Raw genomic sequence first — 72,089 nt, 5'->3', positions numbered from 1 at the left:
CATGGCATAAACACAGTTGACAAAGTTTAATTCGGAACCTCTATATGTATGAAAATAAAGTCTGTCAAACAAGCTCGACAGTTAACTGATGTCAAATACGGTGAACTTACGGTGCAGGAGGCAAGGGTGAAAACACGAAGCTCCGAGGGCAGATAAACAAACCGAGACATTTGGCTGCTAACGTAAAAATGTAAAAAAAGAAAAGAAAAAGGATGATTTATCGCCCAATAAAAATCACCCGTATTATAAATAAAGTTAATTCGTTGTTGCTGTGGCGCAGCATCTCTCTGTGGACGTATAATATTATAGTAATACTGTACATTCATGGATCTCTCTACTTGTCCGCTTGAGTTCACTTCCGGCAACAATCCGGAAGCTTGCCAAAGGACGCCGCTACTGCCTAGCAACGGTTGCTAGGATAGGCCGTGATCTGAATTATGACGGAGTTTATGACGTAAATTCCAACTTCAAAATTTCAATGACGTCATTTAAGTCCTTTGATGTGAGGTATGATCTCAGACTACTTGGGCACACACATGCACATGTACAGTAGGACACACACACAGCAATTGTGACTGCGTTTTTAAAATTTTAGTTAATTTTAAACTCCACATTTGCACTTTATTTTATTTTAACTTATTTTATGGTATGTCCTTGTGCTGTCTATGCTCTGTGTTAGTTCGCGCTCATTTTGAGTAATTGGAAGTCTGTTTTTTGTCATGAGCTTCCTGACATTTGAATTTCCTTGCGGGGATGAATAATGTTTTACTCTACTGTCTTCTCTACTCTGCAAGTTAATCCCTACACATTTCTGTGCACATAGTTTTGTGTAAGGAGTTTAATTGCATTAGCAGTGGAGTTTATCGACTTAACCACAGAAATATTCACCATGGCTGAAGAAAAGTCACCACTCCAGGAAGATGTTTGTGAAATTATCAACTCTTTCTTCCCAAGGATTTCAAAAGAACAGTGGCTCAAGTTACAATCAGGTTTCACTGATGATGAATCAAAAGTGGTGATAGCAGACCTGATCTTGGAGCTAATATTATGTCTTTCAAAACCAGCTTGGAAGGCTGCTAGGACTGAAACTGCTTCCCCTTCAGAGAAGGAAGTTGTGATCAGTGTGGACCAAACACTCACCAAGGCCTTCAAGTTTCTTCAGCTGGGAGATCAGGCCAATTGTAATCATTTAAAACACTTGAGGAAATTACTGGCTGATGTGCTTGAAGAAAACGTCGACGCCGCCTTAGCTGCTAGTGACGGCTCTGGACCCCTTCTGCGCTGTCTCATTTCCCCCACCGTACTGGATGCTATGGTATTCCGTGTCTGCAGAGTTATATTCGCGCTGAAGAACAAGATTATAGACATGTTCCTTCCATCTCTGACACACTGGCAGAAACCAAGCGAGGCCAAAGAAGAACTCAAGCAACAGGATCAACCAGACATCCGATTAATGGAGCTGGAGCTCAAAGAGAGGCTCCAAAATATAATGCAAAAGGAGGCAAAAAAATTCACCGAACCTCTTCTGACATGTATGCCATCCATAAAGAAGAAGATGCTAGGAGTTGATCGTTTTTGGGATTTGAACACGGCTTCAGAGGATATTGCTACATCAATGATTGAACTTGAGGCCTTAACATGTCAGAATCTCATAAGAGCCCAAAAGATGCAATTATCAAGCAGCATAACGGCCACTTTTGCCCACCAGTTTGTCAAACACGCAATACATCACGCCGCGGAAAAACTGGAGGCCATATTTAACCCAGGCAAAGTTTCAACCACTGACTCGATGCGAGTGCTCTCGTCTGCTGTTGATTCTCTGTTGCCAATGATGACTGGTGACAATAGTTTAAATGAGCTCAACCTGTTTCAGCAATTGAAGCAGATTACCAGTGGAAAAGCGACTGAATTCCAAGAAGGACTTTATGACCTTCTCTACAGCCACACCACTGGTCACGAAGTGAATATGACATCGCTTCTTCCTGAGACACATATCTATAACTTTACTCAAATATGGAACAGAATTATGTGTTGCCTGGGACTGATGGACTGGTGGCTTCGCACACAAGCCAGCTCTCACACCAACAGAGTATTGGCATTGGAAAGTCTAACCAAGCAAAAAATCTCAATGAAGCAAAGATGGGCGTCCCTACAGAAGCGTCCTGTGGATGCAACACCTGCGGAAACATACACAGTGTCTGTTAATGCGGACCCCCAGATATTGGAGAGAGAAGAGCCCCAACAACAGATACCAGCTGTGGAAGCATCACCTGCGAAAACATACACAGTATTGGAGAGAGAAGAGCCCCAACAGGTAGCGGCTGTGGAAGCAACACGTGCGGAATCATCCACAGTGTCTGTTTCTGCAGACCCCACGATATTGGAGAGAGAAGAGCCCCAACAGATAACAGCTGTGGAAGCATCACCTGTGGAGAAATTCACAAAGTCTGTTTCTGAGGACCCCAAGATTTTGGAGAGAGAAGACTCCCAACAGATAACAATAACTGAAGCAACACCTGCGGAAGAATTCACAGTGTCTGTTTCTGCGGACCCCAAGATATTGGAGAGAGAAGAGCCCCAACAGGTAACGGCTGTGGAAGCAACACATGTGGAATCATACACAGTGTCTGTTTCTGCGGACCCCAAGATATTGGAGAGAGAAGATCCCCTGCAGACAACAGTCGTGAAAACAACACCTGTGGAAAAATTCACAAAGTCCGTTTCTGAAGACCCAAAGATATTGCAAAGACAAGAACCCCTACAGACAACAGTTGTGGAAGCAACACCTGTGGAAAATTTCACTATGTCTGTTTCTGAGGACCCAAAGATATCGGAGAGTGAAGAGCCCCAACAGATAACAATAATTGAAGCAACACCTGTGGAAAAATTCACAAAGTCTGTTTCTGAGGACCCAAAGATATCGGAGAGTGAAGAGCCCCAACAGATAACAGTTGTGGAAACAACACCTGTGGAAAGATTCACTATGTCTGTTTCTGTGGACCCCAAGATATTAGAGAGAGAAGAGCCTCTACAGACAACAGTCATTGAAGCAACACCTGTGGAAAAATTCACAGAGTCTGCCACAATGTTTCAGGTGGAAAAGGATGAAAAGGGAGATGAAAAAGAGGCCGTCTGGATAATACTGGAGCACTTTGTCACAACGACATTGAAAAGAGCAAAGGTGTGCAGTTACAGCGAAACAGAACTGGTGGAGCATCTGTTTTCACAAGTGTGGCCTGAGGTGGAGGACATTAGTTTTGGGAAAAATAAAATAACCTTAACAGACCTCCAAAAGGCCATTTTTAAAGACTTGCGCAGGGAGTGGGGAAGTGCAGAGAGGTTGCTGTGCTCCATGAGAATGAAGGAACCAACAGTTGAAAAATCTTTTACTGCCTCATTCAATAAACACCTGTCACCACCAAAACAAGGTGGTGCCATATCCAGGTTCTTCTCATCTGTTGGCAGATCCATCACCAATGTCTTCAGACGCAGAAATACAGTTGCGATCATATAGGGGGAATGTACAGTAGTATTCGGCTTTAAAACTCAAGTTTTAGGCAAATTTTTCGTGCGATAAGATTACATGCAAAGTCAATGTAAAGACGCGAATGGATGCAAATTTGTGCCGGCGACGCGAATGGTGTGAATGACGCGACGCAAACGAAGCAAACACACGAAATTCACCTGTTCGCGTAAGTTCAAAATGTTGAACTCAAGGGAAATATTCGCGCGAATGCCGCAAGTAAAAACAAATATTCCTCGAGCGAGTAGAGCGAGGCGAATATTTTGCTCACACCCGGTGTGAATGTGCTGTAAGGTGACACATCATCCTGGGACACACAGCACCAAGGACTCAACCTTCACACACTTATTGATTTCGGGTGGAATGGGTTTTCTCCGGGTCCTCCGGTTTCTCCCACAATCTATAATTATATTAAACACAAACAAACAAAAAAAAAACAACTCAAAAAGGTTAATAGAGAATGTCGTATGGGGTGCCATGTGGCGCAGTGGGTTGATCAGGCGCCCCATACAGTATGCACAGGTTATAGTCCTCGCTGCAGTCCCCCCTTTGATCGATGTAGGTGAGAACTTGAGTTTTAAAAGCCACCTTTAACACTCTGACCTCACAGCTCTAAGGTGACACAACATCCTGGGACACACACACTTTACCAGGTGAGTTCCCAGTGTGCACCATGAGCCTTTGACTGTGAGTGTTATAGTGGAATGGGTTTTCTCCGGGTCCTCCGGTTTCTCCCACAATCTATAATAACATTAAACATCAAAATAAAAAATAAAATAATAATAATAAATTCTATTGTCTCATTGATCCTTTTAATTTAGAGAACAGACATGATACTGATACTGCAGGTATTTTTGAAAAGGTAATACTGCCATCTGCTGCACATGTGGCGCAGGTGCAGCAACACAACTGGAAAGGTTTTAAGAATGCATGACAGACTGGGTGAAAACCATGGATATATTATAGGTTTCATATTGTTTACTTCAATAATACTGGGTGGACTAATACAAGTGTCAAATTATTTATATTTATAGTAAAAGTTTGTCAAAACCCAAATCTTACTTAATATCATAATATACTGTATTGTTGTTTTGATAAGCTACAGATAACTTCTGGGGTTACCCTTTTTACAAGATCATGTCTACTGTATGTTGTGAATTGAATTTGTATTTTGAATTTTAAAATGATTTGTAAAATAAAACAAACCGTTGTACCCTTGTACTAAATGGTTATAGCCACAATTTTTTCATCAAAACGATTAACTTTTCAAAAATAATACATCCACAGAATGTCTAGAGGGGTGCAGAATAAAAGTATTAGTTTTACTGATGTTTTAAAATAGTATACAAATAATTGTTTTATAAATTTTGACGAGTCCAAATACATAATACATATATACATACAATAATACATATCTTTACATCTGGTTACGACAGCATGAAATGATCTCTGCACCAACATTCTCGGCCGGCCAGCGGCCGCACCGCTCCAAATATGGCAAGTAGAATCCAACATGGCGCGGCTCAAACCCCCGTAGTAGCGGCACAATTTTTTTTTTTTTTTTTTTTTAATTTTTTTTTTTAAATTATTTTTATTGAAGAATAGTTAGTTGGGATGTACATTGTGAAATGAGGGATGAGGGGGTTACAAATAAAAATGGAATAATGTCAACAGGTTCAGTTACATAGTATCATGACAGGCAGGAGAAAACAAGGGATAGGTACATTTCATATTAGGCAAACAGAGGTCTATTCAAAAACGTGGAAACAGAGAGAATAGTGCTATGGTCTTTATGGCTTTCTTGTTTTCAGATTGACTAATTAGGTTGATGTATTGTTTGATTTCGTTTCTGAAACGGTGAGTGCAAAGTATTTGATTTGTAAATTTGCGGTTGTGAATATGAGCTTTGGCTAAAAATAATATCAAATTGATTATATAATATTGGTTTAATTGGGAAGCCGTGACTGAAAAGAAACCAAACAATACATTTTGAAAATCCAGAGCAAAGTTTTTGTCGAAATGTTGAGGGATAAAAGTAGTTACATTTTTCCAAAAGGATTGCAGATGAGGACATGACCAGAAAAGATGTTGAAAATCTTCTGGAGCCTGTTTACAGAATGAGCAGAGTTCATTAATGTCTTTTTTATATCTTTGCATAAATACATTGGAGGGATAGACACGATGGATGAGTTTAAGGGATACTTCTTTGATTTTATTTGTGATAAAATATTTGTAGGGGAGGGACCATATGTTTTTCCAGATCAGGTTTGTGAATAAATTATTCCAGTATGAGACAACATTGGGGGTACTGATGTTTTCTTTTTGAAATAATGCACGTACAGTGCGGTTGTTTTTTGCTGAGAAGCAGATTCGACCAACTTCAGTCTGTACAGGCTCCAGAGGTAAGGGGTCAGACTCAGGTAACAAAACATTTTTTAATAACATAATCACACCAGAGGGTATCGCATCAAATACTATTGCATATTCTTTCGGAGGAATAGGAAGTGTATATTTATTTAAAAATATATAATATTACATAATATGATAATAGTGTGCCGTTAGAATTGAAAAGCTGACTAACCAGAATAATGCCATGGGTGAACCAGTTCTCTAGAAAAAGTGATTTGTGTTTATATTGTATGTCCCTGTTATTCCAAATATAATATCTGTGGGGGGTGAAGTTATGTTTATAAATCAAAGACCAGGAAAGAAGTATCTGTTTATGAAAGTTGGCTAGTTTTATGGGAAGTTTTTCAATATTGTAGGTACAAAGTAACAGAAAATTAAGGCCACCGACTTTGGAAAATATATAGTTGGGAATGAAGTTCCAGATTGAAGTTGGGTTTCTGATGAATTGTTTGATCCAGTTGATTTTGAATGTGTTATTAAGAGTGGAGAAATCTAAAAAATTAAAACCTCCATTCTCATATGAGTTCATTAAGCGGCACAAAACAGACTCCCCCAAACCAATGGGTGACGTCACGGACGCTACGTCCATTCTTTTTACAGTCTATGGTGTGAGCTGCTCATGGATGTATTATATTGGAGCTGCTGCTGCACTTTCAGTTGCAGGGGGCGAGTCACTGTGAGTGTGTGGAGGCTCAACAGTGATTGGACATCGACTCGCGGGGGCGGGCTTTCGCCTTAAACGGCCAGGCACACACATACATGGCACAGCTGCCTGTAAAGCAGGAAGAGCTGATGGACGCAGAATCTGAAATACCGCGGTCCAAGAGCGTATTGCACCGTGCAGGCCGTACCGAACGGTTCGGTATTTTACCGAGAACCGTTGCATCCCTAGTTCACACAGAGATGTTATTACTTTGGTTCACATCAAGGTGAAGCCGCAAAGGTGTCGCATTCGCGGCGCGCCCCAATGTAATCCCAATGTGAGCGACGTGGCTTTCTGCGATACTGACGCATGTCAGTGCAGAGCAGCGCAAACTTTTCTCCAGCTTTTTCTAGTGGCTCATTCACGTGAAAGAAAACACCTAACATCATGATAAACCATCCAGCACCCAGCTTAGAGCTACATTGCCACCTACCAGGAGTGTGGTCTATTGTATCACTGGCGTTGTCTTTCACGCGGACGCACGTAAAGACTTGTGCAGTAGTGCGGTATGTGCAGAGGAGGGCGAGAGGGAGAGAGATTGCTTGATTGACACATCACGATCCAATTGACTTTGCCACGGTGGCAACTACGTTTTGACGACAATGTGTTTTGATATGAGCGTTAGCTGTTGTTAGCCACGTAGCTCAGCTACTTAGCTTCAACTGTCTTTATATTGATTACATAGCAGATAAATAAACTTAATACGGTATCGATAACATCTCTGTATATCTTTATGCTGGTCCTGTTGCTCCGGTGCTAATCAGGCACTGGCTCCGAACCAGCACTGGAACCAGCTCGGTGGAAAAGGGGCCACTAGTAAGAATTGTCTATGGCCCTGTCCCAATTCTCCCCCTTAAATCTTCCACTTGGTTTTGAGTGCCCTCAACCGTAAATTCCCCTCGTTGAGGGAAAGCGGCAGAAAATCTTTCCCAATGGAAATGGGACACCACTAGTGTAGTGAACGTAGTGAATGTGATAACATACGTCACATGTTTACAATTATACCGGTGGAGCGTGCTACTATTTTCATTCATGAATAATGCCGGCGGTTCCGCTGTTGTGTTGCCTGTTGCGTTGGCTGTGTTTGTTTATCTCAGTCTAAACAATTTTTGTAATTAGTCATTGTTATCAGAGATTAGCGGGGCTAACGGTTAGCTACCTTAACTTTAATAACTCAGTGAATCAATAAACGGTCCGTGAAAAAATATTTTCTCCAGCGGATATCTGAGTTACAACATGACTGAGCTAACAGGAGTAGTTTCATGTCGTGTCCGACAACGGGAGGGTTTTAACAGCTGACGTCCTGATGCTGGGGGGCGACCGCCATTCCGAAGGACCGCCATTCCGACGGTCTGCCAGTCCGAAAATTCCCGAAGGTCCGTCATTTCGAACTTCCCGAGGGGCCGCCGTTCCGAATGTGTTTTATTTTGAAAATTGACCGGATTCTCTCGTGGTTTGACTTCCTGCCCGGCTTGACATGGACACGACGCGCCGCGGGGACAGCGCCCGACCGGCCCCTCCCCCTCCCCCTCCAAAGTTTCACCCAGGTGCGAGTCTGATGCATTACATCCATGGTCTGATGCAGCCGCGGCACTCCTGCTGAAAATAAATGTCCTTGCTCTGTGCTTTGGTTAGGTTTAGGCAATGTAGAAAGGAGTTGGTTAAGTTTAGTAAAAAGGTTAGGTAGAGGCCAATAAAATCGCAGTTAATATGTATCTCCCCCGGGAGTCGAACCCTGATCCACCGCGTCAAAAGCAGATGCTCTCACGACTACGCTACCACCGCAATTGAGCTTGTTTACTCCGTGCCTTAAACCATTCAACATTTTTTCAGGTTCGGAATGGCACCCTTTCTTTCAGGTTCGTAATGGCACCCTTTTCCCATAAATAATTAAGGGTCGGCATTCCCACAAATTAAAGTAAACGTTCGGAGTGGCGGCCCTTCGGAATGGCACCCTGGAACCCCTGATGCTACCACCATTAGCTTTGCTGCCGCCGTTAGCTTAGCTACCACCGTTAGCTTTGCTGCCGCCGTCAGCTGTCCCTGTCAGCTGCAGCCACTGACGCCACACCGTGATTCCCCCAATAAATACCACACATAGCGACACAAAACACACACAGAGAGAAATAGTAATGTTTCTTCAAGCATTTCAGATTTGTCTAAACGGCGATCGAGCGTGACAACGGGTAATTTCATTTTCCACTTCGTTTTAAGCCCGCATCGGACCTCAATACATTTTGAGGGCTGATTTTAAGGGCAAAATCGCACTTCCCCTTGCTCCCTAGAGTAATGGGACACCCTACCCCTACATGTGAACGCGCAAAATGTAGGGTTAGGGCAAATATTTAGGGTTAGGGGGAGAATTGGGACAGGGCCTATGTGTTGCCTGGCAACAGCCTTGTCTCCCTTCCAGTTGCGGTACTATTTGTGTTGGCGGAGCCAAATAAATGATAAACAAACAAATCATAATCTCTTGTAGCTTATTACTGTTAACTATAATAAAATGTGCTTGTAGCACTGTTGTATAAAAGCAATATCACAAGGTCATGCTGTTGTACTGTATATCAGCACGGGTGTGATTCGGTCGCAGATAATTCCGAATAAAAATAATTTAATTCCAAATAAAAATTAATTCTGCTTTAAAAAGACCATGTAAACACCTATGTCCGAATGAAAATGATTATTCGGTGAATCACTGAATCACTTGTGAATCTGGTGGCCGAGACTCTCATTGCGAGTCATTACGGTGCATACTGCGTTGAACGTACTGTCACTCAGAGCTGAGGGCTCATGTTCACTCAGTGTTGTTCGCGAACGTGCTGCGGTGTCGCTCGCGAGCGTCTGTGGCGTACACTCAGTGAAGGTGCCATTCATCAGTAAATTCAGTAAACGTACTGTCACTCAGGGCTGAGGGCTCATGTTCACTGTGTACAAGTGACACAATGATACGTGTGCGAATGACATGATACGTTCCCAAACGTGTCATTTACGGAATGTATTACTGAAAGTAGTGTTGTGTGGTGCGCTTATGTGTCATTTGGCGCTCACGCATGTGTGTGCTCTTTGCTCTTTTATTTATCCTTTTTTTCTAATTTTATTTCTATTTATTTTATCTATATTTTTTCCATCCTTCCTATATTACTTTTTTATTTTACATTATTTGTTTAATTAATTAATTTGACCATTTTTGTCTTTTACACCCTCTCTGTTATGAGTTTATGTCTTATTGGTGGTAATGTAAAGAGACTGTAGTTCACTGAAGGTCATTTTGGACAGTTTTAGCCTTGTTAATAACTGTTTTTTAAATGTTTTCATGTTAATAATGTCCTCCCCTCGTAGTTGACTCTGCTAAACCTTGATCTCAAACCAACCTGCACTAATGGCATGGAGATGACTGACTCCACAATTCCCATCTCTGCGATTTTAAAGAAACGGCTTCATGAGAAATTTTATGATTTTTTTTCTTTATTAGGCTCTTTACCTACAGCAAGTACAACACTGCCCTCTATTGCCCTCTGATTGTCATGTCTTTTGTCCTTTTATTAGAATGGCAGTGAGGCTTAAACTCAGAATTTTCACTTAAAACATGTATGTCTTTGTATGTTTTCAGGCTCATGGAGAAACTTTTGACATGATAGTGAGAGGAGCACAGGTTGGGATCTTGATTGCTCATGAAGGCCCTCTGGTGGATGCCTTTCCTTAGGACATCTTGAATGTGGTTGTGATTGTAGAGGCAAAGATTATCCCACAACCAGCAGAGGTGTTACTGTATTGTAAAGTTTGGGGTGTTTACAACTCATTGTTTTAATGCCTCTTTTATGACAGTAGGCCATAGACATAATGTATTCATGCTGTCCATCTGTACGTTCAGTCCATTCTTGTGCACTGTTTAACTCTGAAACTCTTGGGGGTATTTTCTCTAACAAACATTCACATGGACTGATAAAGGAACCTGTTAGATTAATGTGATCTCTCATTGGTCAAACCCTGCTCTGTACAGAACTGATTCAAAATAAATATATTTTTGAGCAAAGTTCAGTGTGAAAACATGGTATTATTGGTCAAGATAACTTATGTTGAAACTAATGTAAGAATTTGAATCTTAATAACTTGAAATAAGTATGAATATAGTAAGTAGTTTTACCTTGAACTCTTAGATGGCTGCTGTATCGATCACTGATTCACTGATGAAGAAATGGAAAAGATGCCCTGCAGACTGAAGAGCCGGTGTCCATTTTTCTAAATGATAACACAGGGTGAGGAAGTGATAAATGAGTGTTTACATTATAAAACACCGGATCATCTCTTATGAAAGGTGAGGAGAAATGCTGACCTATGTTTTTGTTACTGGAGCAACAACAGAGCTCCTGATTTAGCCTATGTGTGTGACATGATCCATAATCATGGGAATCACTGAATGATTGACAGAGATTTATACTCTTTTAATCCGTTTTTATCAGATTCATTGTCGTGAAATAGCTCTGATGCACAAGAATCGTTTCGTACCATAGGTCTCTTTATTTAAATGCACACACCTTTTTTCCCTCTGGCCATCAGATTTATTAATGGTCTGTGTCCTCTTCCACTGCCACACAGCCCCACCTCTTATCTGATATGATCTCAGTACATTTCTGCATAAGAAATTACAAAATTCCCTCTGCTTTGTTTGCACACACAAAAACAGGATTTGTCGTCCAACTAATAGCAATTATCATATATCCTTACGTAAATTGTCTTTCACACATCTTTCCTTGACCGCATCATGTTTTTTTTTTGTTTTTTTTTACATCGAAATAAAGTAAACGTGGTTTGGCCTCAATGACACACAATCAACTTTTCCGTGTGGTAGTCGAAATTAATCATTCTGTCAGCGATTTTGATGTTTTATTACCTGTTTTGTTGTTGGTGTTGTGGCACCGTGGCACTGGGCTCTGTTGTCCGCTTGAGTTCTCTTCCGGCAACAATCCGAGAGCGTGCCAGTTGACGCCGCTGTGCCTAGCAACGGTTGCTAGGGTATGTGACTCATGTGATCACTGCATGATGTCAGAGTTTATGACGTGAATTCCAACTTCACAATTCCAATGACGTCATTTAAGTCCTTTGATGTGAGGTTAGATCTCATTATACACAGACTACAGTCATTACAAGTTTATCCCTACACATCTCTGTGCACATAGTTTTGCGTAAGGAGTTTATGTTAGCAAAGTAGTTTATCAACTTCACTAGGCTATACAGAAATATTTGCCATGGCTGAAGAAAAGAAGTCACCACTCAAGGAAGATGTTCGTGAACTTATCAACTCTTTCTTCCCACGGATTTCGAAAGAAAAGTGGCTAAAGCTGGAATCAGGTTTGGCTGATGGTGAAACAAAAATGGTGATAGCAGAGTTGCTTTTGGAGCTAATGTTATGTCTTTCAAAAGCATCTTGGACAGCTGCTAGATTAGAAACTGCTTTCCCATCAAAGGAGCAAGTTGTGACCAGTGTGAACGAAACACTCATCAAGTCTTTCATGTTTCTCCAGCTGGGAAATAAAGCCAAGTGTGATAATTTAAAACACTTGAGGACATTAATGGCTGAGGAGGTGGCAAAATGGGTCAACTGTGCCTTCTCTGCTGGTGACGGCTCTGGAGGACCTGTCCTGTCCTTTGTCATTTCCCCCACCACACTGAATACGATGGTTTATCATGTCCGCAAAATTATATTTGTGCTCAAGGACCGGGTTATAGACACGTTCCTTCCACCTCTGACACACTGGCAGAAAACAAGCGAGGCCAAAGAAGAACTCAAGCAACAGGATAAACCAGACAAAGGATTAATGGAGCTGCAGCTCAGAGATAGGCTCCAAAATATAATGGAAAAGGAGGCAAAAAAAATCACAGAACCTCTTCTGAAATGTATGCCATCCATAAAGACTAACATGCTAGGAGCTGAAAGTCTTTGGGATTTGAGCACGGCTTCAGAGGACATTGCTACATCAATGATTGAACTTGAGGCCTTAACACCTAGAAAACATTTTAGGAAACTCATAAGAACCCAAAATATGCAAATAATGAGCAGCATAACGGCCACTTTTGCCCACCAGTTTGTCAAACACGCAATACATCACACCGCGGAAAAACTGGAGGCCAGATTTAACCCAGACAAAGTTCCAACCACTGACTCGATGCGAGTGCTCTCGTCTGGTGTTGATTCTCTGCTTCTACTGGCGACTGGTGGCAATAGTTTAAATGACCTCAACCTGTTTTGGCGATTGAAGCACCTTGCAAGTGGAAAAATTTTCAAATTCCAACGCGGACTTAGTAAACTTCTTTATGGCCACATCACTGATCAGAAACTAAAGATGAATCAGCCTGTTCCTGAGTCACATCCCACTGAGTTTACTGAAATACGGAACAAAGTGGTGTGTTGCATGGGATTAATGAGCTGGTGGCTTAACACACAAGCCAGCGCTTACACCGGCAGAGTATTGCAAGCTTCACAGAACCCTAAGACATTGGAAAGTCAAGCCAAGCGAACGACCCCAAAGAAGACAGCACCTGTGGCAAACGTCACAAGGCCTGCTTCTGCGGACCAAAACAGATTGCAAAGATTTCCATCCCTACAGCTTCCACCGGTGGAACAACTCACAAGGTCTGCTTCTGTAGACCCAAATGTATTGCAAAGATGGCCATCCCTACAGCTCCCACCTGTTGAAACATCCACAAAGCTTGCTTCTGCAGAACCAAAGGTATTACCAAGATGGCCGTCCCTACATCTGACACCTCCAGAAGCACCACCTGTGGAAACATCTACAAAGTCTGCTTCTGCAGAACCAAAGGTATTACCAAGATGGCCGTCCCTACATCTGACACCTCCAGAAGCACCACCTGTGGAAACATCCACAAAGCTTGCTTCTGCAGAACCAAAGGTATTACCAAGATGGCCGTCCCTACATCTGACACCTCCAGAAGCACCACCTGTGGAAACATCTACAAAGTCTGCTTCTGCAGAACCAAAGGTATCACCAAGATGGCCATCCCTACAGCTCCCACCAGTGGAAACATCCACAAAGTCTGCTTCTGCAGACCCAAAGGTATTGAAGAGAGAGGAACCTCTACAGATAACAGTCGTTGAAGCACCACCTATGGACAAATCTACACAGTCTTTTTCTGAAGACCCCGACATATTTGAGAGAGAAGAACCCCTACAGATAACAGTCGTCGAAGCTAACCCTAGAGAACAATTCACAAAGTCTGTTTCTGATGACACCAAGATATTTGAGAAAGAAGAACTCCTACAAATAACAGTCGTTGAAGCAACACCTCTGGAACAATTCACAGAGCCTGCCACAATGTTTCAGGTAAAAAAGTATAAAACGAGTGACGATAAAGAGGCCATCTGGATACTTGTGGCGAACTTCATCACAACGACATTGAAAAAAGCAAGGGTGTGCAGTTACACCGAAACAGACTTAGTGGAGCATCTGTTTGCACAAGTGTGGCCTGAGGTTGAGGGTGTTGATTTTGGTAACACCAGAATAACCTTCACAACAAACCTGCAAAAGGCCATTTTTAAAGACTTGCGCAGGAAGTGGGGAAGTGCAGAGAGGTTGCTGTCCTCAATCAGAATTAAGGAACCAGCAGTTGAAAAATCTTTTGCTGCCTCGTTTAAAAAACACCTGTCACAACCAAAACAAGGCGGTGCCGTATCCAGGTTCTTCTCATCTGTTGGCAGATCCATCACCAACGCTGTCAGACGCAGAAATGTAGTTGGGGTCATATAGGGGGAATGACGTACTCAGCTTGAAGGATTTTGTCCTTCAAGCTGAATACAATAAAACTCAAGTCTTGCCTAACATCCAGGTTATCGCATCCTCCCTCCTTTGACCGATATGGGTGAGAACTTGAGTTTTAAGAGCCACCTTTAACACTCTGACCTCACAGCTCTAAGGTGACACGTCATCCTGGGACACACACACTTTACCAGTGAGTTCCCAGTGTGCCCCACGAGCCTTCGACTGTGAGTGTTATTGATTTCGGGTGGAAAGGGTTTTCTCCGGGTCCTCCGGTTTTCCCACAATTAATCATAAGATTTAACATAAAAAAAAAAAAACTCCTCTCCTCTCCTGTTCTCTTCTCTTCTCCTCTCCTCCCTCCTCTCCTGTTCTCTTCTCTTCTCTACTTGTCTGTAACAACGTCTATTGCACGTCTGCCCGTCCTGGGTGAGGGATCCCTCCTCTGTTGCTCACCCTGAGGTTTCTCCAATTTCTCCCTGTTAAAAGGGTTTTCCATGGAGTTTTTCCTCAGTCGATGTGAGGGTCTAAGGGCAGAAGATGTTGTTATGATGTCTCTCCTCTCCTCTATCCTGTTTTTACAGTAAAGATGACATATAAATAAAGTTACTATAATTTAAATGACTTTTCCCACAGTGCTCAGTTTTTTTTTCTCTCATTCACATCTGCAAAATATTGATGTATATTTTACTAAACAAAACAAATCAAAACAAAACAAAAACTCATACAACTTCTGCAGAGGTTGTATGATTTATTTCTCAATACATCTTGATTTGGAATAAAGTCAAGAAAACAAACTGCTGCACATGCATGAAAACAGTGAAAGACAAAAAACCTCAGGCGGTTACAGCTCCTGCAGACGTCTGCATGTTACAACTGGACAGATGCAGAACAATATCATCAGTGAAGTTGCTGTTGGACTCATTAACACACTGAGTAGGTATGGCTATAGTGATAGAGTCACCTATGATGACTTCATGCATGAAATGTGTTAAGGAAATGATTACAGTAAATAAACCTTGGATCAGAGCCTGTATGTGTGTTCAGCTGCTTGTCCTCTGTCCTGACTGTGGTCATAGCGCCCTCCAGTGTTGTGCAGAGGTATGACAGGTTTCATATTGTTTACTTCAATAATACTGGGTGGACTAATACAAGTGTAAAATTATTATTTATATTTATAGTAAAAGTTTGTCAAAACCAAAATCTTACTTAATATCATAATATACTGTATTGTTGTTTTGATAAGCTACAGATAACTTCTGGGGTTACCCTTTTTACAAGATCATGTCTACTGTATGTTTGAATTTGTATTTTGAATTTTAAAATGATTTGTAAAATAAAACAAACCGTTGTACCCTTGTACTAAAAGGTTATAGCCACAATTTTTTCATCAAAACGATTAACTTTTCAAAAATAATACATCCACAGAATGTCTAGAGGGGTGCAGAATAAAAGTATTAGTTTTACTGATGTTTTAAAATAGTATACAAATAACATATATACATACAATATTACATATCTTTACATCTGGTTACGACAGCATGAAATGATCTCTGCACCAACGTGAGGCGGAGCTCAGGGGCCAGATCATGATAGCTCTGTGGAGAAAATGGCAATGTGCTAATGCTAATGCTGACTAACGGTCAGCTGGTACTGTAACGTTTCCGGTGCAAGTGTGATGCTGTGGGTTTGTTAGGTTTGTCTGCAGGTGAGCTTAGTGTGTTTCCAGTCTGCTGTCAACACCAGAGCTGGTTCTCATTAAATACGGTTAGCGTTAGCTTAGCTTTAGCTTTAGCTACTAGGCTGGCAACCAGTAGCCTACAATTGAAGAAAATATTAGTTTATTGTTGTCACTAAAGGTAGGGTTGGAGATCCTGGAAAAACGTTTACCGTAGTGCAGGCCACATTTGAAAATACAGTTAAAGGAAATTCACATAGGGTTCACACCAAGGGGGTAGTTGTGGGTTCTACAAGTGAAGACCACTTCTGCGTTCAAAAAGCTGCAGTTCCCGTCCAGCCTCTGGGGGCCTGTACCGGAAGTGAGCAACTCTCCATTGACCCCCATGTTAAAATAGCCGACTTTACAGAAAACAAAACGTACAGCCTGATACCTTTTATGTTTTTGGTCTTTACCGATAGTTTCCACCTCCGTGAACACTGTGGGAGGGCTGAATTTTTTTGTACCACAACCGTTTTAGTGTTAGGCTTCATAAATGGGGGGGTGGTTATGTTGAGTGACAGGTTCGCAGACAGTTACCAGCCGTGAATTGGTTGCTTCGAGTTCAGTGGGCGGGTTCTCGGCCGGCAAACTGCCGCAACTCTCCAAATATGGAAAGTACACTCCCACCAAAATCCAAGATAGCGCAGTTCAAATCCCCGTAGTTGGAGCACAAAACAGACTCCCCAAAACTAATGGGTGACGTCATGGGTGCTACATCCATTATTTTTTACAGTCTATGGTTCACACAGAGATGTTATTACTTTGGTTCACATCAAGGTGAAGCTGCAAAAGGTGTCGCATTCGCGGCGCGCCCCAATGTAATCCCAATGTGAGCGACGTGGCTTTCTGCGATACTGACGCATGTCAGTGGACAGCAGCGCAAACTTTTCTCCAGCTTTTTCTAGTGGCTCATTCACGTGAAAGAAAACACCTAACATCATGATAAACCATCCAGCACCCAGCTTAGAGCTACATTGCCACCTACCAGGAGTGTGGTATACTGTATCACTGGCGTTGTCTTTCACGCGGACGCACGTAAAGACTTGTGCAGTAGTGCGGTATGTGCAGAGGAGGGCGAGAGGGAGAGAGATTGCTTGATTGACACATCACGGTCCAATTGACTTCGCCACGGTGGCAACTACGTTTTGACGGCAATGTGTTTTGATATGAGCGTTAGCTGTTGTTAGCCACGTAGCTCAGCTACTTAGCTTAACTGTCTTTATATTGATTACATAGCAGATAAATAAACTTAATACGGTATCGATAACGTCTCTGTATATCTTTATGCTGGTCCTGTTGCTCCGGTGCTAATCAGGCACTAGCTCCGAACCAGCACTGGAACCAGCTCGGTGGAAAAGGGGCCACTAGTAAGAAATGTTTATGTGTTGCCTGGCAACAGCCTTGTCTCCCTTCCAGTTGCAGTAGGCTACTATAAGGACAGAAGTCCGACTTGACGCCAAAAACGGCTGTGTTCGAAATCACCCCCTATCACGGATGTAGTTAGCGTTGCCACCCGTCCCTTAAATTACGGAATCGTTCCGTATTTTGAAATAAAATAGTGCGTCCCGTTTTGAATCAATACGGGACGGGCTTTGTCCCGTATTTCCGAGTTGTCATGAATGCAGCATCACTTCGCACGTGTTCTGTAAAGATCCAGCATTTGTCAGAACTACAACAAAGCAGAGATCTCTCTGTAGGACACTTTCTATCCATCGCTCTTTCACCGTTATTGACGCTCTCTCTCTCTCTCTCTCTCTCTCTCTCTCTCACACACACACACACACACACACACACACACAGAGCGAAGGGCGCATGCATGACATCAGTGCGCGGTAAAAGCGAAACTCATAGTTCGAACGCGGACCCCCCGCGCCCCCCTCCCTCGTCGGACAATCGGACCACCCGCCACAGTCTCCTTGCTTTATGTATCCATAGATGTAAACACGTCCTCGTGTTGTCTTTTGTTGTTGTTGTTTTTAAATCCACTGCTGCTCTCTGCACCCGGACGCAGCACAGCAGCAGATCGTAAGTGAGGGTGATGTCCTGCACCTCGGCTTAAAAAACATCCTAGAGGAAACACTGCTCTGCTCCATGACTATACTAAATAAATGTGCCTATTCAAAATCACTGTGTTAATATTTCAGTGTGCACTCATCTGTCTATTTTCCAGGTTAAAGCAAACTGATGTGGCCCAGTTTTTCCCCTCCAAAAAAAAAGATTATTTAGAGCATTGGTTCCCAACCTTGGGTCCGGGCCCCCCTCAGGGGGGCGTCAGAGATGTCAGGGGGTCCACAGAGCTTTGTCTGTTCTGAGGTTGTGAGGTTATCAAAATTAGATTTGTGCATATTGATATTTTAAAATTCCAATAACACATCCAATTGGATAATCAAAATCATCAAAATCAATAGGAACAAAAACCTACATACAACCTACCTGCTTATAGGGACGTGATAACAATGACGACACAACAAAGGAAAATTGACATAAAGACAAAATAAGGATGGCACAAAATAGAATAAAAAGGCTTGTCTTTGACAAAAGCAAGGGGGGGGGGCTTTGAGGAAAAAAGGTTGGGAACCACTGATTTAGAGGAATGTACACCAGAAAGAGTATCTGAAGAATTTAAATAAGAGAAGTGTTCAGAGGTGTTTTTTTTGGTAAATGACTGATCGTCAACCAAAAATTAATCGTTAGATTAGTCAAAAAATAGGCATTAATATGTATGACTATTATATATTTAAGTGGGATATTGCAACTTTATGTTTTGGATCAAACAAGTAGGCTAGCCCGTCGGCCTTAGCTACGTCAAGTGATAACCTCAATAAGGTGCAATGTACCTGCCCCCATTCCAGTTTAAAATATGTGTTAATATAAGAAATTGAACGTGTACAAAATACATAGGCCTACATGAAAAGTGTGGCGTTTTGACCCGTCCTCCCCCCCCGGTCGAGTGTCCCTTATTTTCAAAACTCAAAGGTGGCAACCCTAGATGTAGTGCACTATATAGTGTGTTCGCCATTTTGTAGTGTTGTTCGAATTCTCCGCGATCAATTTCATCCACTATGTAGTGGATGACAAAACACCCACAATGCACCGCAAAATTGAGTGAACAAGTGATGTACACTACTTGTGATGTACACTACTTTCTACATTAACAGGCAGAATTAAATCAATCTAATAAAGAAACTGTAGTAGAATATGCAGTAAATACGATCTGACAAGCTAAGCTAATAGCCACAGAGCATAGCCACAGAGCCGTTAACGGCTCACGGTCGGGACACACAACAGTAGTTTACCAAACCAAACTTCCGATATTTCAACAGTTTATTGTCCGAGTAACACAACCACACAGAATCACATCCTAAAATGTTCCCGCAAGGGTCTGGTTTTTATTATTTTATTTTTATGTGTCCGGTTTGTTTCATACATCCATGGTTTGTTTACATGATTCTCGGCGCGTCTGCTTCCGTCACAGCAACACCTGGCGCATCAGCTGACGCAACCACGTCCAGAAAATTACCGTCTAGTGTCCGAATTCTCCTCCCGTCATTCCCTACATCGTGTACATGATGTAGTCCACTATATCATATACATGATGTAGTGGATAGGGAGTGAGTGAGTGAGTGGATGATTTCGAACACAGCCTTTGTGTTGGCGGAGCTAAATAAATGATAAACAAACAAATCATAATCTCTTGTAGCCTAGCTTACTGTTGACTGATAAAATGCGCTTGTAGCACTGTTGTATAAAAGCAATATCACAAGGTCATGCTGTTGTACTGTATATCAGCACGGGTGTGATTCAGTCACCGATAATTCCGAATAAAAATAATTTAATTCCAAATAAAAATTAATTCTGCTTTAAAAAGACCATGTAAACACCTAAGTCCGAATGAAAATGATTATTCGGTGAATCACTGAATCACTTGTGAATCTGGTGGCCGAGACTCTCATTGCGAGTCATTACGGTGCATAATCGGTTCACTGAACGTACTGTCACTCAGAGCTGAGGGCTCACGTTCACTCAGTGTTGTTCGCGAACGTGCTGCGGTGTCGCTCGTGAGCGTCTGTGGAGTACACTCAGTGAAGGTGCCGTTCATCAGTAAATTCAGTAAACGTACTGTCACTCAGGGCTGAGGGCTCATGTTCACTGTGTACAAGTGACACAATGATACGTGTGCGAATGACATGATACGTTCCCAAACGTGTCATTTACGGAATGTATTACTGAAAGTAGTGTTGTGTGGTGCACTTATGTGTCATTTGGCGCTCACGCATGTCTGTGCTCTTTGCTCTTTTATTTATCTCTCCTTTTTTTCAAATTTTATTTCTATTTATTTTATCTATATTTTTTCCATCCTTCCTATATTACTGTTTTATTTTACGTTATTTGTTTAATTAATTAATTTGACAATTTTTGTCTTTTACGCCCTCTCTGTTATGAGTTTATGTCTTATTGGTGGTAATGTAAAGAGACTGTAGTTCACTGAAGGACATTTTGGACAGTTTTAGCCTTGTTAATAACTGTTTTTTAAATGTTTTCATGTTAATAATGTCCTCCCCTCGTAGTTGACTCTGCTCAACCTTGATCTCAAACCAACCTGCACTAATGGCATGGAGATGACTGACTCCACAATTCCCATCTCTGCGATTTTAAAGAAACGGCTTCATGAGAAATTTTATGATTTTTTTTCTTTATTAATAATAATATAATAATAAACTTTATTTATAGAGCACTTTTCATACATAAAAAATGTAGCACAAAGTGCTTTACATGTTTAAAATCCGCCCCCACCCCACCCGACCCCAGCCCATAAAAACCCCACCCATATGCACGCACACACATACACACACAAGCACATGCAAATGCACGCAGGCACACACGCACACACACACACACACACACACACACACACACACACACACACACACACACACACACACACACACGAAGCAAGATCTAAGAAACGTGAAACATGTGGCTGAATACAGAGGCGCCAGGTCAGGAAACACCAGGCCGTCTGTACTGGGTGCTACAGGCCAGTGAGGGGGCCCACAGCAGTGAAGCTCTGCCATAGATCCCCCACCGGGCCGAGCAGATGTGCACCACAAGTCAGAGACATCCCAGCGAGAGCCGATCACAGCCCCCAGCACAGACGGCCCCCACCGAGGAAACACTGGAGACATGAAATAAAACATAAAACCACTACACAGACTAAGAACATAAAAATTAAAAATTAAGATAATAAGAGAAAGTAAAAAGTAAAAAATAATAAAATAAAATAAAATAAAATACTACTAATAAAAAATAGCTAAAAATGAATGAACTCATAAAAGAAAATAAAAATGAGCTAAATTAAATAGGTGGGTCTTGACCCTGCTTTTAAAAATATTAACATTCTCTGCGGCCCTCAGGTCCTCCGGAAGGCTATATTCCACAGACGGGGGCCATAGTGCTGGAAAGCTGCCTCACCGTTTGTGTTCTAGCTTTAGGGATTATCAAAAGGCCAGTGCCGGAGGATCTCAGGGTACGCAAGGGTTCATATGGTAAAAGCAATTCTGAAAGATAAGAAGGTCCAAGACCCCTAAGACATTTAAAAACCATTAAAAGGACCTTAAAATCAAGGCTATTAGGCTCTTTACCTACAGCAAGTACAACACTGCCCTCTACTGCCCTCTGATTGTCATGTCTTTTGTCCTTTTATTAGAATGGCAGTGAGGTTTAAACTCAGAATTGTCTCTTAAAACATGTCTTTGTATGTTTTCAGGCTCATGGAGAAACCCTTGACATGATAGTGAGAGGAGCACAGGTTGGGATCTTGATTGCTCATGAAGGCCCTCTGGTGGATGCCTTTCCTTAGGACATCTTGAATGTGGTTGTGATTGTAGAGGCAAAGATTATCCCACAACCAGCAGAGGTGTTAAAGTTTGGGGTGTTTACAACTCATTGTTTTAATGCCTCTTTTATGACAGTACTCATAATGTATTCATGCTGTCCATCTGTTCAGTCCATTCTTGTGCACTGTTTAACTCTGAAACTCTTGGGGGTATTTTCTCTAACAAACATTCACATGGACTGATAAAGGAACCTGTTAGATTAATGTGAACTCTCATTGGTCAAACCCTGCTCTGTACAGAACTGAATCAAAATAAATATATTTTTGAGCAAAGTTCAGTGTGAAAACATGGTTTTATTGGTCAAGATAACTTATGTTGAAACTAATGTAAGAATTTGAATCTTAATAACTTGAAATAAGTATGAATATGGTAAGTAGTTTTACCTTGAACTCTTAGATGGCAGCTGTATCGATCACTGATTCACTGATGAAGAAATGGAAAAGATGCCCTGCAGACTGAAGAGCCGGTGTCCATTTTTCTAAATGATAACACAGGGTGAGGAAGGGATAAATGAGTGTTTACATTAGGCTATAAAACACCGGATCATCTCTTATGAAAGGTGAGGAGAAATGCTGACCTATGTTTTTGTTACTGGAGCAACAACAGAGCTCCTGATTTATGTGTGTGACATGATCCATAATCATGGGAATCACTGAATGATTGACAGAGATGTATACTCTTTTAATCCGTTTTTATCAGATTCATTGTCATGAAATAGCCTGCTCTGATGCACAAGAATCGTTTCCTACCTATAGGTCTCTTTATTTAAACGCACACAACCTTTTTTCCCTCTGGCCATCAGATTTACTGTGTCCTCTTCCACTGCCACACAGCCCCACCTCTGATCTGATATGATCTCAGTACATTTCTACATAAGAAATGACAAAATTCCCTCTGCTTTGTTTGCACACACAAAAACAGGATTTGTCGTCCAACTAATAGCAATTATCATATATCCTTACGTAAATTGTCTTTCACACATCTTTCCTTGACCGCATCATGTTTTTTTTTTTTGTTTTTTTTTTACATCGAAATAAAGTAAACGTGGTTTGGCCTCAATGACACACAATCAACTTTTCCGTGTGGTAGTCGAAATTAATCATTCTGTCAGCGATTTTGATGTTTTATTACCTGTTTTGTTGTTGGTGTTGTGGCACCGTGGCACTGGGCTCTGTTGTCCGCTTGAGTTCTCTTCCGGCAACAATCCGAGAGCGTGCCAGTTGACGCCGCTGTGCCTAGCAACGGTTGCTAGGGTATGTGACTCATGTGATCACTGCATGATGTCAGAGTTTATGACGTGAATTCCAACTTCACAATTCCAATGACGTCATTTAAGTCCTTTGATGTGAGGTTAGATCTCATTATACATAGACTACAGTCATTGCAAGTTTATCCCTACACATCTCTGTGCACATAGTTTTGCGTAAGGAGTTTATGTTAGCAAAGTAGTTTATCAACTTCACTAGGCTATACAGAAATATTTGCCATGGCTGAAGAAAAGAAGTCACCACTCAAGGAAGATGTTCGTGAACTTATCAACTCTTTCTTCCCAAGGATTTCGAAAGAAAAGTGGCTAAAGCTGGAATCGGGTTTGGCTGATGGTGAAACAAAAATGGTGATAGCAGAGCTGCTTTTGGAGCTAATGTTATGTCTTTCAAAAGCATCTTGGGCAGCTGCTAGATTAGAAACTGCTTTCCCATCAAAGGAGCAAGTTGTGACCAGTGTGAACGAAACACTCATCAAGTCTTTCATGTTTCTCCAGCTGGGAAATAAAGTCAAGTGTGATAATTTAAAACACTTGAGGACATTAATGGCTGAGGAGGTGGCAAAATGGGTCAACTGTGCCTTCTCTGCTGGTGACGGCTCTGGAGGACCTGTTCTGTCCTTTGTCATTTCCCCCACCACACTGAATACGATGGTTTATCATGTCCGCAAAATTATATTTGTGCTCAAGGACCGGGTTATAGACATGTTCCTTCCACCTCTGACACACTGGCAGAAAACAAGCGAGGCCAAAGAAGAACTCAAGCAACAGGATCAACCAGACAAAGGATTAATGGAGCTGCAGCTCAGAGATAGGCTCCAAAATATAATGGAAAAGGAGGCAAAAAAAATCACAGAACCTCTTCTGAAATGTATGCCATCCATAAAGACTAACATGCTAGGAGCTGAAAGTCTTTGGGATTTGAGCACGGCTTCAGAGGACATTGCCACATCAATGATTGAACTTGAGGCCTTAACACCTAGAAAACATTTTAGGAAACTCATAAGAACCCAAAATATGCAAATAATGAGCAGCATAACGGCCACTTTTGCCCACCAGTTTGTCAAACACGCAATACATCACACCGCGGAAAAACTGGAGGCCAGATTTAACCCAGACAAAGTTCCAACCACTGACTCGATGCGAGTGCTCTCGTCTGGTGTTGATTCTCTGCTTCTACTGGCGACTGGTGGCAATAGTTTAAATGACCTCAACCTGTTTTGGCGATTGAAGCACCTTGCAAGTGGAAAAATTTTCAAATTCCAACGCGGACTTAGTAAACTTCTTTATGGCCACATCACTGATCAGAAACTAAAGATGAATCAGCCTGTTCCTGAGTCACATCCCACTGAGTTTACTGAAATACGGAACAAAGTGGTGTGTTGCATGGGATTAATGAGCTGGTGGCTTAACACACAAGCCAGCGCTTACACCGGCAGAGTATTGCAAGCTTCACAGAACCCTAAGACATTGGAAAGTCAAGCCAAGCGAACGACCCCACAGAAGACAGCACCTGTGGCAAACGTCACAAGGCCTGCTTCTGCGGACCAAAACAGATTGCAAAGATTTCCATCCATACAGCTTCCACCGGTGGAACAACTCACAAGGTCTGCTTCTGTAGACCCAAATGTATTGCAAAGATGGCCATCCCTACAGCTCCCACCAGTGGAAACATCCACAGAGTTTGCTTCTGCAGAACCAAAGGTATTGCCAAGATGGCCGTCCCTACATCTGACACCTCCAGAAGCACCACCTGTGGAAACATCCACAAAGCTTGCTTCTGCAGAACCAAAGGTATTGCCAAGATGGCCGTCCCTACATCTGACACCTCCAGAAGCACCACCTGTGGAAACATTCACAAGGTCTGCTTCTGCAGAACCAAAGGTATCACCAAGATGGCCATCCCTACAGCTCCCACCAGTGGAAACATCCACAAAGTCTGCTTCTGCAGACCCAAAGGTATTGAAGAGAGAGGAACCTCTACAGATAACAGTCGTTGAAGCACCACCTATGGACAAATCTACAAAGTCTTTTTCTGAAGACCCCGACATATTTGAGAGAGAAGAACCCCTACAGATAACAGTCGTCGAAGCTAACCCTAGAGAACAATTCACTATGTCTGTTTCTGATGACACCAAGATATTTGAGAAAGAAGAACTCCTACAAATAACAGTCGTTGAAGCAACACCTCTGGAACAATTCACAGAGCCTGCCACAATGTTTCAGGTAAAAAAGTGTAAAACGAGTGACGATAAAGAGGCCATCTGGATACTTGTGGCGAACTTCATCACAACAACATTGAAAAAAGCAAAGGTGTGCAGTTACACCGAAACAGACCTAGTGGAGCATCTGTTTGCACAAGTGTGGCCTGAGGTTGAGGGTGTTGATTTTGGTAACACCAGAATAACCTTCACAACAAACCTGCAAAAGACCATTTTTAAAGACTTGCGCAGGGAGTGGGGAAGTGCAGAGAGGTTGCTGTCCTCAATCAGAATTAAGGAACCAGCAGTTGAAAAATCTTTTGCTGCCTCGTTTAAAAAACACCTGTCACAACCAAAACAAGGCGGTGCCGTATCCAGGTTCTTCTCATCTGTTGGCAGATCCATCACCAACGCTGTCAGACGCAGAAATGTAGTTGGGGTCATATAGGGGGAATGACGTCAGCTTGAAGGATTTTGTCCTTCAAGCTGAATACAATAAAACTCAAGTCTTGCCTAACATCCAGGTTATCGCATCTTCCCTCCTTTGACCGATATGGGTGAGAACTTGAGTTTTAAACGCCACCTTTAACACTCTGACCTCACAGCTCTAAGGTGACACATCATCCTGGGACACACACACTTTACCAGGTGAGTTCCCAGTGTGCCCCACGAGCCTTCGACAGTGAGTGTTATTGATTTCGGGTGGAAAGGGTTTTCTCCGGGTCCTCCGGTTTTCCCACAATTAATCATAATATTTAACATCAAAAAAAAAAAAACTCCTCTCCTCTCCTGTTCTCTTCTCTTCTCTTCTCTCCTGTTCTCTTCTCTTCTCTTCTCTTCTCTTCTCTTCTCTTCTCTTCTCTTCTCTTCTCTTCTCTTCTCTTCTCTTCTCTTCTCTTCTTGTCTGTAACAACGTCTATTGCACGTCTGCCCGTCCTGGGTGAGGGATCCCTCCTCTGTTGCTCACCCTGAGGTTTCTCCAATTTCTCCCTGTTAAAAGGGTTTTCCATGGAGTTTTTCCTCAGTCGATGTGAGGGTCTAAGGGCAGAAGATGTTGTTATGATGTCTCTCCTCTCCTCTATCCTGTTTTTACAGTAAAGATGACATATAAATAAAGTTACTATAATTTAAATGACTTTTCCCACAGTGCTCAGTTTTTTTTTCTCTCATTCACATCTGCAAAATATTGATGTATATTTTACTAAACGAAACAAATCAAAACAAAAACTCATACAACTTCTGCAGAGGTTGTATGATTTATTTCTCAATACATCTTGATTTGGAATAAAGTCAAGAAAACAAACTGCTGCACATGCATGAAAACAGTGAAAGACAAAAAACCTCAGGCGGTTACAGCTCCTACAGACGTCTGCATGTTACAACTGGACAGATGCAGAACAATATCATCAGTGAAGTTGCTGTTGGACTCATTAACACACTGAGTAGGTATGGCTATAGTGATAGAGTCACCTATGATGACTTCATGCATGAAATGTGTTAAGGAAATGATTACAGTAAATAAACCTTGGATCAGAGCCTGTATGTGTGTTCAGCTGCTTGTCCTCTGTCCTGACTGTGGTCATAGCGCCCTCCAGTGTTGTGCAGAGGTATGACAGGTTTCATATTGTTTACTTCAATAATACTGGGTGGACTAATACAAGTGTAAAATTATTATTTATATTTATAGTAAAAGTTTGTCAAAACCAAAATCTTACTTAATATCATAATATACTGTATTGTTGTTTTGATAAGCTACAGATAACTTCTGGGGTTACCCTTTTTACAAGATCATGTCTACTGTATGTTGTGAATTGAATTTGTATTTTGAATTTTAAAATGATTTGTAAAATAAAACAAACCGTTGTACCCTTGTACTAAAAGGTTATAGCCACAATTTTTTCATCAAAACGATTAACTTTTCAAAAATAATACATCCACAGAATGTCTAGAGGGGTGCAGAATAAAAGTATTAGTTTTACTGATGTTTTAAAATAGTATACAAATAATTGTTTTATAAATTTTGACGAGTCCAAATACATAATACATATATACATACAATAATACATATCTTTACATCTGGTTACGACAGCATGAAATGATCTCTGCACCAACGTGAGGCGGAGCTCAGGGGCCAGATCATGATAGCTCTGTGGAGAAAATGGCAATGTGCTAATGCTAATGCTGACTAACGGTCAGCTGGTACTGTAACGTTTCCGGTGCAAGTGTGATGCTGTGGGTTTGTTAGGTTTGTCTGCAGGTGAGCTTAGTGTGAAATGATTCAGATGTGTTCCCAGTCCGCTGTCAACACCAGAGCTGGTTCTCATTAAATACGGTTAGCGTTAGCTTAGCTTTAGCTTTAGCTACTAGGCTGGCAACCAGTACAATTGAAGAAAATATTACTTTATTGTTGTCACTAAAGGTAGGGTTGGAGATCCTGGAAAAACGTTTACCGTAGTTCAGGCCACATTTGAAAATACAGTTAATTTAAGGAAATTCACGTAGGGTTCACACCAAGGGGGTAGTTGTGGGTTCTACAAGTGAAGACCACTTCTGCGTTCAAAAAGCTGCAGTTCCCGTCCAGCCTCTGGGGGCCTGTACCAGAAGTGAGCAACTCTCCATTGACCCCCATGTTAAAATAGCCGACTTTACAGCTAAAAAAAAAAAATACAGCCTGATACCTTTTATTTTTTTGGTCTTCACCGATAGTTTCCACCTCCCTGAACACTGTGGGAGGGCTGAATTTTTTTGTACCACAACCGTTTTAGTGTTAGGCTTCATAAATGGGGGGGTGATTATGTTGAGTGACAGGTTCGCAGACAGTTACCAGCCGTTAATTGGTTGCTTCGAGTTCAGTGGGCGGGTTCTCGGTCGGCAAACTGCCGCACCTCTCCAAATATGGAAAGTACACTCCCACTAAAATCCAAGATAGCGCAGTTCAAATCCCTGTAGTTGGAGCACAAAACAGACTCCCCAAAACTAATGGGTGACGTCCCGGGTGCTACATCCATTATTTTTACAGTCTATGGTTCACACAGAGATGTTATTACTTTGGTTCAGATCAAGGTGAAGCCGCAAAGGTGTCGCATTCGCGGTGCGCCCCAATGTAATCCCAATGTGAGCAACGTGGCTTTCTGCGATACTGACGCATGTCAGTGCACAGCAGCGCAAACTTTTCTCCAGCTTTTTCTAGTGGCTCATTCACGTGAAAGAAAACACCTAACATCATGATAAACCATCCAGCACCCAGCTTAGAGCTGCATTGCCACCTACCAGGAGTGTGGTATATTGTATCACTGGCGTTGTCTTTTACGCAGATGCACGTAAAGACTTGTGTAGTAGTGCGGTATGTGCAGAGGAGGGCCAGAGGGAGAGAGATGCTTAATTGACACATCACGGTCCAATTGACTTTGCCACGGTGGCAACTACGCTTTGACGACAATGTGTTTTGATATGAGCGTTAGCTGTTGTTAGCCACGTAGCTCAGCTACTTAGCTTCAACTGTCTTTATATTGATTACATAGCAGATAAATAAACTTAATACGGTATCGATAACATCTCTGTATATCTTTATGCTGGTCCTGTTGCTCCGGTGCTAATCAGGCACTGGCTCCGAACCAGCACTGGAACCAGCTCGGTGGAAAAGGGGCCACTAGTAAGAAATGTTTATGTGTTGCCTGGTCTCCTTTCCAGTTGCGGTACTATTTGTGTTGGCGGAGCCAAATAAATGATAAACAAACAAATCATAATCTCTTGTAGCCTAGCTTATTACTGTTAACTGATAAAATGCGCTTGTAGCACTGTTGTATAAAAGCAATATCACACTCAAGGTCATGCCGTTGTACTGTATATCAGCACGGGTGTGATTCGGTCGCAGATAATTCCGAATAAAAATAATTTAATTCCAAATAAAAATTAATTCTGCTTTAAAAAGACCATGTAAACACCTATGTCCGAATGAAAATGATTATTCGGTGAATCACTGAATCACTTGTGAATCTGGTGGCCGAGACTCTCATTGCGAGTCATTACGGTGCATAATTCGTTCACTGAACGTACTGTCACTCAGAGCTGAGGGCTCACGTTCACTCAGTGTTGTTCGCGAACGTGCTGCGGTGTCGCTCGTGAGCGTCTGTGGAGTACACTCAGTGAAGGTGCCGTTCATCAGTAAATTCAGTAAACGTACTGTCACTCAGGGCTGAGGGCTCATGTTCACTGTGTACAAGTGACACAATGATACGTGTGCGAATGACATGATACGTTCCCAAACGTGTCATTTACGGAATGTATTACTGAAAGTAGTGTTGTGTGGTGCGCTTATGTGTCATTTGGCGCTCACGCATGTCTGTGCTCTTTGCTCTTTTATTTATCTCTCCTTTTTTTCAAATTTTATTTCTATTTATTTTATCTATATTTTTTCCATCCTTCCTATATTACTGTTTTTCTAATTTTATTTCTATTTATTTTATCTATATTTTTTCCATCCTTCCTATATTACTGTTTTATTTTACGTTATTTGTTTAATTAATTAATTTGACAATTTTTGTCTTTTACGCCCTCTCTGTTATGAGTTTATGTCTTATTGGTGGTAATGTAAAGAGACTGTAGTTCACTGAAGGTCATTTTGGACAGTTTTAGCCTTGTTAATAACTGTTTTTTAAATGTTTTCATGTTAATAATGTCCTCCCCTCGTAGTTGACTCTGCTCAACCTTGATCTCTAACCAACCTGCACTAATGGCATGGAGATGACTGACTCCACAATTCCCATCTCTGCGATTTTAAAGAAACGGCTTCATGAGAAATGTTATGATTTTTTTTCTTTATTGATAATAATATAATAATAAACTTTATTTATAGAACACTTTTCATACATAAAAAATGTAGCACAAAGTGCTTTACAAAAATCCGCCCCCACCCCACCCCACCCCAGCCCATAAAAACCCCACCCATATGCACGCACACACATACACACACAAGCACATGCAAATGCACGCAGGCACACACGCACACACACACACACACACACACACACACACACACACACACACGAAGCAAGATCTAAGAAACGTGAAACATGTGGCTGAATACAGAGGCGCCAGGTCAGGAAACACCAGGCCGTCTGTACTGGGTGCTGGTCACGGAACACAGCCAGGATGCCTCCACCCAGGCACCCATCATGCTACAGGCCAGTGAGGGGGCCCACAGCAGTGAAGCACCGCCATAGATCCCCACCGGGCCGAGCAGATGTGCACCACAAGTCAGAGACATCCCAGCGAGAGCCGATCACAGCCCCCAGCACAGACGGCCCCCACCGAGGAAACACTGGAGACATGAAATAAAACATAAAACCACTACACAGACTAAGAACATAAAAATTAAAAATTAAGATAAGAGAAAGTAAAAAGTAAAAAATAATAAAAATAAAAATAATAAAATAAAATACTACTAATAAAAAATTGCTAACTATGAATGAACTCATAAAAGAAAAGAAAAATGAGCTAAATTAAATAGGTGGGTCTTGACCCTGCTTTTAAAAATATTAACATTCTCTGCGGCCCTCAGGTCCTCCGGAAGGCTATTCCACAGACGGGGGCCATAGTGCTGGAAAGCTGCCTCACCGTTTGTGTTCTAGCTTTAGGGATTATCAAAAGGCCAATGCCGGAGGATCTCAGGGTACGCAAGGGTTCATATGGTAAAAGCAATTCTGAAAGATAAGAAGGTCCAAGACCCCTAAGACATTTAAAAACCATTAAAAGGACCTTAAAATCAAGGCTATTAGGCTCTTTACCTACAGCAAGTACAACACTGCCCTCTATTGCCCTCTGATTGTCATGTCTTTTGTCCTTTTATTAGAATGGCAGTGAGGTTTAAACTCAGAATTGTCTCTTAAAACATGTATGTCTTTGTATGTTTTCAGGCTCATGGAGAAACCCTTGACATGATAGTGAGAGGAGCACAGGTTGGGATCTTGATTGCTCATGAAGGCCCTCTGGTGGATGCCTTTCCTTAGGACATCTTGAATGTGGTTGTGATTGTAGAGGCAAAGATTATCCCACAACCAGCAGAGGTGTTAAAGTTTGGGGTGTTTACAACTCATTGTTATAATGCCTCTTTTATGACAGTAGGCCATAGACATAATGTATTCATGCTGTCCATCTGTATGTTCAGTCCATTCTTGTGCACTGTTTAACTCTGAAACTCTTGGGGGTATTTTCTCTAACAAACATTCACATGGACTGATAAAGGAACCTGTTAGATTAATGTGATCTCTCATTGGTCAAACCCTGCTCTGTACAGAACTGATTCAAAATAAATATATTTTTGAGCAAAGTTCAGTGTGAAAACATGGTATTATTGGTCAAGATAACTTATGTTGAAACTAATGTAAGAATTTGAATCTTAATAACTTGAAATAAGTATGAATATAGTAAGTAGTTTTACCTTGAACTCTTAGATGGCAGCTGTATCGATCACTGATTCACTGATGAAGAAATGGAAAAGATGCCCTGCAGACTGAAGAGCCGGTGTCCATTTTTCTAAATGATAACACAGGGTGAGGAAGTGATAAATGAGTGTTTACATTATAAAACACCGGATCATCTCTTATGAAAGGTGAGGAGAAATGCTGACCTATGTTTTTGTTACTGGAGCAACAACAGAGCTCCTGATTTAGCCTATGTGTGTGACATGATCCATAATCATGGGAATCACTGAATGATTGACAGAGATTTATACTCTTTTAATCCGTTTTTATCAGATTCATTGTCATGAAATAGCTCTGATGCACAAGAATCGTTTCGTACCATAGGTCTCTTTATTTAAATGCACACACCTTTTTTCCCTCTGGCCATCAGATTTATTAATGGTCTGTGTCCTCTTCCACTGCCACACAGCCCCACCTCTGATCTGATATGATCTCAGTACATTTCTACATAAGAAATGACAAAATTCCCTCTGCTTTGTTTGCACACACAAAAACAGGATTTGTCGTCCAACTATTAGCAATTATCATATATCCTTACGTAAATTGTCTTTCACACATCTTTCCTTGACCGCATCATGTTTTTTTGTTTTTGTTTTTTACATCGAAATAAAGTAAACGTGGTTTGGCCTCAATGACACACGATCAGCTTTTCCGTGTGGTAGTCGAAATTAATCATTCTGTCAGCGATTTTGATGTTTTATTACCTGTTTTGTTGTTGGTGTTGTGGCACCGTGGCACTGGGCTCTGTTGTCCGCTTGAGTTCTCTTCCGGCAACAATCCGAGAGCGTGCCAGTTGACGCCGCTGTGCCTAGCAACGGTTGCTAGGGTATGTGACTCATGTGATCACTGCACGATGTCAGAGTTTATGACGTGAATTCCAACTTCACAATTCCAATGACGTCATTTAAGTCCTTTGATGTGAGGTTAGATCTCATATTATACACAGACTACAGTCATTACAAGTTTATCCCTACACATCTCTGTGCACATAGTTTTGCGTAAGGAGTTTATGTTAGCAAAGTAGTTTATCAACTTCACTAGGCTATACAGAAATATTTGCCATGGCTGAAGAAAAGAAGTCACCACTCCAGGAAGATGTTCGTGAACTTATCAACTCTTTCTTCCCAAGGATTTCGAAAGAAAAGTGGCTAAAGCTGGAATCGGGTTTGGCTGATGGTGAAACAAAAATGGTGATAGCAGAGTTGCTTTTGGAGCTAATGTTATGTCTTTCAAAAGCATCTTGGACGGCTGCTAGATTAGAAACTGCTTTCCCATCAAAGGAGCAAGTTGTGACCAGTGTGAACGAAACACTCATCAAGTCTTTCATGTTTCTCCAGCTGGGAAATAAAGTCAAGTGTGATAATTTAAAACACTTGAGGACATTAATGGCTGAGGAGGTGGCAAAATGGGTCAACTGTGCCTTCTCTGCTGGTGACGGCTCTGGAGGACCTGTTCTGTCCTTTGTCATTTCCCCCACCACACTGAATACGATGGTTTATCATGTCCGCAAAATTATATTTGTGCTCAAGGACCGGGTTATAGACACGTTCCTTCCACCTCTGACACACTGGCAGAAAACAAGTGAGGCCAAAGAAGAACTCAAGCAACAGGATCAACCAGACAAAGGATTAATGGAGCTGCAGCTCAGAGATAGGCTCCAAAATATAATGGAAAAGGAGGCAAAAAAAATCACAGAACCTCTTCTGAAATGTATGCCATCCATAAAGACTAACATGCTAGGAGCTGAAAGTCTTTGGGATTTGAGCACGGCTTCAGAGGACATTGCTACATCAATGATTGAACTTGAGGCCTTAACACCTAGAAAACATTTTAGGAAACTCATAAGAACCCAAAATATGCAAATAATGAGCAGCATAACGGCCACTTTTGCCCACCAGTTTGTCAAACACGCAATACATCACACCGCGGAAAAACTGGAGGCCAGATTTAACCCAGACAAAGTTCCAACCACTGACTCGATGCGAGTGCTCTCGTCTGGTGTTGATTCTCTGCTTCTACTGGCGACTGGTGGCAATAGTTTAAATGACCTCAACCTGTTTTGGCGATTGAAGCACCTTGCAAGTGGAAAAATTTTCAAATTCCAACGCGGGCTTAGTAAACTTCTTTATGGCCACATCACTGATCAGAAACTAAAGATGAATCAGCCTGTTCCTGAGTCACATCCCACTGAGTTTACTGAAATACGGAACAAAGTGGTGTGTTGCATGGGATTAATGAGCTGGTGGCTTAACACACAAGCCAGCGCTTACACCGGCAGAGTATTGCAAGCTTCACAGAACCCTAAGACATTGGAAAGTCAAGCCAAGCGAACGACCCCACAGAAGACAGCACCCGTGGCAAACGTCACAAGGCCTGCTTCTGCGGACCAAAACAGATTGCAAAGATTTCCATCCATACAGCTTCCACCGGTGGAACAACTCACAAGGTCTGCTTCTGCAGAACCAAAGGTATTACCAAGATGGCCGTCCCTACATCTGACACCTCCAGAAGCACCACCTGTGGAAACATCCACAAAGCTTGCTTCTGCAGAACCAAAGGTATTACCAAGATGGCCGTCCCTACATCTGACACCTCCAGAAGCACCACCTGTGGAAACATCCACAAAGCTTGCTTCTGCAGAACCAAAGGTATTACCAAGATGGCCGTCCCTACATCTGACACCTCCAGAAGCACCACCTGTGGAAACATCTACAAAGTCTGCTTCTGCAGAACCAAAGGTATCACCAAGATGGCCATCCCTACAGCTCCCACCAGTGGAAACATCCACAAAGTCTGCTTCTGCAGACCCAAAGGTATTGAAGAGAGAGGAACCTCTACAGATAACAGTCGTTGAAGCACCACCTATGGACAAATCTACACAGTCTTTTTCTGAAGACCCCGACATATTTGAGAGAGAAGAACCCCTTCAAATAACAGTCGTTGAAGCTAACCCTAGAGAACAATTCACAAAGTCTGTTTCTGATGACACCAAGATATTTGAGAAAGAAGAACTCCTACAAATAACAGTCGTTGAAGCAACACCTCTGGAACAATTCACAGAGCCTGCCACAATGTTTCAGGTAAAAAAGTATAAAACGAGTGACGATAAAGATGCCATCTGGATACTTGTGGCGAACTTCATCACAACGACATTGAAAAAAGCAAGGGTGTGCAGTTACACCGAAACAGACTTAGTGGAGCATCTGTTTGCACAAGTGTGGCCTGAGGTTGAGGGTGTTGATTTTGGTAACACCAGAATAACCTTCACAACAAACCTGCAAAAGGCCATTTTTAAAGACTTGCGCAGGAAGTGGGGAAGTGCAGAGAGGTTGCTGTCCTCAATCAGAATTAAGGAACCAGCAGTTGAAAAATCTTTTGCTGCCTCGTTTAAAAAACACCTGTCACAACCAAAACAAGGCGGTGCCGTATCCAGGTTCTTCTCATCTGTTGGCAGATCCATCACCAACGCTGTCAGACGCAGAAATGTAGTTGGGGTCATATAGGGGGAATTAAGTATTCAGCTTGAAGGATTTTGTCCTTCAAGCTGAATACAATAAAACTCAAGTCTTGCCTAACATCCAGGTTATCGCATCCTCCCTCCTTTGACCGATATGGGTGAGAACTTGAGTTTTAAGAGCCACCTCGATCACTCTGACCTCACAGCTCTAAGATGACACGTCATCCTGGGACACACACACTTTACCAGTGAGTTCCCAGTGTGCCCCACGAGCCTTCGACTGTGAGTGTTATTGATTTCGGGTGGAAAGGGTTTTCTCCGGGTCCTCCGGTTTTCCCACAATTAATCATAATATTTAACATCAAAAAAAAAAAAAAAACTCCTCTCCTCTCCTCTCCTCTCCTCTCCTCTCCTCTCCTGTTCTCTTCTCTTCTCTTCTCTTCTCTTCTCTTCTCTTCTCTTCTCTTCTCTTCTCTTCTCTTCTCTTCTTGTCTGTAACAACGTCTATTGCACGTCTGCCCGTCCTGGGTGAGGGATCCCTCCTCTGTTGCTCACCCTGAGGTTTCTCCAATTTCTCCCTGTTAAAAGGGTTTTCCATGGAGTTTTTCCTCAGTCGATGTGAGGGTCTAAGGGCAGAAGATGTTGTTATGATGTCTCTCCTCTCCTCTATCCTGTTTTTACAGTAAAGATGACATATAAATAAAGTTACTATAATTTAAATGACTTTTCCCACAGTGCTCAGTTTTTTTTTCTCTCATTCACATCTGCAAAATATTGATGTATATTTTACTAAACGAAACAAATCAAAACAAAAACTCATACAACTTCTGCAGAGGTTGTATGATTTATTTCTCAATACATCTTGATTTGGAATAAAGTCAAGAAAACAAACTGCTGCACATGAAAACAGTGAAAGACAAAAAACCTCAGGCGGTTACAGCTCCTGCAGACGTCTGCATGTTACAACTGAACAGATGCAGAACAATATCATCAGTGAAGTTGCTGTTGGACTCATTAACACACTGAGTATGTGTAGCTATAGTGATGACTTAATGCATGAAATGTGTTAAGGAAATGATTACAGTAAATAAACCTTGGATCAGAGCCTGTATGTGTGTTCAGCTGCTTGTCCTCTGTCCTGACTGTGGTCATAGCGCCCTCCAGTGTTGTGCAGAGGTATGACTGGCTGCTGATCCAGTCAGTTCTCACCCTGACTGAATAAAGAAGTATTTTCCTCCCTATGAGGCATCGACCCGTCTGGATATTATGGTCTCAACTCTCACTCGGAGTGGAGTGATGCAAAAAAGAGAGAGACGAGAACATGTTGGAAATAATTCCTCCTCTGCCTCCAGCTCCAGATGACCTTTACACATCAGAAATGTCAGACCTGCGTCAATTTTCTGCAGCAATTTGAAATTTTCCCAGCTGTGAAAACATCCCAATACGACCAATTCTTCTCACCCTTTCATGCATGAATTATTAAATCGTAATATCTTTTTTTTTCTCCCAAAATCAGAGTTTTGACATGAAAACAACACTAAAATATTCATCCAGGTTTTATTTTGGAAAGGTTAATTGTGTGAAATCCTATCATACCACCACAGTATTATGTTTTACGCATAATTCTGACTCTATAATTAAATTATTTTTTGATTTGCGCATGCAAGTGCAAATTTCTACATCTTTATTCTACTTTCAAGTCTATTTGGGGGCTAATTGAAACTAATCTTGTGATTCTAAAGATTTGACCACAAACATCTAAATGTTAAACTGGTCCACACATGGTTTACAACCAGTGTGAATGGAACAACAGTGTGATCTGAGCCACACACACATGCACACATACACACACACACACACACACCAAAAAGACAGCAAACATACAGAATGTCCCCTCATCCGTTTCCGTGGTTACGGGATAATAAAGGATGTGTCAGGGAGAAAACAAAGCTGAGTGACAGTGGGGGAAAAATAAATAAATAAATAAAGAGAAGAGACTGTTCAGAGTTAATCCTCCCTGAAAAGATTCATCCCAAAATAAGACGTGAAAAGAATGATGTCTTCATCGGTGACATGATGATGAAGCTCGACAGTAGGTAACGAGCATTCTGGGTAGGTTTTTTAAGGCAAAGACCGTGACGTCATCAAGTTTTCAGGTTTTGAAAACATCTCTATAATATACACTATATATACTAAGCTTATTCTCTATTTGTCATTTTATGCCAATGAAAAGACATGAAAATGAAGAATATAGAATAGACCACACCAGACTTATCATATCTGATAATCTTAATGTGCTTTTAGATACAGATCTACAGTAGCCTATGTCTCAGTAATATTTCAGTATTTTAAGTACTGTAAATTATATCCACATCCCCTTATACTCAACTTTGTAAATATGTGATTTATTCCTCCTTTACCTTTTCCCTGCATTTTATTTAGCTGATGGAGTTAACTTGTATTTATAAACAAATCCTTTACACCACAATGTGCATCAAAAACAAAAACTTGATACATGTTCTGTATTATGTGCATCATCGGCAGTGACAGAGCATAAAAAAAAAAGTTGACTTTGAGTTTTCAAGTGTTATTTTGATGCTCTGGACACAACAAATAGAATTGGATAAGTGGCTCTTGTCTTGAATAATGGGTATTGTTTTATTTATTTATCTTTAAAATCAAAACTGGCTCTCCAAGAGCCAAAAGTATCATCATCATTATATCAAATGATTAAATGATTTATTAATCTAATGAGTAAAACTCTACTGTACAGTCTTCTTAAACCCACTCGACACTTTACCCAGGGAAGTAATTGATTTTCAGGTGAAACTGACAAAAAACAGGAAAATTGCTCATACTCCAAAAATCCACTTACAGTAATGCACTTGATCTCTGTGTAAAAGTGAAAAACCTATTTCTCTCTTTCTTCCATCAGAGCTGTAATTAGGTTACTACAACTTGAACTTACAGTTATTTCCAGATTCAGATCTATAATACAAAATATGTTTTATGATGATGATGATCATGGTGATAAGACAGGATGCAACAATAGACAGTAACATGACTTACACCAAGTAGTATTATTTATTTCCTCTCTAATATTTTTCACACTTACTCACACTGAAAAATAAATATATATTTGCTGAAATGTTTTTTTGCTTTATTTTTCTTCACAATATTTATTATTTGTTGCACCAAAACAAACTGTATACAGTTACTGTATACCTTGTATACAAAAACTGTCTTGACAATAAACTGATTCTCACTCTGAATGTCAATATATGACCCAAGACATTTTATTCTGAAATGGGCCAGTTTGTGTAAAAACATACTTTCACTTCCCTAACACTTCATCTGTGGTTTTATCCGACGGTGACTGACCCCATGTGGCCGATACTTACGCACTGTATCTCTTATGCTGTTTAGCTGAAAGATATCACAAAACAACACAACATGTGTAAACAGTCTATTGTATGGTGGCACCAAAAAAAAAAAAATGCAGTCGTGTTCAAATTCATAAAATATTTTAAATAGTTTTATTCAAAATCCTGACACAGGCCTATTTACAAATATTTGACAGCGTTTATAGTGCATTTTCTTCCTCTTTCAAGTTTCATAATTCAGTTTATAGTTTTGGCTTACACACGAGGGAGGGGACACTGTAATACTTTCTACACCCACTGGACACTTTATTAGGAACACCGTGCTAGTACCAGGTTGGAGCCGCCGTAGATTAGATTCAACAAGGTGCTGGAAACATCCCTCAGAGGTTTTGGTCACATGAGAGTCACTTAAATCACGTTTCTTTATCCATTTCTGATGCTCAGTTAGAACTCGAGTGGATTGCCTTGACTTTAACTCTCCATGAGATATTTGCATTAACGCGCAGTTGAACAAGTGTTCCTAATAAAGTGGCTGCTGAGTGTATATTTACAGCCAAAAAAAGACACAAGAATAAACATAAGAGAAAAGCTAATGAACATTAAAATGTACACCAAAGGCGAGGATAAGCAAGTCTTAATGCGTAAAGTTGGATATCATATATTTTTTTTAACATTGAGCTCACAGTTAGGGAGGAGGAAGAGGTGGCGGAGGAGGAGGAGGAGGTGGTGGAGGTGGAGGAACCCACGTCTACGTAACAAAGAAATAAATGTCACATGCATTTGGCCCACTATCATGAGAGGAAAACAAGAGCGTGTTTTCAAAGTGCTGCTTGTCTTGGCATTACAGTCGAGAGAAACGGTGCAGGTATTTACAGCTGTAGCGCGACACAATCGGGAATTGATGTGAAGTGGTCCTGATGATTGTCCCTCACCATGGCAACAACAACAGATGACAAAAGTGAGAGTTCATCAGCACAGGATGGAGTGTCGTAATAAACACAATAACAAACGATTTACTTCACAGGATGATGATGAACAAACACCAGAGGGGGGGGGAGAAAGTGCTATGTACTTAGTATATACAGTGTGAGAAATACCATAATAAATCCTTTAGATAATTAAAAACAGTCTATCTGATTTCATTTACATGTACAAAAACCTCTTTTGTTATAAAAATGTGAAAGTGCGGCTACAAACAGTTAGCACGAGATCAACAATGTCTCTTTTCACCTCTTCATCTTCTCTGAGCATGTGCAAGAGTGTGTGTCTGTGTGTGTATTAGTGTATGTGTGTGTTTGTGTGTGTGTGTCTGTCTCTGCCATGTGGTTTGAGCTGGTTGGAAATAGGCAGGATCAGATCAGTTGTCCACAGGTAAATCCCCGCTGTAAGCCGCCGGTTGCCGAGGAGACGACGGTATTACCGTGGCGACACGTTGAGGGATGGTTGACCTGCACTGATGCAGTCAGGTGGTGTCACGTCTGACATTAAGCTGAGATGCTTTTCTGTTTGACTTCTGAGCAGAGAAACAGATCCACTTACAGACAGACACAAAAACCCACAGTCCTGCATTGACAGAATGTCATTTTTCACATATGGAGAACACATATCACATGAATATATAGTTTTTCTGAATGCAACACATGCAAATTAGTTTAATTTCTACAAAAAAACAAACAAAAAACATATTAGAGAGTTTTCAATATGAAATACTATTATAAAACAGTCTGCCAAAAACTCATTGTGCAAAATCAACATCATTAGGTTGTGCTAATCCTGTGTCAAATTCAACCTGCATTGTTAATAAGTCCCGCAGCAGCAATTATATCCCTTTATAACCATCAGACACTTGATTGGCAGTTCTTCAGCAACACGTATGATTCATCACAGCTCAGGTGGCTCGATTTGCAATCGTGCCTTTCAGCCAGTCTTGTGCCTCCTGCAGTGTTCATGTTGCTCACGTACCAAAGGAAACAAGCTATAAGAGCAGGCGAGCTAACGGCAACCAGCAACCTTTGGACCTGTTCTGATGGAGGGAAATCCTATTATGTGTTTCAGATCACTCAGAGCAGCCGCAGTCATGACCACACAGCTGGTAAATCCAAAGCCCTGCGCTCTTTGGAGCCTTCAAAGTCATCCTGCTGAGAGTGTGAGAGTGAGGAAGTGAGGGTGTGGGTGGAGAAGGCAGAAAGATTGGACAGGAATGGCAAATATATATATATATATATATGAAGAAACAGCAAAAATGACTCCCCGCTCTGCCTGTTGCCCATGGCAGACCTTGAGTTATTAAAGTTCTGCAAGCAATGAAATAAATTATTCCCTCATCTTTGATCCAAGATGAAATCCCATTTTCCCGCTCTGCAGCCATTTCTGATGCAGTTGCAGCGCTGCAGCTCTGGCGTCGTTTCCTCAGTGGCAGGGTTCGAAGGGTAACTCAGCGAGGCCGCCGTGCAGCTCCACCGCCTCCTCCGACCAGAACAAGACGTCACCGATGAGGTGGCCCGCGCACGTCGCCTGGCTGTGGATCTCGTTCGGCGTCAGGACTCTGGACCAGAACTGAAGATCCGACAGCTCCCCCATGAAGGACTGAGTCACGTCGAAGCGGCCTCCCATCGTGTCCTGTGGATGCAGAGAGGAGTTTTTAGTAAAACATGAGTCCACAGAGGAGATTCTGTCTGATACAGTACGGTATATTCAGTGTCTTCAGACACTGGTCCTCCTACCTGCTCTTGCCCCAGGATGAAGATGCCACCAGGTTTGATGGAGTGCCAGGCTGAGAGGTTTTGCCCCGAGCCTTTCTTCACCCCGTCCTGATAGGCCTCCCAGACACCATCGCGTGTCGACCACGTCACACACACGTGATGCCACTTCCCATCAGTCATGGTTATTGGCAATGTCACAGCCTAAACACACAGGTTAAGAGAGAAAATCAATATTCACCCATAATCCACAAGGACTTTTGTTTTTTATTGACTTGTGACCTCTTAGTAAAATAAACTAGTATCTACTTGCTTCTCCATAATAAGTTGCCAATGACTTAGTCTCAAAAGATCTTAAAGGTCCATAAAGTATATTGCTAAATTTAGGTCCTTTTGGATTATAAAGCAGCTTTAGGTTCTTTATTATTACTGTTAAAGTGTCAAAGCCTTAGTCCACAGAGAAACGCACACACCCTGTATTTAGAAACTGAGCCCTATACAGTAGAGGGACTTCCTGTAACTTTGTGATGTCACAACAAAGCACTCCCACCTGGACCCACCATCCAACACTTGTAGTATTTGGTATCTCTGAGTATTTTATCTGAAATCTGCTCTGTTTCTCTTTCATTACTCACAAAACAGTCAGCCAATCAGAAGAGAGGCCCAGAGCATCCTCTCTTTTGATTGGTTGACACTGACCTGTTGTTACTAGCGCTCCAGAGAAAAGCTGAGAGAGGGTGTAAAAGTATACTGAGATGATTTTTGGCTCTAAAAATGACAAATACAGCTTCCCACGTATCAACACTTCAAACATATCACAAGAAAAGTGTAAAACGTGGACACTTTAATATTCTTCTTTGCTGTCACATTAATCATTTCTCAGCCTTTCAGATTAGTTTGGTCACATTAATTTTGCACCAAACTTAATTTAATCTAAATGAAAGGGTTTAATCAGGAAAGCTAAATTAAATTTAAATTCACAATTTTTACTGTCTTACATGTTCAACTTCTTAAATACAACTTATTTACCAATTAACTAATGTACAGTATGCCTAAGTGAAGACACTTACTCTGTGATAAGTTAATGGGTTAATTGAGGTCTGACCTGATATGTCATCATGTTGTAGGAGGCAACAAAAGACTCTGATCTCTGATGACCTACTTTTACTCAGCAACTACACAGAAATCAGGGTTTTTTCTTTTCTTTCTGATTTTATATGTTTTGTCCGGAAATAAAAGAGAACAGGGGTTTTTACCCAGCATCAGTGTGACAAGGCGATAGCCGCTGTGACAGGATGATAGCCTCAATTGACTTTACACTACAGCATTTACTGCCATGATATGAGAATCTTAACTGTATTCATCCAAAAATAATTTAAAAAGACCAAAATTATTCGTCATCCCCAAGATCATTTAACTGTGTCATTGATCAGTTTGACGACTGCCAAGTGTGTGAGTAGAAGAAAACAAACATGACAGTTTATCTCCCCTGCTAATGTCACTCCTACAGACAATTAGGCCAATCAATTACAATAATCAGATTAATTGCTTTGTTGATTCGTGCATGCTGCGCAGAGTACAGCAGCAAGGAAAGGAAAGAGACGAGCGTCAGTCTTCCGTTTAGGGGAAAAAGGTATCAGCCTTTCAGAGAATGAAAGATTAGGAGAGTAATTGAACGATATGCATATTTTTCATGTCAACAATGTTTGTACAAGTTAGTACAAGTCTTGTCAAATCATAAAGTGTCATTCTGAGAGCACAAGTTGAATCTAATTCTATAAAAGTCTGAGTTTTTCAAGACTTCTAGGAAAAGAATTTGGGCCATGACCTCTGCAACAACTGAGGTTGACCCTAAGGTGCTCCTTGCCAAGGCCCTGTGTTAGTGATGTAAGAAGTTAGCGGATTTATGTTATCAGTCTTTAGTTTTTTATTCCCCAAAATAACTTTGAAACATATAAAATGACAGAAATGTGCAGAACAGCAGCAGAAAGTGCAGCTGATGCCAGTTCTTTCCACCTTTTTATGATATGATCAGTAATGTAGGTGTCGACAAACCAGAAAAGCCACAGTCCCATAAATGCACACTACTTCTGTCGACATGGTGATACAGACATCAGAGAAATTGTTTGGCTTCCTCATCACCACCCTTGCGCCTTTTGTCTGTACTCAGTGTGAGGTCATGAACCTCTCCTGGTCGCTCTGACCTCCAGTGGTGAGGTGATACTGTCCTGTCAGTCTGAGCTGTGACTATCACACTTCACTGCGTGCAAGATTAGTAACACACAGTTGATGGATGTTGATGTTTGTGAACTGCAATGTTTCCTGAGGACGTTGGTCAAGTATTATGACCAGATAAGAGGTTCACAAAGAGTCTCTAACCCTTTATCACTGCAAAAACTCAAAATCTTACCAAGAATATTTGTCTTATTTCTTGTCAAAATGTCATTTCTAGTCAAAACAAATCTCATTATACTTCAAATAAGACTCATCACATTAAAAAGTAGCTTGCTTTTAGACACTTTTTACTTCTTTCAAGCATATTTTCACTTGAAATCATTTGATAGTGGAGCAAGTTTTTCTTTCTTATAACAAGCACAAAAAACCTGCTTTCACTGGCAGATTTTTCTACTTATTTCAAGTGAAAATTTGTTTGAAACAAGTGAAAATATCTAAAAACAAGTTAATCTTTAGGTGACGAGTCTTATTTTAAGTGGAAAAAGATTAGTTTTGACCAGAATTGAGACATTTTGACAAGAAATAAGACAAATATTCTTGGAAAGATTTTGAGTTTTTGCAGTGTACTGACCAGTGTTTCCTGTGCCTGACTCAATCGTTAAGTCATGCTGTGGCATAGGTCTTTTGGGCCATATGTGTTGGTGCTTTTACCTTATCATTGATGAGCAGCTCCATTGGGTTGCTGCCCCATTCGACGAGCACCAGCTCATTGGCTTGGCCTGGTATCGCGTACGAGAAGGGAGTGCCGAGGCCTGGGCCGGCTCCTGCCTTCAGCCACAGGCAGATGGTCAGGGCGAAGATCTCGTTGGAGATCGACCGCTTCATCCGGCCGTACATGTAGTTGGTCCTCATGGGGAAGTCGAGCATGAAAGCACTGGGACTCTTCAGCTTCTTGTGGTCTCCTGGTGAGATGGAAAGTCTGGATTTAGTTTATTCATCACCAACACCTGGTTTCAGTTGAATATTGACATTAAAACAAATTAATTGACATTCTTATATGCAGCGTTTTGTCAGATCTGTGATCACTGCAACAAATCTTCAAACTTAAACAACCAAGTTTGGTTTGTCTGAACCTTAGATACAATCTTGATCTACTCTACAGCAGCCAGTAACAGTTAATGTTGTGGAATAGTCAGTTTACATGCAAAAAATAGTTGGATAGGTTTGGGATAAGGTCATAATTTGTTGAAGTAAGTCTTCAAACTTTGGCAACCATACTAGTAGTTTGTCCTGACCCAGGTCTACCATATGTTTGTCTTAATAACTGCACTCATTTATGGTTGAAAACACTTACTTTAAATAATAAATTACTTGGTTAGGTTCAGGAAAAGATCATGGTTGTTTAAAGAAAAAGGTTTGTTGAAGTTCTTCATCAAATCACAGTTATAATAATGAACCCATGTTAAAGGTTGTCATAGAGTCCATTGATCTTGTAATATGCACCGTGTTGCACACAGTTTCAGATATAAAAACAATCTTCGCTTGAGTGGGACAAAAAATAGAATAGGTATGTGCACAGAGAAAAATAGGGGTACAGAAGGGGGACATTTCTGTACTTAAAGGTACAGTTCTGCCCTACTGTACCCTATAGGGCCAATTATTGTACTCTAGAGTACCTATGTGTACCTTTTGGGGGTAAAAAAAAAGGCACATAAATGTTCCAGAATGGTACAAAATTGTCTCTAAAAAAGGTACGCCTGGAGCGACAAGGGTTTATGGCCTTTTGAGTACATTTCCGTACTTCTATTTTTCTCTGGTGTCACTGGTGTGTGTGTGTGTGTGTGTGTGTGTGTGTGTGTGTGTGCTTGTACCATGGCCACTGTTGCCGTGGTTCAGTTGACTCAGCACCGTTTCCAGCTTGTTGTGCCCGGTTCCCCGGTGATTCGTCTCTTTGCCGCTGAAAGGCAGTCGCCGTGGGAGATGATCGCCGCCATGGTGGCTGTCGTGGTGGTCGTTGCCGTGATGCTTGTCGTCGTGGTGATCGTCATGGTGGTCATCGTGGTGGTCATCGTGGTGGCCAAGTTCATGGTGGTGGTCGTGATGGTCGGTGTCGTGATGGTCGTTGTGATGGTCGTCGTGGTGGTCGTTATGATGGTCATCGTGGTGGTCGTTGTGATGGTCGTCATGGTGGTCATTATGATGGTTGTCATAGTAGCCGCGATGCCCACCGTGGTGCCGGTCATAGTGGTGGTCGTAGTGGTGAGTTTGATGACGAGTGTGTTGACCGCCACTATGATGGGTGTTGTACCGATGGTTGTTGCTGCCGTGGTGATTGCTGCGATGGCTGCTGTGGTGGCTGTCATGGTGACCGGTGCCGTGGTGGTCATCGTGGTGGCTGTCATGATGTCTGTTGCCATGGTTGTCATCATGATGGTCATCGTGATGAGCACTGAAGTTGTTGCTATGGTGGTCATCGTGGTGGTCGTCGTGGTGATTACCGTGATGATCTCGGTAGTAGCTGTGGAGCTGCTCCTCCAGGGCGTTGATCTTCCGCTGCAGGAGTTCTCTCAAGGAGCTGGAGTAAGAGCTGGACGAGTTCCTTGCCTGCTGACGTACAAAACACGTGTCAATAATATCAACAAGAATTAAAAGTTTCAGCCTGAATAGAGTGGAAGCTTCAGGTGCTCTTCTCTGAGGGAAAAAAAGTAAATTTAAATAATAGAATAAATCATTAAGTTTTAGAGGATTATAAATATTTACTCTTTGTTCTACATGTTTTTATAAGTAAAAATGAGTTACCTCATAAAAGAAGCAGACAAAAAAAAATACTTTAAAGACACATCCTGAGCAGTATATGGACCAAAAAGACAATACAGCTTTACTGTGCCAACATATCATACCATGAAGACCATATGATATTGTTGATATTGTTGAAAGCTTTGGAAAAAGCAAGTGACTGGACCTTGAGTTGGGATTGTTGTGTCAAACTAGTACTTTCCAAATTCACGAACTTGCCAGACATAAAATGAGAAAAAGTTTAAAAGTTCATAGTCAGAAGTTTTTTGCAGCACATTTAGTGATGTGAATAAAGAAGAATTATGAATTCGTAGGGGTATAGTTTCTGCCTATTCCTCAAAGCCCTCCTCCATCCTCTTTCTTGCTCATCCTTGTCTTCCTCGCCGGCAAATCCGGCTTTGTTCCCTGCCAGCACACGCCATGATTAATAGCCGCGTCAGGGAGGATGAAGCTAATTGAAGGTGAGGCCGGCTAGCACCCTTCGGCGCGTGGCCAGAGGATGGTGGCACAGACATCTTGCTTGAGGAGGGAGCAATGCAGGGTAAATCCTGGCTGCAATTCTGTTTTGTCTCACACCTTGGAAGGAGATTTCTGGCAACACTTTGCCAGAGCGTAGTCTGAGACCACCTGCATTGATAATGAGGAGTTTACAGTCCAGCGGACAGCAGGGTTTTAGTCTCGCAAGGTGACACCGGCATCGTGGAAATGTTGTAACACAAGTGTGACGGCAGAACCACATGTATTAGCTTGTTTTTCTAGCTGCTGGATCACAGTTTAGAAAATGCCTCACATATTATCTTGCACTGTGTGCAGTGTTTTGTAAAGTAGAACAATTTTTGACAGAGAAACAGCAACAACACCTGCAAATGCTCCAAATCAGCACAGGTTTGGTGTCTTTGGGTCAAACTAGATTTAATACATGTCCAAAATTGAAAAGTTTTTTTGATTCATTGGTATATCAGAGTTAAGATAAGATAGATTTCACAGAGGAAACAACAACAGTTCATATATCGGCCCAGTCTCTACCTGTCAAACTATCTTTTCACCTACACATCTATGTCTAATTCAATCAAATCCAAATATACTTTAGTCTTTCAAATCCCAGAAAAGGGATCTAGCCTAGGTGATAGGTGCTGATGCAAAAAATATCCTCTTTGTCTCACTGTTGTTCTGTCTGTACTCGTAGGCCTACACTGTATGATGCTTCTGTCTGGTCCTGGTCTCCTGGAGCGAAAGAAAGCCTTAATCTCAGTGGGATTAAACAGGTTGAACCAACACTAAATCAGTGTTTATCGAAGACCAGTTTGACCTGACTGGTTGGTTGGAACCTTCTACCTTTTCCCACCTCCTCCTTCATGCCCCCGTCCTCCTCCTCTAAGCTGAACTTGTCTGGCTGCATCGGGTGATGCTTGGACACAGGGTTGTTTAATGTCAGGGGTGAGGGCTAATCAACTTAGAGCAGCTTCCTGTTTGAGCTCAGCCACTGATATCCAGGAGAGAGATCGAGAGCCGGAACACCTCCAGAGCTGGTGACCCCCAGTGACGCAAGATATGACCCCAATTAAGTGAAACCTTTGATAGGCTTCCGCCTCCCTCAAGACTATTCAGCCTCTCTTTGCATCCATGTTACAAAGCATTTCAAAATATTTGTGTGGTGGAGTGAGAGCATATTGTTTACCCTTTTCACCTGAAGTGCCAGTGTTTCAATTACAGTGCACTACAATGCTAGCCCTGCACAATACAAAGAAGATGCTCTTGAAAATAGTTGAGAGAACATTCAATTTGAAAAATTTTAAAGCAGGTGTAGATGCAGAAAAACATAATCATAATAAAAAAATGTTAATAAAAGTAATTAACTGTTTGCCTTCTTTGATCTATTAGGATGGCTTAAGGGTTACATCAAACCTCAGATTGCCAACCTTCCCACTTTTAACACCTGTCATACAAAATTTTCCAAGGTCCTACACAGCCCATTGAGCACATAAAGTCTGCTAGCTAACATCGCTGTCTAAATATCCCTACCAAAAGTTACACATAAAAATGTGAATGGTGTGAGGCATGACTTTGGGTTTGTCAGTTTGGGAGTGTCACAAAATGATGATGGATGATGCATTTGGACTCTTCCAGGATCACTTCTTTCAGTACATTGAGAAATATCGTAACATCGGTTGACCACAACCACAATGTACTACTAGTAAATCGTACGGTGAAATTTGCTATGCTTTTTATATTGTAGTCCCAAAGATTTAACAAAAAATACCCTTGTATAGGGTAGGACAAGTGTGATGCAAGATCTATTATTCTTATGTTATCAATGGTCTTTTTGAAGTCTTTGTTTCTGATTCAAAGAACACTTCATATATTCCTGCATCCACTGCAACAGTCTGGATTAAAACTACACTGTTGTACTTCCAGCACTCACCTGCAGGTTCTCCAGCCTCTCCTTCAGTGTCTGCAGGGTTTTGCCCGTCTGCTCGGGAGAGAACGAGCTGTGCGAGCCCTTCCTGTGGTGGGTGTCTTGTCTGTGGTTGCCGTGGGAATAGTGATGATCGTTGCTGTGATACGCTGAAGGCCCGTGGTGTGACGATGGCGACGCATGGTGGTTGCCATTGCCATGATGGCCGTGGTGGTCATCGTGGTTGTTGTCGTGGTGGTTGTCATGGTGGGGATCATGATGGCTGTTGTGACCGGTGTCGTGATGGTTTTTGTGGTGAGTGTCGTGATGGGTGTCATGATGGCCGTTACTGTGGTGACCGCCGCCAAAACCCTCGCACAATGTGAGTTTGGCGGTCAGCTCCCTGATGGTCTCCCGCTGGTCCAGGATGGTCTCCTTCTGTCTCACAAGGCTTTCCCGCAGATGTAAGATGGTGGCCTTGGCGTCGTCCGTCATCATGCTTCGGCGGTTGTTGCCATCGTGGCCGTTACTGCTGGGTCCATGGGGCACACTAGGTGGAGAATAGCAGCTGGGGTCTGCATCTGGGGGGATGGGGGTGCAGACAAATTTGGGGCTAATGCCATAGCTATACTCTATACCGGGCAAATTGCCTGCTGCTGCCGCGCAAGACAGGAAGTAGGAGAAAATTAGAGACCGTAGGGGGAAGAAAGGCAGGACAAACCCCAGAGAGGCTCCAACCCATTGTCGGTGCCTCGCAGACAAAGGCATGAGACTCAGAGGACTGACGTCTCTGGTCATATTTGATTGGAGTCCAAATTATTCCTTGACAAATGACAGTCCTCCCAGGCTTTAATTTTGCTGTGATGAACACCATGAATGGAAGTCATTGGTGGATTGGAAGGTGTTGGGGCAAAGCATGTCAACAATAAAACTGTAGATAAAATGTCCACCCGGGCAGCATAAATTTGTTTGAGAGGACAAGAATCACAAAACCCAAGGCAGTAATTCCAAAATGTGCAGCCAAACTCTTGAGCTGTTTCGTCTTCAAGACGACCCTGTGGGATCACACAAGGCCTGTTGGCTCCATGGCAAGTTAACAAGCTGCTATAGGGCTCAACTGAGGTATCTTGATAGGTCTGTCTGCTGTGCCGGGGGAAGTTTTTGGGCCGCCTCCAGCCAGGTGATCTCTCTTAGCTTCAAGGGCCTCTTGTGTTTGGCAGCCAAGAATAATCCCTTTAACTTCGGCTTTCTAACAGCCCATCGGATCCCAGAGGGCTCTTACCTATAGGACGGGTAAAGAAAAACATGTAAGAAGAAAAACTAAGACTTAGTGGAAAGAAAAGACATACATTTCCTGTTTAAAAGTAGTGGTAGTTACAGACAACAAAACAGGAGAGGCTGCTTTGCATTGAAGAGGACAGAATGAGACTTAAAAAAAGGAATCTGAATCTCGGTCAGTTGTTGTGTAGTGTCTGTTGTGGATGGACAGATAAGTACAAGTGATCTGCATCGTAAACGAGTCATCTCAAATGATCAAATCACCCTTTCAGTCTGTAAGCATTTCCTGTCTGCACTGAGCCAGAATAGATCCACTATAAATTCAGTGACGCCAGCAGCCAGGTAGACAGCACTGAGGGGGAGGCCCAGCGGGGAAAACCAGCAGGGGGTGAGAGGGCCATCAAGTGAAATGTAATCAGATTACAGCCAATTAATCTGCCATCCAAAAAAACAAAAGTCCAGCAGTTCGCATAATGAAAGGTGGTTTTCATTTGAAACGTGGGCGGGCATGTGGAGCTCAGTCACTTACACCAGAGCCTCATGAATCAGTGTCGGAGCTCCTCCACCCGCAGCCAGGGTGGTAATTGGCTATTTAAAGGCAAGACAGTGAGGGAAGTCATAGGGGAACGATTCTGAGAAACATTTTCATACCTCTAGTCGTACATAGCTCTGTTGTTTAATTACTGTATATTATCAGGACAGAGGCAGGTTCACAACATTTTCCCCTGAACATGTCATATTACTGTACCTACATATCCCACATTGCCCACATCACCATCTGTCCAATGCTTGTCGGGAAGAATCATTCCTAAGTGACTCAGTACATCAAATCCCATCATCACCAACTCTAATTGTGTTTTCTCGACTGTATGCAGGTATAAACACATAAACATAAATGTGACAGTGCAAACAATAGATACAGAAAGTCCATATTGTGTGTCCACTGTCCGTGGATTAATTAATTTGTTTTTGTGTAAATGCAGATGTAATTGATTAATATCATATTTGCTGCAACGTTTAAGGAAGATTTTCATTTTGAAAAGAAGCAGTTAAGAAAAACAAGAGGTGAGTCTTCTGGGTCAGTCAGGGAGTGAGGTTCAAAGCCAGGAAAAAGAAGTGTGAGAAAACACATGGTTCCCCAGTAAGCTCCTTATGTGGTCAATGACCAGTTTACCCATTAAGCACAAACTTCCTGGACACTGGACTCTTCCTGTGACTCTGAGAAATTCAGTGTCAGATCACGGTTCAAACAGACAGAACCAGTCCTCGATCAGATTGACAAAGGTGATAGGTAATTAATAAACACTGGCAACTTAAGTGTGTAGTGATGATGACTTGTTGATCAATCATTGATTGTTAAAGTGTTAATTAATTAAGTGCCTGTGACTTTAATTCAACTTAATCCTCCTGGAACTGCCTAATCCCCAGCCTTTTAACTTCTGTTTGTACTGGGTTTAATTAATTGTGGCGAGACAATATTCATTCATACTACTAACAATACTCACACCCTCTTGTTATTGTACCTTCTGGCCCCACATTTCCTACTACACACACAGTTACTACACTCAAATAGCATGTAAACACAACAAATACATATACAGTCAATAAACCATAAAATCATGCCATACTACTACCAATACTAATATTAACACTAATACTAATAAAGACTTTTATGTATTTATTAAAAAAATCTATTCATTCATTTATTTATATTGCATGTTACTGCATTCTTCACAAAAAAAAATATATATAAAAAAAAGCTTCTGATCAGAATTTACCTGGTTCCCATCATTAAACACAGGTGCTGCCATTTTTGATTGGTTGCTGACACAAATCTTAAATATTTAACCTGCATAATCAAGATGAGCCACTACATCCAAACACACCAAAATGTTTTTTTTGTGTGTTTGTGTGTCTGTGATTGTGTTCACCGTCAATAATGAGGCATTCAGAGTCGTGCAGGCAATCAGTAGGCTAGATGAGAGCCTCAATCAGACAGTCTGATACTTAAAGACAACATAAGTGGAGATTTACAGGACGTCATATTTCACTGAGGTGTGCAACATCCCCAAATTATTATTTTTTCTTAGACTCTATGGTAATAGAATAAAATGTTTTATATTTCCTTCTCTCTCCTCATTTTTGGTATTTCAATGTTCGACAACACAAAATGACTGAGGCTCCCAGCAGCCGTTGAACATATTACTTGGTTTCCCCTAGTGGATCCTGAGCAGAACACAGTAACACCCGCCCTCTCCCCTCCCCTCTCCTCTCCTCCCACCTCCTCTTAAGGGCAACAGACTAATAGGATTGGTTGGATTTAATGCTGTATAATGAGGGCTTGGCTGCAGGGTCCTGGTTCTGCCTGTTAAACTTGCCCCCTCCCCCCTCCCCCCACCCGCCCACGAAGTCGAGCCATTGTTGTCACACGTGTTGCTGCAGAAGAAGAACATGTGCATGACATGCAGCCTGTCATCCAGTTTAACAAAGCCTTTAACAGCCAGCATGAGCACAAATCACTTGAAATTTGCATATTGTTTTCCTCGGGATTGTTCAAATTCATTAACGCACTGAATATTTGACTATTTAAAGCACTGACTTTCCTAATTTGGATGTGTTGTTACTATGATGCATGCTATAAATGCTGTAAAAACATCAAATAGGCCACATTAATGCATGCATATATAATGTACATGAGTGGGAAAGTGGTCTCAAGCTCATTGACCTCTCTGTATCTGTGCATGTTTAGCTTCTCGAGCCAATTCCAGACCCTCGGTTGGGCTGGTCATCCAGTTTGCCTTTCCCTGCAGCTTAGGCATGCTCCTCCTCCTCACCCTCTTCCTCTTCCTCCACCTGAGCTCACCTGCCGGCCTCACGCAGCACATCACACGAGTCCCCCCCTCCTCCTCTGAGGTGTCAGGTGCCCTGGCTGGACGGTAATGCACTCTAGAGGTGAGTCATGTTCGTCCAAACGTGACTGGCCATTACACTTTGAGGCCTGATGGTTGTGACATCTTGTGTCAAGCCAAAAGTCGCCTGGTGTTTAAACACCGTGAGGTGAGTGGCTGTGGGTGCGATCCAACACTGTGATGGACAATAATCTCTCTCTAAAGCAGACAAAGTGACCAAGTGTGTGTACATCAAAACTTTGGGGAGATGACTCAGAGTCCCATAAGGCATTGCAGCACCTTACACCCTATCGCAGCTGTGAAAACTGTGATTCCTGTGCAACTGATGAAAGGGTGTTCAGCACATTTTGATTCTGTTTTGGTTCAGTATAGCAAAAGAAGAACAACTCGCATCAATCAGAAGATATCAAGATTTCAAATTATTTTAATCTACTGTAAAAAACAAAACAAAAAAAGTTAAGAATATTTTTTTCTTGTAAAACTCTTAATTGAACAGCTAAAATATTATCTTATAAGAAGCCACTACTTTTACAACTGAATTGATGCCTCATACTTTCACTTTGTACTTTTGGATTTACTGAATTTATTTGTAGGATCTCAAAGTAAAAAGGAAAGGATTCTTCTTTTTTCTTTGAGAAATTTGGTAACTGGAGAAAAAACAGGAGTCTCCAGATATTCAAGAGATCATCAGAAGAAAATCCACAGAAAAAGTGCAAGATAGATAGATAATAAGAAACAGTAGAACAGCCACAGTATTTAGCCAATATTAGCATAAAACATCCGAAACTGTTCTCTTATTATTAATCAGATGTGTCCTATTAAAATCCTTTTTTTTCTCAGTACGTTATGCAAAAGAAATGCATCAGAGCATTAATGTGGCAGGTGTGAGACATGAAAGTAATAAAGAGCTGTCGGTCTGAGTCTTTCATGTCCTCTCTGACGTCTTTATATCTGTACGTCCTGATAAAACGTTCCCACCTGGCTCTGCAGTACAAACAGGCTCTCAGAGCTGAAGCCTTGTTAATTCTCACAAAGAGTCTGAGTGCAGATGTGACTGAGAGGGAAATGACACATTTACACTGGAGTTTTCTACTCTCAGAGACTTTCTCTAAATGGGCTCAGTGTCTCATTTAGCTGTGGAGGCTTTTAGCTGTGAGCACTTTGCATGGTGAAGAAACCTTTAAATATAAAACATTTAAATTGTGAAGAGGTTGAATTGAAATTGCCAAGTTTTTTCTTGAGAGGACTTTTTGATAGGACTTTTTTTTATAGTCAGGAGTTTCTTAAAATTCAAATTGTTGATGATGAAGAATTTTAATAATGTTTAGGTGTGAGGGAAATAACCTTCAACCAAACAAGCTCCAGTTTTGAGGATTTAGATCTATGTATGTTTGATTTATAATTTGTTGTGAGGACTTTTCATTGTGATGACCTTTTGTCAGGTGGACTCCTTAATTTTGAGGCCTTTTTGTCAGGAGGACTCAATGAGGACTTTTTAAATTATCAGGACTTTTTGTCAGAAAGACTCCTTAATTATGAGGACTTTTTGTTTTTTTATTGCAATGACTTTTCATTGTACAGACTTTTAAATTTGAGGACCCTCCCTTGTGAGGACTTTCTGTTGCAAGACATTTTTGTGACTTTTGCATGACAACTTTTTCAAATCAAAGGTTTATTTGTCTATTTCAGGATGCTATATTAATCTTGTCAACCAGCTGATTTAATTGCACTGGAAAACTGCTATTTTGTACCAGGACTTTTAGGCTCATAGAAAAAATGACCTGTCCAAAATATGTCATTCAAAGTTCAGGTCAGTTAAAATCAGCTGTGTAATGAAATACGGCCTCATTTTACTTGCCTGTCATTCTCAAGTACAGCACAAGCTTAAAAAAATATTCAACAATCAATGTAATAGTCCTCCTGCTTATTAAAAGTCATGTTTGACCTAATTTCTCAGTCTTTGTCATCATCCTGTAATTGATCAATGTCTCCCAGTAAAACACACTGCTTTACACATGTCTGTTAATAAAGATGGATTGGGTTGGAAAACTAAAATGTTATCCAATATTATAACTAATTATTCTAAACTAACCCTAGATTTTTAACATACTGCAGGCGCATACACTGACTACTGGTATTTCTACCAATCCAAGGATTGATTTGGGATTAATTCTCCTGGAGGCGTAGCTGACACTCAGACAAAATCAATCTAGAGCAGCAGCAGCAACAACAACAACAACAACAGTTGCCTTCACACCACACAGTAACACTGCGGATGTGTAGACAAAGATCTGTCTTCCTGTCATTAAAAAACAGACACCAGTTGAATAAAAATCAACCTTATAGAAGCCAGTGGTGGCCTCGCATTCTCACAGATACAGTTAATTACAGTTTGGAGCTGCCAGGGTCAACAGGCCTCATCTGTGGAGCTGCTAAGTGCCACGTGCGCTTAGTGGCTCTGCTGCGCTCTTATCATTTTTTTAAAATTCTAATATTTGAATGTATTCTTTTATCATTCTGACAAAAACATAGTCCTCATCTACACTTTACACTGCACATCAGAAACGAGTGAACACATCCTCCAACACAGCCATTAACAAAACAAATACATCAGATAAACAAAGGGAATGAAGTGTCCTCTTTCACAAAAGAGGAGAAACCTGCTTCAATAATTCATACCCACAGCTCAGATTTAACATTTCCAAGATGGTGCTCAGAAAAATAATCAGCAGCGTGTGTTATTGTGTTGTAATGTCAGTTTAAATGAGACGATATGCAGTTCTGGTCTCTCTTTTTTTGTCAATTAAAATGCCAAAAACTGCAAACGGAAGTGGCAAGACAAGAACAATGCTACTCATAAACCAAAAAGCAAAAAAAAAAAGAAGCTTTGCAGTCCCTTACATGAACTGTACTGCTCCCTCTGCACTGTTTTGGTGAGGTCAGAGGTCAGCGCCTAGCCCTGAACCCCCTCAGGTCAACACATCACCTGAGTTTACACAGTTTACACAGGGACAACTTCATCAGAGATCTCCCATCCTGAAGGTCGCCACTCTCCAGACCAGCTGGGAATATGAATACTTGTGATGCCTTGGGAAGCCGCTGAGCTCAAGGTGTCAAAGAGTTTAAACACCGACCGACGAACGTGACAATACAGCGGCTTAGTGCAGACTTAATTTTAATCGTAAGTGATGACCAAAACAAACCCACGAGTCAAACGTCTCAACGGAGATGTTTTTCTGTCTCCTTTCTAGCACTGCGGGATCCGTTTGTACTTGTGCATTGAACCATGGTATCTCTGTGTGAAGCTCTACTGTATATAACTGGGATTTAATAGGCCGAGACCTGTTCTGTGCTTCTTTTTTTTTTATTTTGTTTTATCTGTGAAGCACTCTCCCTCACAAAATGAGCTTTAGTTAATGATTCTTCCAGTATAAGGTTTATGTGGTTTCCAGGATCCAGTCTATAAAGCAGGACTATTCAAGTCACAGTCCGGTCTTTAAAGCAACACCGCCATCTATCTCAGTTCTTGGCTGTCAGTGGTTGGAGCGAGAGCAGGCGTCACGCTTGTCAAGAGCTGGATTTCTGATCTGAAGGGTGATGGAGCTCTTCACATTTTGTTTGGCCTCCGTAAGCCGTCTCTGGCCTTGCTGCGGCTAATGAAGGAAGGAGTCAAATCAAGGTCTCAAGTGCCGCACGTGGCCTCAAGCCCATCAGGGCTGCAGAGACTGGGCCAAAGGCTCAGGGGGAAACGGTAAATGACGGTAAATTAGAGGAGATGCAAACAGCAACAACAGACTTCCCTTCATCAGAAAACCATTTTTGCTCTGAAACGTCCATTGAAACATTTTTTTTACCATCAAAGACAAAACTAACACACTGAACATAAACTATAACAACACAATAAGAACCTCAAAGGAGGTTAAATCGAAAGCAACTGGACTTAGATATTTTATAACCTAGTTATTTTATAACTAAGTCCAGTTGCTTTTGATTTAACCTAGTATCTACTTTGAGATACTATGACCTGGACAAATGAGAATATGTAGAGGCTTAATGCAATAAGAAGTTACAGGTGCTGCTGTAAATGCATGTGTGAGTGTATGTATTTTACCTATGGGATTAATATTAGACTATTGATTAACGCTGAGGTGTCAAACACACGAGGCTAGAGACACGTTACAACCTGAGCTGCACGTGATATTAAAGCTCATCAAAACTGCACTGAATATCGGACGAGGCTGAAGGTGTCGCACATGCACAGGTGGAGACGGGCGGGGGAGGGGAGGAGCGAGGCGAAGCGGGGCAGAGGGTGCGGGGGGCTTACAAAGAAAGTATAGGATTAAAGAAAGTGTGTTTTGAAAATATCTAATGAAAGATATTAACACTAGTGCATCTCCGACTATAAACAAATCATATTTCTGTGTTATATTCAAAGTGATGTATTTTACACAGGTTTTACAAACCAAACAGATAAATGACAGTTAACAACACGTGACAACGCCCTGTTAGTTCAAGACTGATCAGTGCAAGACAAACAAACTTAATGTGCAGTCGACCAAACTCACATCAAACTCAGCTGAACTCAACTCGTGTGAACTCAGCGCCATCTCAAACCCTCCTGCTCACGTTGAGTTTTTAACTAAACCTGCTGCCGAGCATTAACTAACACAAACGGCCTTTGAGTTACACAACAAAAACACTTTGTTGTAGCTACAACATCGGTCTAAGATTCTGTTTAAATCAAAGTTGTCATTAATTTCTTGAGGCATAAATATTCCACCAGTATATTAAATATATATATATAATATTTTCTAAGGCATGGCAAGCTAAGGCAAATTTATTTGTATAGCACAATTACATACACCAGGCAAATCAAACTGCTTTACACTTTGAGGGCAGGTTTTCATTGGGTTCATATTGTTAGAGGAAACATGCATGTAGCTGCTCTGTATGTGCAACATGTGACACACACACACAGTCAGTCTATACACTGTGAGTTTATGGTCTTGAACAAACTCCTTCAGAATGAACCCACTCAATTTTCACAATATTAAACTACAAAAAGCTCCAGAACAAAATAAATATGATGCTAAAAAAAAGACCATGTTATGTCATGTTCACTCATTATCTACATCTACATCATCTCTATCACCGAGAAGTTCGGCCTCAGCTCCACCTCAACGTCCCAGTGATACCCGACTGAGATTTTTTTCTGTTTAATGTTTGATTTGTAGAAAACAACTAGAATCATTTTTTTTTACCAGAAGGAAACAAAAGTTTTCTTACCTGCCGGCGAGTTTGACGTCTCCGAGCTGGTTAGTCCATTCAGCTCACTGATCAGCTTGAGGAGGATTGGCTTTAGGTGGATAATTTTAACTCTCCCTCTCTCTCTCCCTCTCTCTCTCTCTCTCTCCCTCTCTCTCCCTCTCTCTCTCTCTCTCTCTCTCTGACACACACCTCTCTCTGGTACTTTTTTCTTGCAGGTTCACTCCCTCTAGACTTCTTAAGGAGACGTTTGGACCGGTTCTGTTTTACTCAACCAGTTCAGACAAAAGTTGACAAAGTCTTCTCTCTCCTCAGGAAATGACACAACTGTGATTTAATTTTATCTAATAATAATAATAATTAAAAAAAACAGAGATACAAAGAAAACCAACAAAAAACAACAAGAGATTACTTCAGATTATGGGACTGTTATTGGTTTTCTTCATTAAATAGCTGCAGTGTTTAAAGAATATGGATTATTTTATGGAAAAAATGTTTTAATCTTTAATCTTTTTTTAAAAATGTATTTATGCTTTAATTATATGTTAAAACTGTAAACACATTTCGGAGTCTTAGATCTGCCGTAAGCGCTCGCTGTGAAATCCCAGAAGAGCTGGGTCAAACCTGTCTTTGAATTCACTCCAATCACTTTGGCATCTGACGTATTTTTAATTGAGGCTTTGCCTGAGCCTCTAGTCTTGATCCAGCCCCCCCCTCACCCTCACCTCCCGTGGATCTCAACCACACCCACCTGTTTACAATCTTTTACCACATCACAGGAGTTGGACTCACCCTCCTCCTCCTCCTCCTCCTCCTCCTCCTCCTCCTCCTCCTCCTCATGGCAGCAGATTCAGGCCGGAAAAGTCCCACATACCTGATTGGCCGGTTGACAGACCTACAAATGAGCAAGACGACGACATGTGATTTTATTGACAGTTTGTGTGTTTTTCAGCAACTTGCTGTATATTTATTAGATAACTGAGAGAAGCTTGTGTTTAAACTTACATGTTACATTAACGCAGAAGTAAGCGATCCCGGTCGTTTTGGCTAATGCTGCGTTCCAGACAGGCTTTTGAAACCGTAAATTACAGCTTCATGTCACAACTTACGACTTTGTAGCGTTCCAGGCAACCCACTCGTGTTTTTCCGACCTGTTTTACCTGTGAAAGTCACTATAACGGCCACTCGTAACTTCCGACCCGTGAACTCGTACCAGATCGAACTGGTACGACTTCACATGTCGGAAAAACACGAGTTACGAGTTGCCTTGAACGCACCATAACAGTCCTCGTCCCTACGTCACCACATTCACGGCGTCCCTTGGCTGCACACACAGCCCTGCATGCCGTTCTCTCTCCTCATTGGATAAAAACTGTAGGATACGATAAATTTTTTCTCCTCGGCTCAGAGCAGAGCAGAGTGACTGACAGACCCGTGTTTCGGTCCAAACACTCTATGTAAGTGATTGCTGTCGGAAGATATAACTATTTAAGACTTATATTAACACAAATATATCGCTTACTTCTGCTTTAAATAACCATGAGACATTTACTTGTCATTAGAAAGTTTTAAAATCATTCCTTCAACAAAGGAAACCTGACTCTACAGGTGCACAACAGCAGGGCAGGATTCAAGGTTCATCATTATAATTATTGTCTCTCATAGAGAAAAATTGACTCAGATTAATGTCTGCAGAATAAACAAACATCCAAATAACACACAAATACTCACTCTGTTGAAAGCTACAATACACAAAGCACACACACCTTACAAAACCCAACATTAGTGAAATGCTGATCATTAAATGTTTTAATTTATTAAAACATGAGCAAGAAACTGAAATTTTAGATTTTTTTGAATCAAAAAATCATGATTTTAGGGTTTAGATTTATATAATAAGACTTTATAGGTTTACAAAACACAGGAAACAACCTGGAGAGCACCAGTACAACACATCTGGATGAGTTCAGGTGCGTGTGTGTTGTTTTAAGGTGGAAACTGAGAAGACTGAGACAATGAAAAAACTCTCAGAGAAGTTTACATCCAAACCATCTCTCAGGTGGGCATTGTTGCCTTGACGACTTAGTGAGGCTGCCAGAAAAACAGGATGAGACAAAAGAAGCTGAAACAGAGTTTGTACATCAATGTACAGACCACGTTATATAAACTCTTTGTCGTATCGTTCGCTCCTGCAGCACTAGTGACTTCATATCATAACCTCCAAAGTTTCCTGTAACAAACTGAACCGGGTCCACGGAGCAGAGACCGATGTGGAAGTGTTGGATTCAGTTGTGGGTTTCACAGTTAGTGTAGGTGGAGTTTGGCAGCGTAGTAAGACAAGTGTGAAAGTTAAGTGAGTTTCCAGAGCCAGGACCACTCGCTCTACTCCGCTGCTCTTCTCTTCGTACACTGGTTATTTTAGGTTTTATTCTACCTTTATTTAAAGATCCTGTAAAGCTGGAAAAGAAGTGAGTTTTGAGTTTGTCACAACACAGAGAAATGGGCCATAAAACACCAGGTCAAGTATGAATAGATAAAAATAGCACCAAATATATAAAAGTTGTTTCTGAATCTGGTGTAAAAACACTTTGTGCAGCTTTTGGTTGTGAACTTGAAGCAAAAGCATTCTGCTTCTTCCTCTCATCATCTTCATCTGTGTTACCGTCCCATCCATGGAAGATGCACTTTGGAAGAGAAGGCAGAGTGGACCAGAGATTTGACAATCTGACTGGTAGTAATTAGAAAAGGAGCAGGAATGCTAGTGCTTTATATATATCTATACCATTACATCATTAGGGATGGGACATGTTAAGGGGGGCCAAGAGTGTCACCAGTCCGTCTGTTTAGGACCTGCCCAAAAATCAACAATCAAATTATGCAAAACAGTTTATCCATCTAATTACACAGTTTAGTGCCATGTAGTTCAGTGTCTCTTCTACATGTTTAAAAGGATACGTCCAAGATAGAGAAATCTGCAAATTTGATTTACAGAATCTTTACCCAGGTAATATACACCTTTAGATCCAAGATCTCTTTCTTAAAGGGATAGTTCACCCTAGAATGATATTTCGCTCATTATCTACTCACCCTCATGTTGACTAAGGGCTGGAAGAATTTTCAGAGTCCACCGTCCCTTCTCTGAGTTACAGGGGGTCTTGGCGTAGCAGTGCATTTCAATGCAACGGTTGCAAAGGGACACCAGAGCTCTTTGTAAAAAAACACACACAAAAAAACATCCAAATACCTCCATGATGCTCGTAAAACAGGTCGGAAAAACACGAGTGGTTGCCTGGAGCGCTACAAAGTCGTAAGTCGTGACTTGAAGCTGTAATTTACGGTTTCAAAAGCCTGCCTGGAACGCAGCATTAGCCAAAACGACCGGATCGCTTACTTCTGCTTTAACTAAAAACAGGCAGGTAGGTAAATAGGCAAAGGCAGGCAAATTAACACATCTGTCTACCAAACCTATCCCATTTTTCTTTTATCATATAATTTTCACAATTTAATCTCCCCAACATCTTCTCGCATGCCACAGTCCCCATCACCTGTGGTTTCCACATACTCAGTGTGGGAGTTTAGGGTTAACATGATATTCTTATTTATTCCGTGATTAAAGATATATTAGGTGTTTACATGGCTCTTTCCCTGTATCAGTTGTTGTCGTACCAAAATGTTAAAATCGCCCTGTTTTACTTTGTGAACACGACCTCAGGCAGAAACACTGGTTGACCCACAACATGCGCTTCAGATCATTATTCTACTGTATGAGTCATGAAGAACTGACACAATAGTCAGCAGTCATTTTTTGTTTACAGCTTACATGCAGCTCTGGGCCTTTTACCAACACTAAGCATGTTTCATAAGCCCGGTGCAGGCTGACCTCCTAACCCCCGCGGCCGAGGCTAAATCCAGGTGCTGTTTTTGCCTGCCCTGACCCCGGTGATTCTGGTTATGGCAACGCAGACAACCATCAACCATCATTGTTGTAACCTTGAGATGAGGTCATCATGGTAAAACCCCACCACAGGGCTGTTACATAAATAGAAACAAGTGCAAAAAATACACCAGGGCTCTTAAAATAGAGGCAGATTTCTGGGTGTTATGTCTTTAGTGTTTGGCCTCATCGAGGTGTCACACATGTCAGGATTACAATATAAGTGATGTTGATTCAAAGTAGCTTGAATGTCTCTCAGTAGTGTAGATAAGAACTGATGCATTGATCAATTAAACAAAGTAGCTCTCCATGTTTTTTCTTTTTATAAAAGAATATTTTTGTAGGAATTCATAAAAAAATATTGTATGATTTTAATTTTGAAGAATGCTTCTTCAATTTTTATTTTGAAATTTCTGAAGTGAAAGTAAAAGCAGAAATGATTCACTTTCACTTTCACCGTTCGTTATATGTATCTTATTTTGAAATTCTTTTTGCAGCCATGCAGTAATGACTGAGTGACACTGTTCAACTGTTTCTTTTTCCTCCTCACATAAGTGAAAGTAATCCCCTCCTCAGCCTCTCAGACCTGAAAGTCATCAACTCTCACCCCCCTCCCCAAACAAGCTAATAACAATCTCAGCCATCTTAGCAGGCTTTAAATGCCACAAACCTTAAGTCGGGGTCTACAAAGCTTCTTACAGCTAATTATGTACTTACAGGAAAAGGCAAAATTGTGCAGTTTCCTTATATAACCGTCTGCTTTTAGAAGGATCCTAGTTTCACCATCCAGGAACCAATGACTTACTAATCAATGAAGCTATCAATACACTGCTTGAGTTTCTGTGATTATATATAGATATGACTTTAAGAGTTTTAAATGGCTTCTGCTTAGTGACAAAAAATAGTAAGGAAAAATGGACTATAAAATTATATCAATTTCTAAAAATCTTAAAATTCTGCTCTGGATATTTTGTATTTACTCCAGCATGAATTCATTGATCTAATTGATAATCACAGGTCGGAAAAAGAAATTCAGCCCTGACACATTGGAAACAAACAAAAAAATTGTAGTCGACTTGAAATAGGACTTAGATTATTCAAATTTGCGTTGACAGTTTTGCTTCTGCTTACATAATGTGGTAGTGATTGAATAACTGGTGATAAAAACTGTGTTTGCACTTTGAAATTACAGATGCATGTGTAAATTACACATTTAAATTTATATATTCCAATTGCACATCAATGCAGATTTTCAAATGGCATGCTTCAAAAATTACATGTGCACATACATTTTCAAATTACGTACATGTGCACTAAATACATGTGCAACTGCAATTTGAAAATGTCTATGAAAATAGTTTTAAAAGCTTCAGATTGTATAACTGTGTATACATTTTGTATTGGTTTTTTGTCATTTGAACCATTTTTTAAAAAACAAAAGTCAGACTGAATGCCCTGACATTGTCAAATGGTGTTACCACAAAAGAATGATACATTTGAAATATTTGATCCCAACTGGATTTTGTGCTACTTAAAAAAACAAACTTTAAATTGAAGTATATTTTTGCTGCATTACTATATTTTAATTTAATGCGTTTTAGCAACACTGAGCAGGGCATGTCCTAAAAACATCCTGCTTTACTTCTAAAAAATGTGACAAATTATGTCAAATTTGTCAAGAAACATTGTGTTGCATTGCAAAAGTGACTTACATTTATTCCACATTTGACTCCAGATTTATTTTCCTGCATCAGATTTTTATGGAAAAAACCCCCCACAGTTGACACTGTTGACACTGGGCTGCATCACGTCATTGACCCAATTTTCAAATTACCTGCTTAGTTATATTTTCAGATTGCATATTTATTTTTAAATTACTAATAGGTTTTTTCCATATTTTCAAGTCCTACAGTATGTGCACACTTATTTCAAATTACACAGGCACCTGTGTTGTTTCACACTGTCCTTTTATTGCTCTATGTTGTATTTTATGCTGTAATTGTTATTGTATGCATCACAATGGAGTAGCGCTCCAAATTTAATGTATTTTAATGTGCAATGACAATAAAGACTTTCAATTCAATTCAATTTCAGATTATTTTCAATGTAAATCTGCAAATAATCAATAACATGAATAAATGAAGTCATGCATTTTACATTGTTAACTTAGGATACCTTAATTTTTCCGCAGCCACATGTAAATGTAATAATAACTGTTGAGGATGGTGGATCCTCCACTTTCTCTGTCTCATTTGCAGAAATACTCGTTTTCCAGCAGACAACACGTAGGTTGAGAGTCGGTCTTTTGGCTTCTAGTGCTGTTGAACGATCGGAGTCGGGGAAATTATTTCACTCCCTAATGTATTCATGCCAGAATGAAACAAAAGCTCTTCATGTGGTAAAAAGCATTTCAGTCTATGTAGAGCTGACGGATACATAATAGTTGCCAGAATGAGATAAGCACATATTAAAAAACACAACCACACACCAACAAAAACTATGAATAAATTTGAATATTTTTGTTCAAACCGTGGATTAGAAAAGTTTGTCTGATAAAACATTTGATTGACAGCTCAGGATCTGCAGCGCCTTTAAAAATGACCTCAAGTAACCCTTAAGTTGAGAAGTGAGAGAGAGAGAGAGAGAGAGAGAGAGAGAGAGAGGATGTGTGAATATTTGAATATAAATGTTATTAGATGGAAAAATTATCATCACATATGGATGTACCAACTTACCAACTTTATTTATAAAGCACTTTAAAAACCCAGTGGACCAAAGTGCTGTACAAAATCACACACAAAATATACGTAGTAGAATTTAGCTTTTAATTGCATCGTTACTGTTTATCCACCTATTCCACTATTTTTCTAATGTAATGAAAAATGTATCTGTCCCAAAAATCAAGTTCAACCAAGACCTGAATGAACTCAGTGCAGTTTAAAGATGAATGGAAAACTGTAAATGGTTCATGTGTCCAATGAGAAGAAACACAGATTTAATCAAATGTGAGACATGAACATTAGAAGACAAACAATACAATTAAAATGAACCAAACCACAAACAACCTGCAACACAGAAAAGGTTTTAAACTGATAAAATAAACTGATATTTTATTTTATCGTGTCTGAAGAATGCCTGTTTTTTTTATGTATTCTGCGAGACAATAAAGTTTTTCTAATTTAATCTTTCTAATCTGATCACATGACAGGATTTTGCAGGTGGAGCTACGCTATTTGTATCACGTGTGTATCAGTTACTGTTGCATGTAAACAAGGCAGGATTCAAAATATTAAAAGAAAAAATGTGCAAATGTGTATATTTACAGTAAAGACTGAAACACATGTAAAGATTTACAAGAAAATTGACAGTATTTGTAAAATGTCTTGCCCAAACACATCCATACTGAAAAAACCAAAATGCTGCACAATTCGAAACATTTCCATTGATTAATGGCAAAATATATTATGACTGTATATTTACATTCAAAAAATTGTAGACTTTGCTGCAATTCATTCTAACTGTGTCTAGATGATTGTTTCATTAATCCATGTCAGGGTTTTAGAGAACGACACATGAGGTGATCACAGGAGGAGAACCACAGGAAGACAGGACACTGAACTTCAAAATAAAACAGGAACTCAACCGGGAATGTTGAAAAATCATAACTCTTACCCTGTTTGTGCAAGAGCAAACAATCTTGATCGTCTCATGCACTTTTAATTAAAATAAATCAATTCATAAGTGAGAAAAAACTTACAATTTCATTATTTAAGCATCATTGTTTTGAATTTAACTTCGACTGACATCATTTAAAAGTTCCTTCAAAGGTATTTAAGCCTTTGAAGAACCTCACTCTGAAAAGTCTGTCTGCTGTGTGCCAAGAGAGATTCAAGTCCAGAAAAATATTTCAATAAAATAAATGGTATTCATAGAAAAAAAAAAGAAAAAAAACACATTAGGAACCATTTGTTCTGTGTTTCCTTTGTCTGTGATTACATCCACACATCATCACGACACTGGAACAGTATTTACATACGATGATTTGGACGGCGACCTGCAGGTCCTCGCTGACGCAGACGGATGATTACGTCTAATTGTCTATCGCACAATAACGGCTAAAGAAGGAACGAGGAGGGGCTGCTGATGGAGGGAGCAGATGGAGAACAAGGTCAAAAAGAGAGAGAAGGAAAAGAACAAAGGAAACACAATGTGCACAGAAAAGTTTGTCTCTGTGTGTGGCGAGCATCTGCCCACATCTGTACACCATGAGTCACACACTGAGAGGAGGAATTTGGAAGAAGAAGAAGAGAAGAGAGCTTGCATCAGCATCAGCATCAGCATGCCACCATCTTTTTTTTTTAAACCCTAATTTTTCTGCTTCCAAAACTTCATCACAACTTCTCTCTCTTCTCCAGATTTGTCTTTTGATGTTAATTTCGTCTTCCCTCTCAGCATCATTAATACATATTGTATCTGGCCTCCAGATTCAGTTTTACAGCTTAAGTTCATTCATGATTTTGGGTTAAATAGAAGAATATTTTACATTTAATACACAATTTAGAGAAACATCTGAAAGTATTTCCAATCCAGAATCAATATTCTTGACCCATAAACTCCTGACTCCATGTGGCAAATTAGTTTTACAAGGTTTATCTGTACATTTTCTCATGCTAGTTATAATTGTAATGTGCGATCTTAGTTTACATGATTGTAAGGTGTTGTTTGATCATGTTTAAAATACTCAGCAAGATCATTAAAAGTATAAACACAACAGGGCTTTTAAGGTGGACTGTTGGACTGTTTGTATCTAACAAAACCTATTCTAAAAACGCAAAGACTTTGTTATGAGGGAGCAAGACAATGTCCTGTATTGTTGTTCCAGATATATTTATTATGATTTTATTTTAAATAAGTTCATCACTGCTCATGACACTTATCAGAGCTGAGGGACTTGGCTTTCAACAGCAGTAATGAGATTAACAAAATTAACAAAAAGACTCAAATATTTTCTTTGTATTAAGACTTTAGTCCAGTGGTTCCTGACCTTTTTTGGCTTCTGACCCCATTTTGACATCACAAATTTCTGGCGACCCCACAATCACGTGATCGTGGCCGTCAATCAAGATGCACCAGCTCAGATATTTTTATATGCTGCATTTTATTTGAACTCGATTTCTATTTGAGAAAGTTAAAGTATATAATACAGTTGTTTAAGATTGTGTGTGGTGTTAATAATCTTAATTTTTAAAAGAATAATTAGTAAAGAAAAATTTTTATCAGTCATTTTTTAAAATCAATTAGCCTACTAGACATGTCAGGCGACCCCATTTGAATTCCAGACGACCCCATGTGGGGTCCCGACCCCAAGGTTGAAAAACACTGCTTCAGTCCATCAGACAACTTCCTTGTTTATAAACGTTTGTCATCACATGTATGTCAGTTGTGTCTCTACCACTAAACACACTAGAGCTGGATTTAGCGACAGAGCTGGTCACAAGGTCCTGATGATCACGAGTGCACAAATCTGTAACCACGTTCAGACCTACTTTCTCTTCTGTTGAACTTTACCTTTTGTTGACTTTTCTTCTCCTGCACTTTTATCAAATGTGGGAAAATTTGATGCACATTAATGGACAAAAACATGTAAATGTGCCGGATTATAGCAAGATGCTATTTTCCGTCTGGAGTCCCATGAACATAAAAACAGTTCATTAACAGTAGCTACACATTACACATAATAATGTAGACAACACAAAAAGACAAAAAGGCAACTATTACAATGAGGAACATATTGACAAACACATTTCACAGGTAGGGAGACCATAAGAGTTTTGTTCTCAGAGATAAAGTGCATAAGTGCTGGGTTAAAGTGACAAGTGCTAAAGTGCAAGAGTGCATACTGTAGGTACCAGGTTGTATTGCACGGTGCCCTATAAGTGTATTTATCAAAGTGCCAGATAGTATTGCACAAGTCAAAAGGATTTTTTAAACTTTTTTCTACCACACACACTATTTGTTTTCTGTGTTTTTCGCCACACACACTTTTTTGTTTTGTGTGTTTTTTGCCTGATCTGATCTAAACCTGACCTGTCCGTCATGTGTGTGTGTGTGTGTGTGTGTGTGTGAGACTGGCTGTGAGCAGCAGAGTTGCAGTGCAGCAGCTTCCCCAGTCTGTAAACATGAACCTGGACGTGTGCATCATCCTCGGCAGGTCGTACATCCTAATCAATCCTATTACCCCTTTGTGTTGTTGTAATCTCATCAGACGACGCTGCAACGCACAAGTTCAGGGTTCAGGGTCCTGACTCTCTGCAGGCCTGACGGATCAGAGCGGCTCAGTATCACCACCCACTCCCTCCCCTCTCCGTCCGCTGCCCCCCCTCCCTACATGCCTCCCTGCCCGGCGGTGCCATCTAATGGACAGGGCTGCACACTGCACACTGCACACACTTATACTCACACACACATGCAGATTTAAAGGGATAGTTCACCCCAAATTCAAATTTCACTCATTATCTACTCACCCTCATGTCGACTAAGGGCTGGGAGAAGTTTCAGAGTCCTCCATGCCTTCTCTGAGTTACTGTGCGTTCACACCAAAAGCTTCCAAAGCGTCAAAACGCCGCAAGTCAATTCATTTTCAATGAGAGCCCGGCGACACTGAGCGTCCAAAGTGTCAACAGGCGTCGCCGCGCTTCCAAAGCGTCACCAGACGAGAAGTTGAACCCTGGTTAACTTTAGGGTAATGAGCTATGATGCGGATCAGCGGCAACCGGCGGCAGCCTGTCAGAATAGAGTATTTTGGCTCCCCAATGACCAGCGCGATCGAACTTTGACGTCAGTCACGTGACGAGCGGCCAAAGCGGCTGAAAATATTTGCCGTTTTGGGAGCTGTCTTGTCTGACGCCCACCCTCGAGCGTTTTCGACGCTTTGGAAGCTTTTGGTGTGAACGCACAGTTACGGGGGGGTCCGCGCAGCAGTGCATGTCCATATAATGGTTGTCAATGGATACCAACTTTCTTCGTCCAAAAAGACACACCAAAAAACATCCAAATACCTCCATACTGCTCTTCTGTAATGTCCCTCTTGTATTGAAGCCCCAACATGAGAAATTGTTCTGAAAAAAATTAAATAAGTGTATATTTTAAGCTTGTTTGTAGCGGAAGCTCCCAGTGTCTCGGTTCACTGCTCGACCGGCGGAACAATTTCTCATGTCAGGGCTTCAATACAAGAGGGACATTACAGACGAGCAGTATGGAGGTATTTGGATGTTTTTTGGTGTGTCTTTTTGGACGAAGAAAGTTGGTATTCATTGACAACCATTATAATACTGACGGACCCCCCCGTAACTCAGAGAAGCCACTCTGACTCCGAAAATTCTCACAGCCCTTAGTCGACATGAGGGTGAGTAGATAATGAGTGAAATTTGAATTTTGGGTGAACTATCCCTTTAAGCCTGCAGTTTTCCATTAAAGCTACATGACCTCATTTACTTTACTGTAACGCCTACGTTTATCGGAAACTAATATTGTGCCGATAAGAAGTCAGCTCACCAGAAGGTCACTGGTACTGTACTGACTGTACTGACTGGCTGGGTGAACTGGGAATAGAGAGTGAATAAGTAATACCCTCGGTTCCCTGAACACTTCACTTCAAATTGTCCTTGAATGACGCAGCCAATCACCGAGCTGCTGCGGGAAGCCCATAGAAGAACAGTCACCGCTTCCTGCTCGAATAATAAAGCTTAAATATAGAAGTGAACCAACCGCAGCTCAGTGACTTTCTGGTGATTTCTAAGGTTAAGGTTTCTTAAGAAGTCACTATAAAACATACAAAAAGCTGATGAATGCATAATAAAAAGCTTTAAATATACTTCGGCATTGAAAGAAATATGTATAAGAAATCTGCTGTATGTGACAAAATAGAAGTGGGGAGGTTCAAAAGGTCAAAGAACGACTCACTTCCATCATGTTAAACATCCTAAATTAAGATTAAGACAACTGTCGAGCTTTGTCTCAACAGCCCACCTTTTACTTAAAGGGATAGTTCAACATTTTGGCAAATTGGCCCATTGCTATAATCCCTACAGTCATAGCAGTAGGTTTGTTAACTTTATTTGTCGGTGCAAGCTATTTTTAGAACCACCGAGCCGAGCGGCGAGCTGCAGAGCTAAACTAAGGAGGCTAATGGGATTTCTTGGTTTCCCTCATCAAAACTCATCAAATACACAATCCAACAACTCAAAAATGCTCTGGTGGACAAGTTGTGACCTGCACATTCACCACACTATGAGATAATAACAGAACGTTACCAGACAGAGTTGTTTTAGAGGTAAATTCATGCAAAACCGCTGATGCACGAAACCAAGAACTCCCATTAGCCTCCGTAGCGTAGCTCTGAGCAGATCACGGCTCTGCTCCGCCGTTCTAAAAATAGCTTGCACCCACAATTAAAGGTAACAAACCTATTGCTATGACTATAGGGATTATGGCAATGGGCCAATTTGCCAAAATGTTGAACTGTCCCTTTAAGTGTAAACTTGTGTTACAGTAAACCAGTTTTCTCTGTGAGTTTCATGTCTGACTAACTACTGTTAAACAGACCTACGTATGTAATCTTGTGATGGCTCCACATCAGGCTCCATCGTCCACCTCAGCACGCTGCTGTGCATTTTAATTTGGCTGCTCCGGCTCAGCGGTGAGGTAACCGTCCCGTCTCTCCCCGTCCATCACTCTCCCTCTTCTTCTTCTTCTTCTTCCTCTTGTCTTTTGCTTAATCTTTCACCCCTTCGCTCTCAGTCCTCCGTCTCTGTCTGACCTTGCTTGCACACTCACTGTTTATCACAATGCAAAGCACATCTGACTGCAGTATTCCCTCTGTGTGTGGCTGTCTCTCTCTCTCTCTCTCAGGCAGCAGGAGGACCAGGCAGCTGCTGGGCCTCTGATCAGACGGAGGGAAGAATTATTGACGATGTGCAAAGACGGTCCTTCCAGCAAAATGGAAATGATCCTGGTTGTTGGACGCGACCGTCAAGAAACGAGCCAACCTCCACAGTTTGAGAGTAGTTTGGTTTGTGGGCAGTGTCACTGAATTACAAGAGCCAAAGTGATACAACACTAACAGGGACATTTGAGACTTACTATGTCTTATAAATCTGCTTTTAAAATGTGCAGTATCAGAATTTTTTTTTTTTTTAACACATTTATTCAGAAGAATTTAATAAAGATCTGGGACTGAGGTACAAACTAAGTGGTGGAAAAAAATACAGTATCAACATTGCACATCACACAATTGTGAAGCACTTTGTGATTTTTAAAGGTGCTATATAAATAAACCTTACTTACTTACTTACTTACTTACTTACTTACTTACTTACTTACAAATAATCAATCAATATATCTGTGAAAAACTGATGTATGAGTTTTTTTTTGTGGTCAATCCCAAATTGCAACATCCACAATTGCAAAATGAAGCCGTTTAAGTGTCAAAAACTGCAGTTCCTCAACTGGCCACTAGAGTCTGGCTCCAAAAGTGAATTGTCCGTCACAATTGACTTCTATGTTAAAATGCCCTAATTTCCTCCATCATGGCAACTGTACATGACGTAACTCACTTGTCACCTGTAACTCACTTTAATAAACCTTGGTTATCAAGGTGTAGCTGCTTTGATTGACAGGTGGCTACTTGGCGCCACTTCAGCTAGCTTGAATCACTTATGGTATGGTGACCTTTTGGTCGTGTTTGTGATGTTGGTGCCTTTTGGAGGATTTTTTAATTTAAATATCAGACGGATTAAGTTAAACTAATCAAAAGAAAGTTTATTGCT

At 41.0% G+C, this 72,089-nt stretch overlaps 2 protein-coding genes and 1 long non-coding RNA gene across 5 annotated transcripts in view; 1 reads left to right on the top strand and 2 right to left on the bottom strand.

Annotated features, from left to right (window-relative positions):
* Positions 1–10,338, top strand: part of LOC146978114 (uncharacterized) — a 15,501-nt gene extending 5,163 nt beyond the window's left edge. Inside the window, exons 3-4 of the mRNA XM_085790567.1 lie at positions 1,230–2,584; positions 10,246–10,338. Coding sequence (XP_085646693.1) covers positions 1,230–2,584; positions 10,246–10,338 — 1,448 coding nt within the window. The remainder of the gene's footprint in view (positions 1–1,229; positions 2,585–10,245) is intronic.
* A 3,348-nt stretch (positions 10,339–13,686) lies between these two features.
* Positions 13,687–68,785, bottom strand: LOC146978112 (uncharacterized). 2 transcript variants are annotated; one of them, XR_015037041.1, is made up of 4 exons: positions 68,729–68,785; positions 34,834–35,593; positions 25,297–25,476; positions 13,687–13,937 (listed from the first exon to the last, which is right to left on the bottom strand). It is a non-coding gene; the product is annotated as an uncharacterized LOC146978112 (long non-coding RNA). The 2 variants fall into 2 exon arrangements; XR_015037040.1 differs by lacking the exon at positions 13,687–13,937 and having other exon boundaries at positions 25,219–25,476.
* Positions 39,820–58,426, bottom strand: LOC146978113 (uncharacterized). 2 transcript variants are annotated; one of them, XM_085790834.1, is made up of 6 exons: positions 58,350–58,426; positions 48,904–50,158; positions 45,557–46,289; positions 44,397–44,647; positions 41,535–41,714; positions 39,820–41,430 (listed from the first exon to the last, which is right to left on the bottom strand). In XM_085790834.1, exons 2-6 carry the CDS (start codon positions 49,672–49,674, stop codon positions 41,221–41,223), a joined length of 2,145 nt encoding a protein of 714 aa, XP_085646960.1. In that variant the 5' UTR covers positions 49,675–50,158; positions 58,350–58,426; the 3' UTR covers positions 39,820–41,220. The 2 variants fall into 2 exon arrangements, with proteins under 2 accessions (XP_085646960.1, XP_085646962.1); XM_085790836.1 differs by having other exon boundaries at positions 45,566–46,289.
* Positions 68,786–72,089: the final 3,304 nt, after the last annotated feature.

This window comes from Trachurus japonicus, chromosome 11 (assembly GCF_045865225.1).
Source record: "Trachurus japonicus isolate A0001 chromosome 11, Traja_1.0".
NCBI classification, from domain to species: Eukaryota; Metazoa; Chordata; class Actinopteri; order Carangiformes; family Carangidae; genus Trachurus; species Trachurus japonicus.
Note: the sequence above shows the minus strand (reverse complement) of the source record. Positions and strands in the feature narration are given on the sequence as shown.

Excerpts from the sequence above, each read along its gene's own strand:
- LOC146978113 (XM_085790834.1), bottom strand. The coding sequence starts at position 49,674 with ATGACCAGAGACGTCAGTCCTCTGAGTCTCATGCCTTTGTCTGCGAGG. Across the intron at positions 46,290-48,903 it reads AGAGGCTGGAGAACCTGCAG|GCAAGGAACTCGTCCAGCTC; the intron begins GTGAGTGCTGGA and ends GTACGTCAGCAG. Across the intron at positions 41,715-44,396 it reads AGCTGCTCATCAATGATAAG|GCTGTGACATTGCCAATAAC; the intron begins GTAAAAGCACCA and ends CTGTGTGTTTAG.